Source organism: Camelina sativa, chromosome 4 (assembly GCF_030686135.1).
Source record: "Camelina sativa cultivar CO46 ecotype springtype chromosome 4, ASM3068613v1".
NCBI classification, from domain to species: Eukaryota; Viridiplantae; Streptophyta; class Magnoliopsida; order Brassicales; family Brassicaceae; genus Camelina; species Camelina sativa.
This window is the reverse complement of record NC_141883.1, coordinates 21,534,893-21,602,432: the sequence shown is the minus strand read 5'-3', so window position 1 is coordinate 21,602,432 and position 67,540 is coordinate 21,534,893. Positions and strand designations below refer to the sequence as shown.

The following is a 67,540-nucleotide window of genomic DNA, read 5'->3' as shown; positions in this document are numbered from 1 at the left end:
TCTCTTTGGAATGACCTCGTTGACATGTCCTTGCACACCCCTCTACGCAGGCTTCCTTGGCTGGCTATTGGTGATTTTAACCAGAATCTTCTACCCGAAGAACACTCTCGTGGTGAAGATTTTGTAGTTTACTCTGGTGGATGTAAAGAGCTACAACAATGTTTGGATGCTTTCGGTCTGATAGATCTTCCAGCCCATGGTCCTTTATTCACCTGGTGGAATCCTGACAGAATGCTGGGGAATGTTTATTGGTTTGAAAAGTACTTAAACTCCATCGCTACGATTGAAGAACCTTTATTCTCGGATCATGCCTCTTGTTGTATTCGATTCCAGGAGAGAGGTCCTCGACCTATTAGACCTTTCCGGTTCAATCACCACCTAATGCAGCATGAACAGTTTCTCCCGCTAGTCCAGGACAGTTGGTCCTCCTCTAATGTCTCAGGAACTCAAATGTTGCAGATAAATAAAAAGCTGAAACTCCTTAAAAGAAAACTTAGAGAGTTAAACAGATCAGCCTACTCAGATATTGAGAATAGAGTGCGAGTGGCTCTAGCAGACTTAAAGGAAGCTCAGGATTCCCTTATCACCTCTCTTACGCCAGACTTAGCTGCAGCTGAAAGGAAAGCCTACTTGGTTTGGTAGAAACTCTCGGCTGCTGAGGCTATTTTTCTCCGCCAAAAGTCGGGTCTTAAATGGATCTCGGATGGGGACGAGAACACGAGTTACTTCCACAAGTCTGTTGTCATAAAAAATGCTTTCAGTGGGATAAAGAGGCTTCGTCTTGAAGATGGAACGATCATAACTGATAAATTTCTGATCAAAATTGCTTGTGTGGAGTACTATTCTAATCTCTTTGGCTCCTCAAACTCCACTCCTTGTCTTCGTGCCTCTATCCAATCTATTCATCCCTTCCGGTGTTCTGATGCCCAGAGAACTTGTCTTGAGAGAGGTTTCACTGCATCGGAGATTAAGGCAGAATTTTTTGCTCTCCCTAGCGACAAATTCCTGGGTCCCGATGGATTCAGTGGTGAATTCTTCAGACACTGCTGGAGTATTGTTGGTGAGGAAGTAACAACAGCTGTTCAGTCTTTCTTCACTCAAGGAAAAATGGAACCCAGTTGGAACTCGACGACAGTCTCTATGATTGCGAAGGTTACCATCGCAGAAACAGTTGCAGAATACAGACCTATCTCGTGCTTGAATGTGATGTATAAAGTTATTTCAAAACTGCTAGCGCGAAGGCTTCAGAACCTTTTGCCCGAGATGATTCAGGAAAACCAGACTGCTTTTATCCAGGAAAGACAGATTTTGGAGAACGTTCTGCTTGCTTCTGAACTTGTTCAAGGCTATTACAACAATTGAACTTCAAAGAGTGGTATGCTCAAGATTGATCTTAAAAAAGCCTTTGACTCCATTGAGTGGAGTTTCATCTTGGATATCTTGACTGCGACTAACTTTCCGTCTAAGTACATTCACTGGATCAGTCAATGTATAAAAACAACGAGGTTCTCAATCTCAATAAATGGAGAGTTGTGTGGTTAATTTAAGAGAAAGAAGGGATTAAGGCAGGGTGATCCCCTTTCTCCTTACCTCTTTGTCATTGGCATGGATATCTTTTCCAGACTCCTCGACCTGAGATTTCAAGCGGGTCAGATTGGTTATCATCTGAGGACATCAAACCCGAATGTTACCCATCTTATCTTTGCGGATGATGTTATGGTCTTTTATGACGGCGAGTATTCGTCCCTGCAGGCTATTGTAAACCTACTAGACTACTTCTCCAATATCTTAGGTTTGGTCTTAAACATGAATAAATCTGAGTTAATTTTGGTAGGTTCTACCTTGGAGGATCAGAGAAGAGCAAACTCTATATTTGGGTTTCCCCTTGGCTCCCTCCCGGTTAAATACTTGGGGCTACATCTACTCCCAAATCCTCTCACAAGATCGGACTGTGAACCGTTGGTGCAAAGAATCAGGAGCAAGCTGCACTCTTGGAAAAACAAACACCTCTCCTATGTTGGGAGGCTTCAATTGCTTACATAGGTTATACAAAGCATCACGGCTTATTGGTGTGCGACTTTTATCCTCCCGGTCAAATGTATTAAAGACATAGAAAAGCTGTCGAATATTCTTGTGGTCAGGGGCTTCAGACACCCCCAAGACAACTAAAGTTAGGCTGGAGGTTGGTTTGTACGCCAAAAGCCGAAGGAGGTCTAGGTCTTAAGGACTTACGAGTGTGGAATAAGGTTTTTGGTCTCAAGTTGATATGGCACTTATTCTATGCTTCGGGTTCCTTTTGGGTCGCTTGGTGTAGGAAACATAAGCTGAGAAGAAAATGTTTTTGGAGCCTCTCTTCTTCAAGTCAGGGGTCTTCTATGTGGAAAAAGTTGTTTAAGCTTCGAGACACAGCCATAACATTTCTCTCATGCAAACTAGGTGATGGGGAGACCTGCTCTTTCTGGTTTGATAAGTGGACTCCATTCGGAGATCTGTTTACTTTCCTAGGGCATGTTGAACATCAACGTTTTGGTCTACCGTTAGACTCAACGGTGGCTAAGGCACGGACAAGCCATGGGTGGATCTTTAGAGGTGCTCGCAGCCATAACGCTGAGCTTCTCCTAAGCCACCTCGTAGAGATTGAGTTAAGTGATGGGAATAAGGATACTTATCTCTGGGCTAGACCTCAGGTGGATCCCCAAGATAGGTTTAGCTTTGCCGAAACCTGGACTCTCCTAAAACCCGCATTACATGAAGTCACCTGGCATAAGCAAGTTTGGTTTACAGGTTCCGTCCCTAAACACGCTTTTATCATGTGGATCTGTTGATTAGATAGACTTCCAACTTTGTCTAGGCTCAGAAACTGGGGAATGATGGAGGATGATTCTTGTTATTTATGTGAAATATACTTTGAGACAAGGGATCATCTCTTTCTGCGTTGTCCGTATGCTTATGACCTATGGAGGTGGTGTCTCGCTAAGATGAAGCTTCCTTTCATGGGGTTCAACACTTGGGAGCGGTTGCTACTTTGGTTACAATCTTCCACAAATGATCATAAATTGGCTACTCTGAAGCTCATAGTAGCACATACAGTTATCTACACTCTTTGGCATGAAAGAAATGCTCGCGTCTTCACCAGTCTCCGCACCCCAGTTGAAGGCCTCTTCCACCAGATTGACAGGAGGATTCGCGATGTCTGTCTAGCGAGAAATCACATCCCGAAGCTGCATGATCTTCTCTTGATCTGGTTTCGTTCTCTTTCCCCCTCTTAATCCTTTCTTGTATTTTTCCTTTGGTTCCTTGTACCGGGCTTGTTCATTCCGGTAGTTTTTGTTGCTTTATAGCACCCATTAATTTCAATTATGTAACCTTTTATGAAGTTTATAATACCAGAAATTTTAAGAAAAAAAATATTCTTGGTATAAACATTAAAAATATATAGTAAAACTCTTTGTAAAATGAAAAATACTATTTAAGACTTTTTGTGAGAAAAAGGAGTACGTGTGAAGAAAATTAAAACGAATATGTTTTTTTCACAGTGAAACGAATATTTATTTTTTGTAGTCGTTTTCTTATTGCTTTATTTAAACAATTTTGGTTCCACACATGAGTTATAAGACATGTCCATTTTATTTGGATATTCATATTTTTATTTTAACAATGGGCAGTGTGTTATGTCTTACAATTTAATTTCAATGGGCTCAAACATGTAATCGTATAGTATGACCTGAATAAGCCGAAAGATTTTTTTCTAAAATAAATTCATGGTACAAGAGAATTGTAAATAGAGTTGGGTAATCGGTAAGAGCCGAACACAATCAATAAGACAATATAGCATAGAGTTGGTCCACTTTTACTTTCTGGTACAGTTAATCACCACAGGACAAGCTAACTAGACCAACTAATCAATTATTCTTTTGCCATCAAGGCTTACAATATATATGCGCACAAACTGCCGAAGCCAGTAGAAGACATAACTTGTGGAGTTCATCTACTTGATTAAGTGACGACTTAAGAAACTAACTATGTTAGCTCCTCAATTGAGTATCATAAAACAAAAATTACGAGTGGGATGAGCCAACGACATTACATCTTTGAGAAATGAGGCCATGGGTAAAAGTTCCTTTGATAATCAATTTTAACCCATTTTGGGATATGGTTGAGAGGAACTACTCAATTACATTACATCTTCGAGAAAATACTCTCTTTTACATTTTTCAATCTAATCATTGAATTCCACAACAAAACCAAAACGATTTGAAGAAAAAAAAAACTATGTTTATTGCCAAATGTATACAACATACAACCAAAACTAAAATCGTAACACTATATGCAAAAGCGTGTGATAAAAGTAAATTAAGATTGTGGTACCTACGTTAAGACGGAAGCTTATACAAATTTTGGTTTCCACCAATTTGGGGTTAAGGCAAATGACGATTCCAGATAAGTTGAAAAAAAAAACATATATATATATATATATATATGTGCACCTGAGAAAACACTAATTAATTAATATGAGAAATACCTAAGACCAAAACTTGCAAATTATCTTAATTTTTTTAAAAATATAAGATATGGCTTCTACAAAACTGTGAAAATAAATTACTTAACTCCAAGAATATAATGACTTCTTTATCGTTAATTAATTTAATCAGAAAAAAAGAAAGAAAAAAAAAACGAACGCGGCTGCTATTAACTAATCGACTCCCTCATAGCATTATCTGGTACATTGTTATTTTATACTTCGGCGTAATTATTATTTGTTCCAACTTGCATAACGACGAGAAGCTGATAGTTCTGTCTCAAGGCGGCAATGTTGATGCATTCCAAAGCTGACAATTCTCCAATTATACAAGTCAATTGATGTTGATAGTAACTGAATTATTGTGAGTATGGGGACGCTTGATCGTAAGATAACTATACGTCTGATCTTTAAGAAGCATCGCCCCATATTATATGACGGGCTTTAACTAGTTAGTCTTTGCAATGTATAAACTACTTTCAAATTTTTTTATTAGAAGTTTTCCGAACGGTTTCATCCTTCCACATATATAGTATGTATAAATTGGAAGTCCAATCTGTTCAAACTAAAACTATGATTTATTGATGTGTTTGACATCATATACAATATTAAGAGAAAACTAATTTAAGTTGAATAATTCAGCTTTACAAAACATGTGGATGAGGGCGTGGCATAGTAAAATGTATACAGTATATTTTTAATTGTTTACAACACTGTCGAGCTTTAATTCAAGTTGTGATACATGCATGGCGGCGGTTTTGATATAAATCACTAAGTTACATGCTTCCGTGGTATATTGAAATGTATTTTTTAGTTCTTTAGACAACTTATGTAATTTCGCAAGTCTCGATGTACTGAGATGAGCATATTATTATAGTCTCATAGATTCGATTTTTTGTCCAATGTTTTTGGTCTTTCTAAATATGTCTTTATCTTTTTTTTTTTTTGATGTGTAGGCAAAGTCGTAAACACACAATATACAATGACCAATAAGATTTTGCAATACATCTTTGTTTCTGCTTTTTAGTCTTCTTAAATAACACTAAACTTATAAACACTCAGAATTTAATTTTCTAAATTTTAATCATGTAATTATTGTTTCTAATCGCTAAAAATATCTATACAATGAAGACAAAATTAAAAAAAAAAAAAAATATATATATATATATATATATATAATTCAAAACCAAGGATGGCTTGTTGTATATTATTCTAAATGATAAAAATATTGGTGGATCAATTAAATATTTTTAAAATATTAAGATTACGGGACCTATGATACTACCTGCAGAAAAACAAAAAACATTAATTATTTGAGCAAATTGCAACATGATTTTAGCCAAGTCCAAACGTTACAGTAGTGGCATGATCCAAATATCTATGTCTGTAACACATTCTCGTGACATGATTCAAGAACTTTACAAAAATTCCAACCGATTTTACTATCTATCATTTTTTTGTGTTATAAAATATATATACTCAATTATACATAACTATTTTATTGTATTTATCAGTATATGTTACTCATAATTGCGTATATATCTATAGCTATATAAATAGACATTTATTTGAGAAAACCCAAGTGTTACAATATATTGTGATCAAGCATATATTCACTTCTTAACAAGCACAACACTTCTAAACAAGTACAAGAGAAGCATAAGAAACTTTAAGAATCTAAATGCACTTTCTTTAGGGGTTTCTGAACGAGAGTTTTTGATGGACAGAGAATATAATTCGTTCTCAAATGAGAGATCCATGAGAATAGAATTGGTCTTTTTATTATTGGTTCACAGTTTTTATCGTAAACCATATTTTTCATAGTTTAAAATATTAATTAAATAGTTCATATGTTGTTATTTTATTTTCTTATAAATCATAAAATAAAATGTAGCTATATTGTGCATAAATTTATATTATATTCTAATATTATTTTTGTTGATATTATTATTACTTCAGGTTAATATAAGATATTCATTATTTTTATGTTAGTAAAATAATTTATAATTTAGACATTTTAAAATAAATTTTATTTTAAAAAGTTTATACTTAATTGTGTTTACTTAAGAGATAGAATTTTATGTTTAGTTGTGTTATGTAAGTTTATGATAATATTATTGCTATTAAAAATAAAATATAATTAGTTAATGCGATTAAATATATTGAAATGTAAGTTAATATTATTGCTATTAAAATTTATGATTTTATTATGTTACTTTAAAATAAATATATCTAATTAATTAAGTGCAGTTAAATATATTGAAATGTATCTTGATATATATTTAGCAATTGAATATATTTGAAATGTACTTTGATATGTATTTAAAGAATTATAGAAAATAAAATATAAAACTTTCAATTAAAATATGAATATTATATTGATGAAATACCAATGTAGATAGAACTTTAGGTTTAGTTTCCAAACAAATTTAAACCGAAAATATTAAAACACACATACATGGTATATAGGCAATGATATCGCCTATAGAATCTAGCTTGTGTAATGTATACAAATCTTACCTATTATATTGTGGTCGATGCATCAAACATTTTACTATTGACTGAGTCACTGAGATACAGTTACACCTACATTTGTATAAACAATTAAAGTTATAGATGATGTAAAAAGAAACAACAAAAAATAATAAGGGTTTGGTAAATAAGACCTTTAATATACAAACAAACATTTTATAGAGTTTTGGTTCTATATATTCAACTCACTTGCAACAATGCAACTATCAGAGAGCTACACACAAAATAAAAAAGAAGCTAACGTTCATCGATCGAGAGTTCGAGACTATGAAGACTACGAAGCCACATGCCGCCATGTTCGCTAGCCCAGGAATGGGCCATGTCATCCCGGTGATCGAGCTCGGAAAACGCTTAGCTGGATCTCACGGCTTCCACGTCACGATCTTTGTCCTTGAAGACGACGAAGCCTCCGTTCAATCTCAATTCCTAAACTCACCAGGCTGTGATGCGACGTCTGTTGATGTCATCAACCTCCCAACTCCGGATATCTCCGGTTTAGTCGACCCATCATCCTTTTTTGCGATCAAGCTCTTGGTCATGATGCGTGAGACCATTCCTACCCTTCGATCAAAGATCGCTGAGATGCAGTACAAACCAACGGCTCTGATCGTAGATATGTTTGGCCTGGACGCGTTACCGCTCGGTGGTGAGCTCAACATGTTGACTTATATCTTTGTCCCTTCAAACGCGCGTTTTCTTGCGGTGATTTTGTATTTCCCAACGTTGGACAAAGACATGGAAGAAGACCACATAATCAAGAAGCAACCTATGGTTATGCCTGGATGTGAACCAGTTCGGTTTGAGGATACACTTGAAACATTCCTTGACACGAGCGACCAGCTGTACCGGGAATTTGTTCCATTTGGTTTAGCTTTCTCAACGGCTGATGGTATTATTGTGAATACATGGGATGATATGGAGTCCAAAACTTTGAAATCTCTTCAAGATCCAAACCTCTTGGGTCGGATTGCTCGTGTACCGGTTTATCCAATTGGTCCTTTGTTCAGACCGGTTGATCAATCTAAAACTAACCATCCTGTTTTAGAATGGTTAAACAAACAACCAGATGAGACGGTACTTTACATCTCATTCGGAAGCGGCGGCTCTCTCTCGGCTAAACAGCTAACCGAATTGGCTTGGGGGCTTGAGATGAGTCAGCAACGGTTCGTTTGGGTGGTTCGACCGCCAGTGGACGGTTCAGCCTGTAGCGCATACTTCTCGGTTAATAGTACTGAAATACGAGATGATACCCCGGGTTATTTACCGGAAGGTTTCGTTAGCCGAACCCATGAGAGAGGCCTCGTGGTCTCTTCTTGGGTCCCGCAAGCCGAGATCCTAGCCCACCAAACAGTTGGTGGGTTTCTAACTCATTGCGGCTGGAATTCGATTCTTGAGAGCGTCGTTAGCGGCGTTCCAATGATAGCTTGGCCGCTTTTTGTGGACCAAAAAATGAACGCAACGTTGCTTAACGAGGAGCTTGGCATCGCCATCCGTTCTAAAATACTACCGTCGGAGGGAGTGATTACGAGGGAGGAAATCGAGGCGTTGGTGAGAAAGATCATGGTGGAGGAAGAAGGTTGCGTGATGAGAAAAAAGGTGAAGAAACTGAAAGACACAGCGGTGGAGTCGCTGAGTTGCGACGGTGGAGTGGCGCATGAATCGTTATCGAGAATCACCGAGGAGTGCAAGCATCGTTTGGAGCGTGTAAGCTGCATGGAACGTGCTGCCTAGCTAGGAGGCTAAGGAGCGTTTACCGTTAAAAAGTTTATTTTATATTTTAAGTGCTTGTCGTTTTTACTGTTTTTGGAATCTTGTATTCAGTTTCCGAGTCTTGCCACATGTTTTAACGTGTTCATTTTGTCAACGCCGTTTGCTATTACTAGTGTGACATTGTAAGATTAAATAATGGTATTTAAGTTGTCTTATTAGGCCTTTTTTTTATTAATCTCTAAGTCCTCGTTTATATAATAAATGGTTGTTTAATATGATTAATACTTGGCTGAAAACTTTGATTTTATTTTTTTGGATATGAATCTGATGATGTACAAAATCTTTAGTTCGTTACGATAATGGTAATTGCATTAGTTTATGGGGGTATTAAGATTTCTGAATCAGGTTATCATTACTAATCACCTTTAGGTAACTGTATTATAGTATTACGAAAGATATGATGATACTATATGTCACTGTCCCATGTAGTTGACGACGCATAATTGATCTAAAAGATAACAAAGCAAAAAAGGAGGAGCTCAATTTTGTTTAATACTTCTATTTTTTCATCCACATATAGTATATAACTTATGAATCTCACTATGTGTTGTTTATTAAGGAATCATTGATTTTGTAAGGAAGCTAATGTAATTGGAACTGAGTTAAAGAAAATACAAATATATTTAAAAAAAAAATCCAAAAGCTATGGCCTAAGTCATACAGTTTTAAACACTAAAACAATACAGCCGTAAGACAATATTACAAGAAATATAAACTTGGTAACCGAATCTTCCGCTTGGTTGGCTTCTTTACTCATCATAGAGAGGACAGCTAGCCACGTCCACGGCGGCCAAGATTTCCGCGGCCACGGTTTCCGCGTCCACAATTACCTCTTCCTCGAGCATTAGAGAACTCTTGCACCTCCTTAGCTTTGACGGACGGTTGAACCGGTCTCTCTCGCAGTAGTCTTTGCCCGGAGGTCAAATGATCCATCATTCTGGACTCACTGTCGGACCCATCTGAAGCTTTGGAAGTGAATCCCCATCTGAAAAGGAGGAACCCAAACGGCTGAACCTGTTTTTAGCAAGCAAATTTCCTATCTCACAATCACTTAGAATCTCATTATTCTTTGTGCCTACACCTTCCAAAGCTTTTTCAACTGTGCATATCGCCTCAGTTACATCTTCAACTTCATCATTCTGGTGGCATTTTGCCTCCCTAGAGCTTTGACCTATGACTTGGATTGGGCTAGCCTTAATATCTAAGGCTGTACTTAGTTGGGTTACGGATTTTGCGGTAATAACAACAATTGGTAGCTCCTGTTTATTAGTGTTTGGTGAATCCAAAACTGTGGCAGCAGCTAAACTCTCAACTTGAGTGACGACCTCGTTGGATGCAAGTTTGGTGGGACTTGCATATGGCAAATGTTGTTGCATACAGCGGGAAACCTTATGCCCTAACTGTCCACATAAATATCACATAATCAAGCTTTATTAATCTCTATATGTTCTTTATCAAGTAATATTTTTATATTTTTTTTATCGTTGGGTAATTAGGGAATCTTGAATCTAACTGGAACTGAAATTAACAAGAAGCGAATTACACATTAGCTCGGACGCGACAGTTCTCTACCTCCGTTATTTTCGAAATTATGGGACCGATTTTTTTTTTGTTTTTTTTAACACGAAGTGTGAGCATTTAAAAACGTCGATAGGTTTATGTAAACGTATGGGTATAAAATGTTTACGTGTGTGATGATGTATGTGTGTTACAAATATCTAACCCCGAAAATATCCTATAAATATAATTTAACTCTGCCAAATTACCCACATAATTTATAATGCATTGCCCACCCTAATACATACGTATAGACTGTATAGTATATGTGAATTATTTGAGTATAGATCGTAAATTTATAAAATCTCGTCTTATACACCTATATGTGATTACTGTGTTGGTGTTTGAATATCGCAAACAAAGTCTGGTCCCCAATGAGAGTCAGCCTATACGTTCGAACTAGTTAATCCAGGTGACATGGTAGTGGTTGTAGATTTACTAGAAGTAGATGTGTCGACTCTGACTTGATTTGCGTAGACAAAAAAATAATAATGTAAAATTACAGTAGTTACAATCTCTTAATTCGTAAAGATGATAAGAAACTATAAGCTAACAAACAAAATAAGAACTAGGACTAGCGTTAACTTGTAAACCATATTTCACAGCTTTTGTACACCACCGTCTCTTCTTTTTATTATTGAACCGGCACTTTAGCAAGTGCTCAAGCCCTCACGCTTAGGGAAACTTAAACGAGCTTACGAGGGTGAAAATAATACAATATTGATGGGCAAATCTCGACGTAATCTACCTAATTAGCCCATATTAAGTCTTGTTTCCATTAATTACAACGGTCGAAATTAAAGTGTTAAAATTAGGAGATGAGAAGCTTCCTCCCCAAGTGGTGAGTGTGTGTGACTGTGTTCTGTCTTATGGCCATGCCTAAACCTTAACATATATTGCTTGATTTCGATTTCAATTTTTGTTTTTTTTTTCAAATTCTACAAACGGGGACACTTATTTGCTCTTTTGAGATGGTGGATATTGTGACCTAATCATATAAGCTCGATCGGTAACAAAATCTCATTTGACGGAAACAATTATTTAATGTAGCTCTTTTGAGATGGTGGATGTTTGTACATTTGGCATGGCGTTGTCAACTTATGTGATCATACATATATAGTCACATAGACTGGAACAGAAATATCGTAGGATAGATGGACGGTAAGTTTGTAAATCTTTTCGTCATATGATAAAATGGATTGCTATAATATCGCAACCCCATATGTTTTACTTAGTCTGTTGCGAACGTCATTGGCTGTGAGTACATTTTGTATGTAAACTATAAACAAACCTAGGATACTATGGACCTTGGTTACCTGATTATTTTATCTAATCTCTAATAATAAAAATTGATAGAAGATTATTTTATCAGTCAGTCGCCTTTCTATTTCATCATGAAAATTATTGGCAATGAAAATAAGATTTATTTATAAAACAATATATAAAATTTTAAAGAGAGAATATTAATAAAATATATAGTAAAACCAGCTTTGTTACCATCTTTCTCCTGCTATATACAATACATTGCTGTATACAGCTCATGCACAAAGTTTTTTCCAAAAGAGTTGCACATAGAGTCCACATATATTGTTAAACATATTAAGAAAAAAAGCTACCTAAAGATAAGATTATAAGAAAATCAAGAGATGTGGTGGTGAATGGATCAAAAATTAATTTAAAGATAAGCTTGGTAACGAGACCATTCATACTCATCCGTAAACAGTTACTGTAATAATTAGTATTGATTTTCTTGTTTTTATACTATTAATTGTCAATATACACTGAGACAAATTTTCATTTTTTCCTCTCCTGCATGACCATCCATTTTTAGCCAACATACACGTCGGATCACAACTCGTAAGATTACAGAATCACCCCCACATGTTGTAGTGCTATAAATAAGCCCAAGCATTTCCTCTATCACTCATCAATCATCATCAACACTTCATCTTTCACTAATCATCCTTAGTTCTCTCAATCACTTCCAGCCTTCAAAATGAGCGCTGGACTAATGGCTTTCTCAACCATATAGTAAATAACAAAAGATTGTTCAAGGTACTCAATTGTCAACAAAGGAAGAAGCACACAATCCTTTGTTATACAATGGAGTACCTTTTAACAATCCTTTGCTAAGATTTTATTTCAAAACATCTTTCCTCACTCACTCAAAGGAAGAAGTACCATTCAAAGCGCCTTGTTATGTATTCTTTTTCTTGAAAGATAGCTAAAATTAGAACTCAACATTTATCACTGATGCAAATGATTTTTAGATGATGGATTTTTTTTTTTTTTTTTTTTTTACATAGGGTCAAAGACCGAGCTTTAGGAATATCGCGGAAATGTCTCTATCCTAAGTATATCACTCAAATGTGAGTTCTGACTTTAAGGGGATTACTATTATTTAAGAGTTTAATAGTAAACTAAATCATAAAATGTGAGGGTTAGATGAGTTATTTTTTTTTTTGCCTAAAATACATTTTTTTGATTTATTCGGAAAAAAAATAAAATTAAATTTATCCTCCCCTTAAAAAAAATCTAAATATTTTCAAAAGTCTGTTGAACTAGTTGTGACAAACTTATTTGTGTACGACAAATTTGTTTAGGCACAATGGATTTATTTTTGTATGACAGATTTTTTATGATAGACTTATTTTGGATGACAGACTTTTTAGCTACACTTATGACAAATTTATAATTGATGACAGATTTATTTTTCATGACAGACTTATTTATAAAAGCATCACATATTTTCATAATATATGACGGATTTGTAAAATGTCTGGCAGATTTATTTTCCACAGTTATTTCAGATTTATTTTCTTGATTAAAAGTCTGTTGTAACATGACAGATTTTTCTACAGAAAAATAATTACTAGGTTGACCTCTAGTGATGACAAATTTGTTTTAAGTTACGACAGTTTTTTTTAATTTAACCAAAAATTTGTCGTTTGATAATATTTTTAAAAAATTGCTAAAATGACCTATGTGAATATCATATGTTATGGCAGTATTTTTTACTCTATGACAGTTTTTTTTTAATTGCTTCAAAAAATCTGGTGTTTGATAATAGATTTATTAGATGTAAAATGTAAATATAGTGACAATAGATTTGTTTTAAGTTATATTTTTTCAGTCATATTTTTATTAATTATATTTTTTATAAATCATACTATGAATCATATTTTTAAACTCATATATTTAAAGCAAATTTTATACATTTTAATTTTCCTAAATCATATTTAAAAAATTAACATCATATTTTTATATATTATATGATATTTTCATAAATCTTATTTTAATACTTCTTATATACATTATTTTTTAGTTATAATTTCATACATTATATTTTAAATAAAACTTATTTAAACTATATATCTTAAACTTCATATTTTGTAATTTTTTTGAATATTATTTTTATACATTATATTTTAAATCAAAATACTAAATGCTTTATTGTATTTTCGTTTTTGAATAATATATTTATAAACAATTTTTTGAATATTACTTTTATACATTATATTTTAAATCATACTTTATTTTTAAAAATTATATTAAAAAAATAAACATCATATTTTTTAATCATTTTATATTTTTCATTAATCTTATTTTTAAATCAAAATATTTAATGTTATATTTTATTTTCGTTCTTTTTAAAAAAATACAAATTTTTTGGTGTTTTTAGTCTATTTTTTAATCATTTTATATTTTTTATTAATCATATTTTTAAATCAAAATATTAAATGCTATATTGTATTTTCGTTTTTAAAAAAAAAATCTGGATTTTTAGTCTTTTTATCTAAAAATTGTGTCATTCTAGTTATTGGATAGGATAGAGTGTTAATCTAGCAATTAATTGTCAAATTTGTGTTAAACTAGTATATTTTCACTTATCTTAAACTTGAAACCAATATTAAGTAGTAGATCGTTTGATGGTGTTTTAGTGTCGGTGGAAAGTAAAAAAAAAAAAAAAAAAAGCCTAATTGTGAGACAATCATTATGTAGTTTTAGAAAATGAAGTCACAACCCGAAAAGTTTAAAAGAAATTATACCCATTTTGTCCCAAAACAAGTTTAAAACGAGAAAACAGGCTAAAACCGAGAAAATATTAATTTGAAGCAGTAAACAGCTTTGTTTGTGTTTATTGGGTCAAAATGTGTGACAATCCAATGTATTTGACTTATTGTAAGAGTTCAGAATGAATTTGGAGTGTTTAGACACCACTTATACCCATTTTGTCCCGAAACAGGCTAAAACCGAGAAAACATTGATTCGAAGCAGTAAATAGCTTGATTACTGTATCTAGGGTCAGAATGTGTGACAATCCAATATATTTGACTAATTGTAAGAGTTCAGGATGAATTTGGAGTGTTTAGACAACACTTAAACCCGTTTTATCCCAAAACAAGCTTAAACCGAGAAAACAGGCTAAAACCAAGAGAAAACATTTATTCGAAGCAGTAAAAAGCTTTGTTACTCTTTCTAGGGTCAAAATATGTAACAATCTAATGCATTTGACTAATTATAAGAGTTCGGGTTGAATTTGGAGTGGTTAGACAATACTTATACCCATTTTGTCCCAAAACAGGCTTAAAACGAGAAAACAGGCTAAAACCGAGAAAAAAATAATTTGAAGCAGTAAACAGCTTTGTTTGTGTTTCTTGGGTCAAAATGTGTGACAATCCAATGTATTTGACTTATTGTAAGAGTTCAGAATGAATTTGGAGTGTTTAGACACCACTTATACCTATTTTGTTCCAATGGGTCAAAATGTGTGACAATCCAGCTTTGTTTGTGTTTCTTGGGCTGTGAAAATTAAGTTTTTTTCTTACCATATTTCCTTGAACTCCAAATCCTTTTTTTTTTTCCATGAACTCGTAACTCTTAAGTATTATCTATTGGAACAAAAAAAAACACTTCCGCTTTATAATCTACAGAAATTTAGTAAAATATATTTTTTTCAATTTTAAATAAGTTTAGTTTGCGTATAGGGTCAACATATATATAGTAACAGCTAAATAAAAAGGGAAGAAATATGGACATATATATGCAAAAAAAATACTTAAAAGATAAGAATTATATGAAAATCATGACATTTGGTGATAAACAAATGGAGAAATTTAAATTACAAAAAGAGAAGAGAAAAGAATCTTTTAAGTTATAGGTTTCATTTTTCCTTCTTTCCCCTTCCAAGTTTGAATTATCAATTATGACATCACATAAAAATATTCCATTTTTGGTGTAGTAAAGACTAATACAAATTACATGAGTATCCATCCCCTGAACTCTACTCTATGTAACTCAAGCACTTCTCTTTCACTCTCATCTTCCTCAATCTCTCTCTAGTCTTGATAAGATTTTATTTTATTTTGTTATAAAATTATGGGAAACAATAAGAAATTTGGTGAATTTTCCGTTTTTTCTAGTTTTATAATATTGATTTCAGAGTTTATTTTATTAATTCTTTAATAATTGAAACAACTGTTTTTCTCAGACAGTAACTATAAATGAATTTTTAGTCAAAATGACATGAGGCAACCTAAGGACCAATTATATACATGTTGCACAATTTTGAGTGAATTAATTAATGTGATGTTGCATAAAAATCATTAGTGGAATCATCTTAATTAACAAAGCCCGAAGAATGGATTTTTTCTTTCTTTCTAATCACTACTTATAGTAATGAGGAATCAGTCATGGCTTTTAATAAATGTATAGTTTGTTGGAGCTTGCATAGAGCTACAATTGATAATAGTTACCGAACTCATTGAAGGCGGCAGTCTTCATAAGTTCATATTGAACTCTCGTTCGAATAATCCTCATATTCTAAAGAAGGCACTAAGCTTTGCTTTGGATATTTCTCGAGCCATGGAGTTTTTGCACTCAAATGGCATCATTCACCATGATCTAAATCCAAGTAAATATGTTCCATTTTACACATGATCATGTATTGTAGAATAACGAAACGAATTTAACCAATTGGTCTCTATGTTTGTATAGGGAATGTGTTGGTAACAAGTGATATGGTAAAGTTGGCTGATTTTGGACTTGCAAGAGAATATACTATAGGTGGCATGACTTGTGAGGCTGGCACTTACAGATGGATGGCTCCTGCGGTAATGAACTGATTCTTTCGAGACCTAAATCTTCTTTCTGAAACATATCAATTCATAATTTTATGTTTCATATCCACAGGTATGTAGCCGCGAGCCACTCAAAATTTGAGAGAAGAAGCATTATGACCACAAAGTCGATGTCTACAGCTTTGCACTAATTTTTTGGGCGTTGCTCACTAATCAAACACCATTCAATGAGATGAATAGGACTTCGTCTATTCTCTATTTTGTGAAACATGTAATTTATTAAATGATACAAATTAATACTTTTAACTTATAATTGGAAAGGAGTTAAAAATGATGGATCTTCTTAATTTTCTTCTAGGGCAAGAGACCAAGCCTCAAGAATATTACAGATTAAAGTGATGAGTAGGATACTTTCTTTCTCCAAGACGTTCTTTTCATCGAAGGGGTGAATTGCACTTTTTTTATGTATTTCCTATAAAGATGAAGAGAATTTTTAACTTCTTTCGTTTGCAAAACCCAGAGAAAGTTGGTACACTAATTAAGAAAATTACAAAACTGAATATTTTATCATTTTCCTGTTTTGTCTTCTTCTTTGGAGTTTTCGTTATTTTGTTATTGTTGCTGTTCTTCTTGTAACCAAAAAAAAAGTAATGCATTCCCATTCTTGTTTTTCATGGAAAATTCAACTATTTATTTTACAACAAAAAAATATATGTTGTGGTTTTAGTAAAAGTTAACATTTCAAATTTGAATAATAGTTATAGTAATTTTTTGATAAGTGAACCATTAGTGAAATGAAAACTATCAATTTATATTGAGAATTGTCTCTTCATGGAGTATAATCTCTCTTTTTCTCTCCAATTTTTTATTTCTAATTATTATTTTAACTAGGTACTGAGCCCCCACGATATCGCGGGGAACTTAGTTTAAATTTTAATAAAACATTTATAACAAAATTTCTTTAATATATATATTTATTAAGTTATTTAATAATAAATTCAAAAATACAATTTTAAAATATATTTCTTAGATATTAATTGAGAAATTTTTTAAAAAAATAACTTTATTTTTTACATGTGATTAACAGAAATTTCATGTTGACGTATCGTAAATTTTTAAGTCCATTTAATTAGTGGGTTACACTAGAAAATTTACAAATTTTGCCATTAGTAATTTACACATATTTCACTCAATTATTTTAAGAAACATTACAATTAAAATATGCAAATAAGGATACAAATCTTTACAATTAAATAAATAATGATTAATGCTATAAACATATGATAGATGGTTGCATTTTTTAAATAATATTTAATATAATTAAATCCAAATATTTTATTTTGTTCTATTTTTTATTTCAATATTATATATACAATTATTAGTTGCCTTCAATTATACATTTGAACATATTTATATCCTTATGTTTATTCTCACATAATTATATAGTTAAATATGTTTATATCTGTAAATGTTAATATGCTGGTATATGATATCTCCATATAAAGTGTTAATTTAAAAGAAATGTAAAATTATTTATTTTCTAAATTTCATATGAAAGACCCGTGATTCAACATCAGGTCTAGCATTTCGTGACGAATCACTAGTCTAAATTTTTTCCGCATCTATCTAATACACACGAACGTGAATGTATAAGGTACATGTAATATTCTCTCATTTATATAAATTATCTTTATCCTTTTTCAATTAAAGTACTTTTATATCGTATGTCTCCAAAAAATCCAATTTCACCGTATGAAAATAATAATGAATATTGAAAACTCAAATAAAGTTTATGTCTACTCCAAATTCGTTGTAAACTTCCAACTAAACAGTATCCACATTGCATTACAGTATCCACATTGCATTAAAACATTTTCTGGATTTTTTTAGATGATCGACCTTTTTTTTCCTAATTAAAAAAAATATAAACTAATTATGTATTATATCGTGGGACTCAATAGTATAGCGATGAATTATATTTATATTCTTACATCCGTTTTTTACTTGTTGGAATGTTTACATTTGATATTGTATGAACTTGACAATCTGAAAATTGTTAAAAGTAATTAATTTTGTTACAGATTTTTTTAACTTTTTAAAAATAGTATATGAAAAACAATAACTACTAACCAGTAATGATTGCTGATTATTTAGAACTACTTCCCACTTCCATTTTATAATCCAATATATAACATTTATTTTATTTATTTTGTAATTTTTATTTAAAGTGTTATGTATATGATTGTTTTATTTGTTTAAATTTTTTTCTTTTTGCTCAAACACTATGCCATGAAATCATATGTTGAATATAACTTTTGAAAATAACATCTATTTTGTAAGATCTATTATAGTAGATCTAGATTTTGACCTGCGGTACAATGCAGTTTAGGTTATTTGATAAAAATATTAATTTCTGTTTGTTAATTTTATTTAATTTGTTTAATTTTTCAAATTATATATTATATTTTAATTGTTAATTATATGACTTAACCTACACTATACCACATATTAATTATTTTTTTACAGTATTAATTCATCGATTTAATTAGATACGACTATTAATCTAATATTCATATTGTTAACAAAATAATGAGATGATATTTTATACATGTAGCACAGAATTAATGAAAATTTAAGTTTCTGTTAATATCTACTCAAACATGTCTAGCCATATAACCCGTCATGTGATATTTTAATTCGTTGTACACCGCAGAAAAAACTTCATGAAAATCTAAATAAATTTTTAGAATTTAAAATATTTTAATAAAGTTTCTTTTTTTAGAAATTGAACTACTTATAATATTTGAACTTCTTATAAAGTTTAAATATTATTAATATCTTAAACAGTTATAAAAAATAAATGTTTTAATAATTGAAATATTAATAATCTTTAAAGTTTTTAAAAATTTTACAAAATAATGAGATGATATTTTACCCGTGTGGCACCGAATTAATGACATTTTAATTTTCTATTAATACCAACTCAAACATGGCATGCCATGTAACCCTCCATGTGATATTTTTATTCGTATATATTATTAAAATTTAAAATGTTTGAATAAATTTTTTTATTTTAGAAATTGAAATACTTATATTATTTGAACTTCTTATAAAGTTTAAATATTATTCATATCTTAAACATTTTATAAAAAGATAAATGTTTTAATAATTAAAATATTTTTTATATCTTTAATTTTTTTTAAAATTTATACATTTGAATTTTTAAAGTTATTAAAAGTTGAAATTCTTTAAAATAAAGAACCATAATAAAATGCATAAATTTTTTAATTTCAATGTCTGATAAATCAAGGTTTCTACTCATTTGTATTCAGAATCATTTTGGTATTTTTTTATTAATATGACGTTGAATCTTTGCCTAGTTTTCTTAGGTGATGTTGGGCATTTTGTATTCATCAGTTGAGCAATATATGTCTGTTTAAAAAAATTTTAATTACATCATATGCAGAAAAAAAATCATAAATTTTATTAACTACAAAAATTAAAATAACTAAAATATAAGATAAAATAAATGTGAAAGAAGAATAACATATTTTTGGTTTAATTAGGTTTAGAGATTTCCTTATCTTTTAAATGTTACCTATAATTGATTTATATATTATTATAATTAACTAAATCCATATTATCCTTACTTACCAAAAATCAGACTAACCCGTATATTATGATACAACTATTTCACAAGTTTATAACCAAATAATCATAAATATATATATTATATAGTCTACAAAAAAATGTCATGTACTTTCGTTTTATTATATAGAGGATTAATTATTTTTTTTATCTGTTACAAACAATAATTTATCATGTTGTCAGTCGAAAGCTTATCAAAGAAAATAACATAACACATTGTAAAAAAAAAAATTCTTGCTAACGTAATGACTGAAATATAAGTATATAACAAGTTTCGATCGACCGGCTAAATATGTAAATGTTAATGGTTACAAATTTAAATATACACAGGATAATTAATTGTTAATCAATTCCCTTGAATTACTTAAAAATTACTTAAAAGTAATTTAAATTCTATTAGTAATGCAATAAAAATAGCATTCTATTAATAATGCAAAAGTAATTTTAGTTAAATTATGTTTACCTTTTTGATTACAAACTATTGATTCCAAAGGTTCGATACTATTAACAGCTAATGTTAAATCATTTGAAATTATGTTGGAAGATTCCTCTCTAATACATTTATCAGGAAAATTGTATGCTTCAGTAATAGAACGTTTAGTCATTTTAATTTTTTTTAAATAAATTGACAGTTTTAAATCGCTAATCTATTTATAGTTAATAAAAAAAACTAATAATGAACAGTCATCAATATGAACAGTTGTATTTAACCAACGTGACTATTGAATGTCAGTTAAATTAATGCAGTGACCGAAATCGAACATTTATCATAAACCATATAGTTTTAATAAAAACATGCACGCTATGATTATAAACTATTTAACATTATGATAGTATATGTTATGATCTAGTATACTAAACGGTGTAACTATTCGTAACACCTGTTCACACTTCACAGTTACCATGAAGAGTCAGTGTTATATATGTTTAATAGTTTAAACTCAAATTTTATTTGTTCAAACAAAAAAATGATTACTTCGTTTTTTAAGATTAATCGTCATATATTAATAGCTGTAACTCTACCTCTTCTCATTTTAAAATTCTTCTGCAAACAAACAAAAACACTAAATTCTTTAAAAACAAATTTCTCTGATGGTAGAAGTAATTATTATATTATTTTTTTATATTTATACTTTTAACAGACTCTATATAACAATATCGATCTAGATAATATAAAGCAAACACCACATAACATATGTTTCAAATGCGATTTACAAAGATAACTCAAAACGACAACACGGACAATTGTTACTTGTTTATAACCACCTAACAATACATTCAGAATGAAATACATGACCACAAGGCAGTTCTAAAAGATTTTGTTAGTAAACTAATGGCGCACATCATACGGTCTTTTTCCATATTGGTTTGTTCTGCTATGTTTACTCTCCCTAAAGAATCAACTGATTCTTGAGTAGCAGGCTTAGGCATAACATTCCATTTATCAATAGAACTCAGACTCGCTTGTTGCTCCCAAATGTTATCATAGATAGATAAATCTCGACAAAAGTTCACTGTTAACGATATCGTGATGATGCTTGACTGTGAGTAATCAATAGGCCATGTTACGCCATTAACAATTTCTGTAAGAGTTGAGAAAACTTTATTTGTTGTTCCAACTCCTTCCTCTACCAACATGTGAAACAAAGCTTTGTTTATCTTCTGTTAAATAATCTGAGATGAATTCAGATGTTTTAAAATAAAATGACTTCAATGTTTCCATCGATTCCATGATGTCAGTAAACTTGGCATGTATGATAAGTGAACCGCCGATCAAATCATTGACTGGCTGGTCAACGCTGGCGCTTAACAAAATAAAGTCTATAAACATAAAAAACAATATCAAAACAAACCCGTGATAATACAGAAAAAATCCTTCCTTGAGAAGTTTAAGAAAAGATGGTCGAAATAGTGGTTCCATCAACCATATCAGCCTTCTCTATAAACATACAAATCAATATCAAAACGTACCCCTGATAATATAGTAAAAACCTTCTTTGAAAATTTTAAGAAAACATGGTCGAAAAAACGATGCAAACATCATAAAATCCCTTTTAAAAATGGGTATTAGAAAATAGATAAATAAATAAACGAATACAAAAAATTAGAGTAATTAGACAATTAAACTAAATACAATCTTATATAGTATTAAATTTTTATGAAATAAGAGTATGCAAAAATCTCAAAAATAGTTTTCTTTAAAAAGACTATTTGCTATCACCAATATTTGAATAAAAGTCCATCAATGAATCTAATTTATTAAGTTTTCAAATAATAAATGCTAGATAATATTTTAGAAAACTGTAAAAAAAAAAAAAATTTATATTATTTTGTGTCATGACAAAAAAAAATCAGTTCAAATAGACAAATATATATAGATTTCAAAAGATACAAATATTCGAATAAACACAACTCTACAATGAATAATTACAACTTAAAAAAACAACTGTTACAGTGAACAATCACAAGTTTTCGTAAAACACACAATTTAATTTTTCTACATATTATTTTTGGAAAATTATCCAAAATATACGATTGAAAAAACACAATTGTTGGTCGCATTTATTCGATTTATTATTATTATATAGATTAGACATCTCTAGGTGATATGGGAAACAAATAAATGTATATATTTGAACGAGTACCTCAAACAACCTGTCTAATCTTCTTTTAGATAATTTTTTTTGTCCTATTTTTTTTGTTTTTGGTCAACCTTGCTCTAAGTTTGAATCACTTTATTTAACTTTGAAAATAAATTTCAAATTATTTTGGTGGAACCAATGGAAAAATAAAAGCGCCTTTTATACATTTATTCTTAATCTTGCTATCTATTTAATTTTGATAGAATAACTATATTCGCTTTCTAGGTAAGATCTAATCTATATATACCAGATTATCTCAACTCTAATAATTTTTACTGATTCTTCTCATGGTAAACCTTCTATTGATAACAAAAATTTGCAGGATAAAGGATAGTTGTATCTTCCTATTGATAACGAAAATTTGTCGTCTCACTATTACGTATTTACGATTTGGGTTAGCGGCTTTCAGTTTTGTATTTAGGGTTTAAATTTAATAGATTTAAATTTACATGTTTTTGTATAGATGTCAACTTTGAAAATTACGGTGTATTTATTTTGGTTGAACCATCATGAAATTTAAAAAAAAAACTCTAACCATTATATATATCCATTTCTAAAATAACAATCTATTTAATTTTGGTAGATAAAACATGTTCATTGCCTGTCCAAATATTTGGATATGTATAAGATATACTAATTGTGCAGGTAAGTTATAATCTATTCGAAAAGGCTGTAGCAATTTTAGCAAAGATTTAATGTTTTCTTGTATATATAACCTTGATGACCAAATTCTGCATGATAATGGATATTTGCGATTCCTAATTGCATTTTCGATGTATCACTATTACTTATTTATGATTAGGGTCTAGGGTTAGGCTTTATATTTCTTATTTACGGTTTAACTTTTAATACTACTAAATTTACGTAATTTTAGAATTATTGTTCATGTTTTTAGTATAGATGTGAATTTTGAAATGATGGTTTATTATAGTGTATATAGAGATGTTTTATTTTGAATATGGGATAGCTTGTGTTTCCCTTAGTATTAAAGGTATCCTTTGTATCACTTGAATGAAGATATTTTCTCAAATTTGGTTCTCTCCGGATCAGTTAAAGTGTATTTATTTTGGTTGAACTGTCTTGAAATTAAAACTTCCATATTTTCTATATATCCCATTTCCTAAAATAGTAATCTATTTAATTTTGGTCGACCAAAAGCGTTCATTGTAGATCCAAATATTTGAGTTAATATAAGTACTTTGTAGGTAAAATCTAATCTATTTAAGAAGGTTATCGCGATTGTAGAAAGTTCTAATGATTTTTCTTGTATATTAACCTTCCATTGATGATGTCTCACTATTATGAAATTACGTTTATGATTTAAATTTGTATTTAGGGAAAAAAAGAAGAAAAAGAAGAAGAATAAGAAAGTGATGAGTAGGATACTTCCTTTCTTCAAGACGTTCTTTACATCGAATGGGTGAAATGCACTTTTTGTGTGTTTTCCATAAATATGAAGAGATTTTTTAGCTTCTTTTGTTGCAAAACCTAGAGAAAGTTGGTAGGCTAATTAAAAAAATGACAAGACTGAATATTTTGTCATATGTTTGTTTTGTTAGCGTTTTTACAACTTTTGCAACATTTATTTAAAAGAAGAGCAAAAACAGAGGAGGTTGTTTAAAAAACATGGTTAGAATCTTGATGCAAGCCTGAGGTGCAGTCTTTCAGCATACTGCACATCACCACCAAGGTTGATTGCTAGCAATTGGTTCCGAACTTGTCTGTCAATCCTTTTTATAAGCTGTGCATGTGCGTTTAGAGTAGTCCCATGAAGATGATCATTCTGCTCCTTCCAATGGGTGTGGACTGTAATTTGTGGTATATATCGAGCAAGAAACCTTGCTACCCGATTTGTCCAATGAGTAGAGACACAGTCAATAATTTCTTGCCAACCTGTGGAGTATTGTGTTGTGTAGATGTGCGAAGAGAGATCTTTCCAAATGCCAGTTGAAAAATCACAGGAGAAAAAAAAAAGATGATCTCTCGTTTCAATAGCGATATTGCAGAGCAAACAAGTGGCATCAGCTCCCCTATTCCTATCTTCAATGGAAAGACGGTTTTGGACGGCTAACCAGACACAAAAAGAGTATTTCGGGGTGGCATATGTGAACCACACACCACTGCTCCAGGGGACTGCAGTAGAAGGTAGTGATTCTAATATTGTTCCATGTATCTCTCGTGGAAAACTGTGGGCGAAACTCATCGTTCTTCCCCCTCCACAGAACCGTGTCTGCTTCTGGCTTTCTATGCTGATTATCTCAACTGTAATAAGTTTTCATGATTTTTCTCATGCTAAACCTTCCATTGATAACAAAATTTTGCAGGATAAAGGATAGTTGCATCTTCTTATTTGTATTTTGGATGTCTCACTATTAAGTATTTACATAAGTCTAGAATTACACGTTTTGTATAGATGTCAACTTTGAAAATTACGGTGTACTTATTTCGGTAGAACCGTAAAAAAACTCTATCTTTTATATATATTCATTCCTAAAATAACTATCTATTTAATTTTGGTAGATAAAATGTGTTCATCGCCTATCAAAATATTTGGATATGTCATATGTATAATATATGTAAACTTTGTAGCAAAGATTTAGGGTTGTATTCAACTTGACATTTTAAGTGATTTGTGTGAAATTTACAAATTTTATGTTATTCAATATGGATTTTAAAAAGTCTATTAAAATCCACTGTTATTGAACTGATGATTTAAAAATCTACTTTAAAATCCATTAAAATTCACTGTTATTGAACTGATGATTTAAAAATCTACTTTAAAATCCACTGTTATTCAAAACAGTTTTGTGGATTAGGATTTTAATAACTTTTAGGATTTTGGAGGATTCTGGAGGATTTGTTTAGTTAAAAATATAGAAATCCAAATCTTATGGTTTTAGGTGGGATTTGAAATAATTTTACAGAAAATCATATGAACTTCTCTAAAATCTATCAAAATTCTAAATTTCCTAAATCTCATCAAATTCTCCAAAATCATGGTTTGAATACACCCCCTTTAATGATTTTCTTGTATATATAACCTTCCATTGATGACAAAATTCTGAAGAAAAATTTAGATTCGCATCTTTTTATGATGTCACACTATTACTTACAATTAGGGTTTAGGGTTAGGCTTTATATTTCTTAATTAATGTTTAAATTTTAATACTTCTAAATTTACGTAATTTTAATTAGAGTTACAACAAGTTTTTTTATATATATACAGGTCCGACTTAAAGCTAGGGCGAGAGGGGCGGTGGCCATGGGACAAAAAGAAAATTTTCTTCAGAAAAGCTTAAGCATTTGGGGTCCAAAAAAAGGAAATAAAATTTATATATTGAAAAAGGTCCAAAAAAAACTATACGCCTAGGGACAAAAATTTTTTTGAGACAAGACTGTATATATGTCAATTTTGAAAATCACGGTGTATTAGAGTGTATATAGAGTTGGTTTAGTTGCGGTTATCTATCTTTTGTATAGTTTGGTTTTCCCTTAGTATTTAAGCTTTCTCTTGTACTGAATGAAGATAGTTTTTCAAATTTGTTTCTCTCCTGATCAATTTGAGTGTATTTATTTTAGTTGAACTGTCTTGAGATTAAAATTCCCATCTTTTCTACATATCATATTTCCTAAAATAGTAATTTTTTTTTGACAATAAAGTACTAGATCAGCTCAAACGAGCCAATTGGAAGGAAAATTGTTTACATAGGTAATTAAATGCGAAGCAACACGAGCACGACATGCCAACTTGTCCGCTTTACCATTTTGCGATCGGGGGACTAAGACTAAAGAAAAGGAGAGAAATTCATCCTTATCAACTTCAATCTCATCCAAATAAGTCTTGAATTCAGACCACTCGGAGGGTGAAGACACCATCTTCACCAAGTCGGAACAGTCGGTAAGGAATACGACATTCGGATTATCTGTACCAATCATACACCGCATTGTCTAGACTATAGCTTCTACCTCTGCGTGAAGGAGGAAAGACTGTGTCGGAGATTAGCTGCACCCATAGTGGAGGGCTCCCCCATAGGAGAAATACAGTACCATCCTCGACCAACATATTAGTCTGTTGCCTTCCAAGACCCATCCACAAAACATCGATATCTTGTTACATATCTATCCACTACCAAATTATTGTTGCCCCTAAAACCAGGTCGGGACCCAACTTGTGGAAGTTCCCCCAAAGTATCATCCTGTGCCGAGGACCAAACCTTTGATTCCTCCTCTGCTAAGCGTAGAATTGCTAGTGGATTAGAATCCAGATTACTAAAAAAATTATCATTCTGAGCCTTCCAAATATACCATAGAATCCATAGATAGATATTCGCCGAAGAAATCTTATGGAATCTCCAAAACAAAGAATCCATGTTTGCATAGATAGACTCCAAGGGAAAACACCCCGGAGTTGTCGGAAAAGGGGATAAAGCTCAAACCTGTCTCGCCGGAGCACACTCAAACAGAACATGATTGATTGTCTCTTCCGAACAGCCACAAAACGCACACTTGATATCACAGCATATTCCACGTTTCCGAAGATTACTTATTGTTGCTACGCAACCAGTGATTGCCTGCCATAAGAAATGCTGAATTTTTGGAGGGCACTAGAATTGCCAAACAAAGGCTTGTAATCGAGTTATATTTGGGCCAAAAGCTTTCAGAGCAGAGGGAGAAACTTGATGTTGCTGTGAAGCATTATACCCAGATTTAACCGTATAGAGACCAGTTTTTGTCAAATACCAATCAAGCCTATCTGGTGAGTTTGGACTACCCAAAGGTAAAGCAAGAATGATGGCAACATCCTCCAGCGCAAAAGTTGCCGAAAGCAAAACCAAATTCCAGGAATTTGAGGTCATGTCAACGAAGATTTTAACTCGAAGCGCATGATCGAAAGACGATCCCGAACGCAATGCTGGTCTTGGGAGTTGAGCAGGGATCTAGGGATCAGACCATACTGAGATGGAATCACTAGATCTTACCTGTTTAATAAGTCTTTTGTTTACCAGAGAGCTAGCAGACACCATACTTCTCCATCCATAAGATTTAATTGGATCCAACAGATAAGAATACCTATAATAGAGGTTTAAAAACCCTAGCAAATAGTGAATCCGAGACTGTAATCAATCTCCAAAGCTGATCTCCAAAGCTGTTTAGCCAACAAAGCAGTGTAACAGTCATCCAAACATCGAAAACCCAATCCTCCATCGAGCTTACTAACACACAACTTGTAAGTCTTAAGATAAACAAAGGTAACTAGTAGAGTATGGAGAGATTGTGAGGTAGTGTAGAATAGTACAGAGAGTAGAACAAAGTAAAACAGAGTAGAATAGAGTAAACTAATTGTAGAGTGTAATGGAGAAAGAGATAATCTCTTTTCTTGCTTGATTTAGTTCCCAGGTACAAGCTAAATATAGACAATTACAAAGAGGATATTCTATACAAGATGCAATGCACAATTACTCATAGTGAAAGTGACATCTCCTTAAGTATGTGATCTTGGTTTGACTTTAGCTCCCACTTGCACACACACTCGCCAATGACTCCTTAGGAAGGATATAGATATCTTGTGATCGTTGGAGACTTGTCTTCATGGATCGGACTCGTTATGCCTCCAAACCGTATGGATGGCCCACCTTGGTGGTTGTACGGACGTACAGACATTACTGTAAATCTTCATACAACTTATCCCAAGCGACCCAATGTAGACCTTGCGATTCCCATATTAGCTCAACCAAAAGTTAGATATCGCAATAGTAAGCTTTCGTGTGACCGTTTTCGGTAGAGGAAAGCAAGACATGACAAAAGTAGGCACAGCTGTAGCCACCGACTCAATCATCACTATATATTGTTTGTTGTTAAGGAATCTTTGATTTTGTAAGGAAGCTTATGTAATTGGAACTGAGTTAAAGATCACAATATCCAACTTTACTAATATCTCTATATTCCCTGTTCTTAATCAAGGAATCTTTTGAATTTTTTAATATGGTTAGGTAATTAGGGAATCTTAAAACTAATTGGAACTGATATTAACACAGTAGCTCGGAACGCGACAAGTTCTCTACCTCAGTTGTTTTCGTAACTATGGGACGGATTATTTTTATTTTTGTATCACGAAGTGTGAGCATTTCAAAACGTCGATAGGTTTATGTAGTAAACGTATGGGTATCAAATATATAACCATTGATGATGTGTGTTACAGTTCTTATTTCCGTCGTCAGTGTGTGTTACAAATATTCAACCCCAAAAGTTATCCTTTAAATATAACTTAACTCTGCCAAAGTACCCACTTTGTTTATTGTCCACTCCACCGAATATATACGTATAGTATATGCATGTGAATTATTTGAATATATATATATATATATATATCGTAAATTTTAATCTTCTCGTCTTATATACCTACATAGGTAATTGACTTAGTGTGTGTGAATATCGCAAACAAAGTCTGGTCCCCAATGAGATTCAGCCTATAGTTTGTTCGAACTAGTTAATCCAGTTGACATGGTAATGATTGTAGATTTACTACAAGTACTGGATGTGTCGACTTTGATTTGATTTGCGTAGAGAAAAAATAATGTAAAAATACAGTCGTTACAACTTACACTCTCCTAATTTCGTAAAGATGATAAGAAATTATAATCTAACAAACGAAATGAGAAGTAGGACTAGCATTAACTTGCAAAACATAATTTCACAGACAGCTTATATATTGTAAAACACCACCGTCTCTTTTTTTATTTATTGAGCCGGCACTTCAGCAAATGCTCAAGCCCTCACGCTTAGGAAACTTAAACATGCTTACGAAAGTGAAAATAATACAATATTGATGGGCTTTTAAATCTCAACGATATCTAACTAATAATAAGCCCATATTGAGTCCTGTTTCCATTACAACGGTCGAAATTAAAGTGTTAAAACTAGAAGATAAGAAGCTTCCTCTCCAAGTGGTGAGTGTGTGTTGTGTTCGGTCTTATGGCAATGCCTAAACGGTTTAGGCTAAAAACCCTAACATGTATTTGCTTAGTTTCGATTTCAATTTTTTTTTTTTTTTTCGAGTTCTACAAATGGGAACACTTATTTAATGTAGCTCTTTTGAGATGGTGGATATTCTGACCTAATCATATAAGCTCCATCGGTAACAAATTCTCATTTCATGGAAACATTTATTTAATGTAGCTCTTTCGAGATGGTGGATGTTTATACATTGGCATGGCGTTGTGTCAACTTATGTGATACATATATATATAGTCACATAGACTAGAACAGAAATATCGTACGTAGACTGGAACAGAAATATCGTAAGTTTGAAAATCTTTTCTGTCATATGATAATATCGCAACCCCATATGTCTTACTCGGTTGCGAACGTCATTGGCTGTGAGTACATTTTGTATGTAAACTAAACAAAATTAGGATACTATGGACGTTGGTTACCTGATTATTTTATCTAATCTTTAGTAGTAAACATTGATAGAAGATTATTTTATCAGTCAGTCGCGTTTCTATTTCATCATGAAAATTATTGGCAATGAAAATAAGACTTATTTATAAAAAAAATAAAAAAAAAATTTATTAGATAGGAAATTTATAAAATATATTGTAATTCCAGCTTTGTTACCATCTTTCTCTTGCTATATATATACAATACATTGCTGTATACAGCTCATGCATAAAAAGTTTTTTCCAAAAGAGTTGCACATAGAGTCCACATATATTGTTAAACATATTAAGAAAAAAAGCTACCTAAAGATAAGATTATAAGAAAATCAAGAGATGTGGTGGTGAATGGATAAAAAATTTAATGTAAAGATAAGCTTGGTAACGAGACCATTCATACTCATTGGTAAACAGTAACTGTAATAATTAGTATTGATTTTCTCGTTTTTATACTATTAATTGTCAATACACGTCGGATAACAACTCGTAAGATTACAGAATCACCCCCACATGTTGTAGTACTATAAATAAGCCCAAGCACTTCCTCTATCACTCATCATCATCAACATTTCATCTTTCACTAATCATCCTTAGTCCTCTCAGTCACTTCCAGCCTTCAAAATGAGTGCTGGACTAATGGCTTTGTCAAACGAGAAATTCAATTTCAGTATCAACAGGGAATTGCTTCTCAACCCAAACGATGTCTCAGTGGGAGAGATGATTGGAGAAGGAGGCTACTCCATCGTCTACAAAGGATTGTTTGTTCCATCTCTCTCTTATTTTTTATAATGATGAATTTAACACTAATTCGTATGTTCTTTATAATGATTTTATAGGCTCAGAAACCGAGTTCCCGTTGCTGTGAAGATAATGCAACCAAGTGACAAAAAGAAGTTTCAAAATGAAGTTCTGTTACTATCCAAGATGAGAGATGCCAACATTGTGAAGGTAAAAAATGAAAAATTTATTAGTTATATTGGTGTTTTATCATTATAATAGTGAGAAATTAAACATGGTTTTTGGTGATTGTATAGTTTGTTGGAGCTTGCATAGAGCCGCAACTGGTGATAGTTACCGAACTCATGGAAGGCGGCACTCTTGAGAGGTTCATGTGGAGTTCTCAGCTGAAACCTCTTGATCTATACTGGATTATACTTGAATATTGCTGGGCACATGATTCGGATGCACGTCCTGAGTTCAAGGAAATTAGGCTGATCTTGTTGACAGCCCTGTTAACAGTTTTGACCTCAAATGAGGAAGCTTATGACGGTGATATCGATGAGGATTCGGTGAACAAACCAAAGGAGAAGAAGAAGAAGAAGAAAGTACTGGTGAAGATGATGCGTCCTTTCGTTAAGATGTTTAGGGCTTGTTACAAGCCATGATCATGTTATTGTGTTTTCCATAAAATTAATAGAAAGGGGGTACTCTTCTTTCGTTGTTGTTTTTATCCTCCTTGGTTTTTTCTTGTTGTAATAAGATTTTTCTTGATTGGAAAAAAAAAAAAAAGATTTTTCTTAAAAGAAAAATCAATTCAATTCTCATTCTTCTTTTCATGGACATTTCAACTATTTTTCTTTACAGAAAATATATTTTTATGGTCACCATATATAAGCTGAATAAATCACAAGTTGATATTGGTAAAATTTAACATTTTTCATTAGAATTAATAACAATATAGTAAATAACAAAAGATTGTTCAAGGTACTCAATTGTCAACAAAAAGGAAGAAGCATACAATCCTTTGTTATACAATGGAGTACCTTTTAACAATCCTTTCCTAAGATTTTATTTCAAAAAATCTTTCCTCACTCAGTCAAAGGAAGAAACCATTCAAAGCGCCTTGTTATGTATTCTTTTTCTTGAAAGATAGCTAAAATTACAACTCAACATTTATCACTGATGCAAATGATTTTTAGATGATGGATTTTTTTTTGTTGTTTTTTTTTTTACATAAAGGTCAAAGACCAAGCTTTAGGAATATCGCCGAAATGTCTCTATCCTAAGTATATCACTCAAATGTGAGTTCTGACTTTAAGGGGATTACTATTATCTTAACCTTGAAACCAATATTAAGTAGTAGATCGTTTGATGGTGTGATTGGATGGTGCTTTAGAGTCAGTAGAAAGTTAAATAAAAAAACAAAAAGGCCTAATTTTGAGCCAATCATTCTGTAGTTTTAGAAAATGAAGTCACAGCCCGAAAAGTTTAAAAGAAATTATATTGGCTGTGAGAATCAAGTCTTTTTCTTACCATTTCTCCATATTGGCTGTGACTTCATTATATTGGCTGTGAAAAGTTACAAATTGAATAGAAACTGAACTCCATAGTCTTTTTTTTTTTCATGAACTCTTAACTTTAACGGGATATTTATTAAAATAGGGCTTTTGTGTACCAAATATTTGAAATTGGGTACTATAGCCCGTATTCTCAAGTTTAGGCCTTTTTGTGGTAGACAAAAATACAGTTTTGGTCCTCTCATCTTCTTCTTCTTTCTCCTCATCTCCCAATCTAAACTCTGGCTTCTTCTCCCGACAACAACCATGCTTCTCACCATCATGCTCCATCATCACCATCTTCGTCACTTTCAACACCAATTCTTTAGCTTCCAAAACACAAATCGCTCTGTCGCCAACACCATCTCCAATCCAATGAATTTATGGATTCAATCTCTTTCACTTTAGATGAAAAAAACTAAACCCTAAGGGGATACTATCCAAAAAAAACAAGGGCTCCAGTCACAAACATTAATGGATTGTATTTCTCCACCACCAACACTATCTTGGAGATCCGATGAACACAATGAATTTAATGAATTGTGTTTTGTATAAACGAAACTAAACCCTAAAGGGATCTTGTCTGGTGAACCCAAAAGAATCGTAAACACTAATTGATAGAGAACTCATCATCAGCCGACAAGTTTCTCGATGGAGAGATTTGGAAATCAGGAAAAAGAAAGAAAGAAAAAAACCTTGTGCACGGCGCAGAGAAGAAAAGAGAAAGAGAGAGTTGAGCCTTTAGGCAAGGGTAATATTATCTTTTTGACTGAATAAAAATACATGTTTCTGTAAGTATGGACAATAAGTCCTAAATCTGTAAGATTCTGGGAAAAAAGGCCCATTTCTATAATTAATCCTAACTTTAACTCTTAAGTATTATCTATTTGAACAAAAAAAAACACTTCTGCTTTATTTTTTTATTTTTTTTGTCAACAACAGATCAGCTCAAACGAGCTAATTGGTAGGAAAATCGTTTACAAACAATACTTGGTGCGGAGATGTACACGCTTGGCGTGCCAAAGAATCCGCCCTTAAATTAGCATTTCTAGGAATTAAAGATAAAGAAAAGGAAGAGAATTCCTCCCTATCAGTCTTGATGTCTTCAAGGTACGCCGAGAACGCTGGCCAGTCGGAAGGAGAAGACACCATCTTCACCAAGTCTAAGCAGTCAGTATAAAAAGCCACCTCTCTGAAGTCATGGCCGATCATGCAGCGCATCGCCCAAAGGAACGCTTCAACTTCAGTATGTAATGGAGATAGACTTCGCCTGAAATTCTTGGCACCCAAAAACGGCAACGTTGTCTGGATCGAGGTACAACACCAACCAGCACCTGCATACAAATCCCCTGCTTTCCAAGATCCAGCTATGAAGCATCGATATCCTGAAAAGACCGAAGGAAGGGAAACCGTAGGCACTCTAACTGGAAACTCGGAAACTACTGGAAAGGTGGGACTGGTCACTAGATCATCCTCTATCTGAGCCTGCTGCCATGCTGCAGCTTCACCCTCTGCTACCCTAACAATATCCTCTGGCCTTTCGGCAATATTGTCAAAGACACATGCATTCCTTGCTTTCCAAATAAACCACATAAGCCAAGGAAAAGCCGCAATACGGGCTCCCGGATTCTGCTTCCCTAAAAAGTGATCAACATTTGCATATATTGATTCCGTCGGGAAAGAATTAGGTCCCACCGGCACATTTGCTAGCGCCCAAACCTGACGGGCCGGAGGACACACAAAGATGGCATGATTTATTGTCTCCGAATCCGCGCCGCATCGTACGCACCATACATCACAAGCAATACCCCGTAGTCCCAAATTTGCCGAAACCGAAATACAACCAGATAAGACCTGCCACATAAAATGCTGGATCTTAGGTGGGCAACGAGCCCTCCACACACTAGCGAGTAGGGGGTAATTTCCGGGCCATAACCAGTGGCCGCAAAAGTCCGAACCACGTCATGACGTGCAGTATGATAGCCTGATTTGACTGTATACTTCCCAGTTTTCGTGAAATGCCAACCGAAGGGATCATCCCTTTGGTTACCACCCAACGGAATAGCCCTGATTAATGCAACATCAAGTGGATCAAAATGCTCATTGAGCATATCCAGACGCCAAGAATTATTTTGTCGATCAATTAATTGATTCATTTGAAGAGAAGGGTCCTTTAACGGCCCCTTGCTGGAAGCTGGTCTCGGGAATTGAGCTGGTACCCAAGGATCTGACCATATAGAAATGGTGTCCCCAGAACCAACCCGTTTAATAAGCCCTTTATTAACCAGAGAGCGAGCAGAACATATACTCCTCCATCCATAGGAGGGAGAGTATGACCTAATTGGATCCAACAGATGCGTATTCCTATAATACCTACTTTTGAAAACCCTGGCAAACAAAGACTCTGGAACGTCTATCAGACGCCAAAGTTGCTTAATGCCGAATTAAAGTCATCCACATTCCTAAAACCAAGACCACCTAACTGTTTGCTAACACATAATTTCTCCCAGGCAAGCCAATGCATGCCCCCTGTCTGACCATTTGTACTCCACCAAAAATTTGCCACTGCACTGGTAAGCTTGGATGTAATTGTTTTTGGTAACCGAAAACAAGACATCACAAACGTTGGAACAGCAGTTGCAACAGATTTAATCATCACTTCCCTTCGCCCTTTTGAAAGCAAATTTACCGCCAACCATTCGTCCGACTTTGAATCCGCTTCCGAACAAAAGAGAAAACCTTGGTCTTAGCCCCACCCAAACTTTCGGGTAAACCTAGATAGGACCCCATACCACCCAAAGTTGTGATCCCGAGAACATCCTGGAGCTTGGTTTTTGTTTGCTCATCAATCTTGTGCCCAAATTGTACCGAGGATTTTGTAAAATTTATTTGCTGACCCGAAACAGACTCATATTGTTTTAGAATATCTAAGATAACCCGACATTGTCCTCTGTCCGCCTTACAGAAGAAAAGACTATCATCGGCAAACAACAAATGCATAATTGGCGGACATTTGTTCGCCACTTTTATCCTTGTAATAAGCTTCTCCCTCTCTGCTTTCTGTATATTAGCAATTAACACCTTTGTGCATAAAATAAACAAATAAGGAGATAAAGGATCACCTTGTCGCAACCCCCTCTGTGGCACTATCAAACCATTCGGCTGGCCATTAATACGAACCCTATACTCGACTGAAGTGACACAAAACATTATCCATGAAACCCATGACTCTGCAAACCCCATCTTCTGTAACAGAGCTGCCACAAAATCCCACTCAACCCTATCGTATGCCTTACTCATGTCTGTTTTGATGGCCATAAATTTCCCTTTGCAAGACGGGTTTGTACGCAAGTCATGAAACATCTCTTGAGCAATAAGGATATTATCCGAGATCAGCCGACCCGGAACAAAAGCCGATTGAGTCTCGGAGATAAGACCAGGTAAAACCCTCTTTAGTCGCTGACATAAAATCTTAGAAATGATCTTATACCCAACGTTACACAGGCTAATCGGACGTAATTCTGCCATTCGAGTTGGCTTTGCCACCTTCGGAATAAGGCAAATATGAGTCCGATTGAGGTACTTGTCAAAAACTCTCTCCACTAAAAACCTATTAACCAAATCCACAAGATCCGTCTTAACCATACCCCATGCTTTTTGGAAAAATAAAGCTGTCATCCCGTCTGGGCCTGGGGCTTTATCCGGATGCATCGTAAATAAAGCAGATTTGACCTCAGCCTCCGTAGTGGGTCCTGTGAGCCGCTCATTATCCTTGGCAGTAATCACCGTATTGACCTCCCTTAGGACCTCCTCAAAATTTTCTGGATTTCTTGAAGTGAACAAATCTTCAAAATATGAGACTGCCGTGTGACAGATATCAACATCCTCAGTGGACCAGATGTCGTCCCTATTAAACAAATCAGTAATCCGATTACGAGCCCGTCTCTGCTTTGTTAAGGCATGGAAATATTTGGAATTCTTATCCCCCAATTTCATCCATTTACTCCGACTCTTTTGATACCAGTAAATCTCTTCATCCCCATACGCTTGAGGTAAACGATTCTGCAGTTCCGAGATTGTAGAAGGAGGAATTGAGTCATCTGCCAGAGCCACCTCCAACTGCCGCTTTAAGTCCTCAATGGTTTCCCTACTGTATGGGACTTGTGATTTACGCCACTGAGAAATCGCCTTCCGACAATTCACAACTTTTTGCACAAAGTTATCTGAGTCCTGATCTAAATCCCTATCCCACCCCGATGCTATCGCATCCATCATCCCCGCCTTACCAATCCAGCAGCGGTCAAACATAAAACTCCTCTTCCCCCGCGGCCTTTTAGCCCCAATATTAACCACTAGAGGCTTATGATCAGAGGCTATCATTGGTAAATACTCCGTCACCGTATCCGGGAACAAATCATGCCAATCCTCATTCCCTAAGGCTCTGTCTAACCAACATCGTATAGGTTTTTTATCCCGCCAACCCCTCCAAGACAAACAATCACCAATAAAAGGAAACTCCAAAAAGCCACAATCCCGAATCATCCCATTAAAGGAAAGAAAAGAGGAAGGATGACGTAAATTCCCCCCCCCCCCCCGTTTTTCATGGTTTCCTGTCAGCTCATTAAAATCCCCAACCAAAAACCATGGGGTGGACCGATTAGAGCTAATTCTTAGAAGGCGTTCCCACACCATATCCCGATTCTTAGGGACAGGATCCCCATAAACGAAAGTTAAATGGATAATCCGGCCTTTGAAAACCGCTTCAATATCGATTAATCTGTTAGACTCAAATAAAATCGATACCTGAAAATCATCTTGATTATAAAAAAGAGCCATACCACCACTATAACCAATAGGATCAATTGTTTTCAAATTCTTATATCCGAAATGACCAACAAACTTTTCTAGAATAGAAGTAAGTTGTTTGGTCTCCATGAGAAACAAAAAATCCGGCCGATGTTTCGACCATAAATCCCTAAGATTACCAATTGTAGCCTTATTACCCAGGCCTTGACAATTCCAACTCACAATATTCATGAAATAAATAAAGATTTTTGAGGGTAAAAACACCCAAATACATCTCCTCCCACCCTGGAGAAAATATAAAATTGAAAAGTAAACCATATTACAAATTTTCCTCAGAAAACTATATTACCACCAAAAAAGCCGTAAAGCAAATGTCCAAAAAAAAAGATACCCAAAAAATACCCAATATTCAAGAGAAGCGTATGACCGTGAAGCATAACGACATAATATTCAAAAGAAGATCCCCAAAAATAGGCCACCCAAATCCCATGGAACATCTGTAACCCAACGTACCGGAAAAAACCAACACGGAAGAAAACATCCGGCAATTAAAAACCTTACCATGCAAATATAGAAGCATGCGAAGGGGATAGAACACCTTTGCTACTGAGGGAAAGATTAGCAGGCCCAATAAGAGCCCAAAACCGGACCCCCATAATTTGAACTTAACCAACAGTTGATTTAAACTATATGAAACCCAACACGGAGACAAACAAAAAATTAAGCCAATGTACCAAAAAAGAGGCCAACAGAGATTTATTCTTACTTGTATAAATAAAAAACATCGGGTACAACCCAGAATAATACAAACCAAAACCACAAAGAAAATCCAAAACGAGATACAACGACAACCATACGGAGCTGACATTGATGACTTATTCCAAAAAACAAAATGTGAGAAAGCCAAAGAAACCAAAGAAAACAAAGCTTGCTTCCGGAGGAAAGACCAAGTGAGGTAACCAACGTCCTCATTCTCTTGCTGCCCGTTACGAACTAAATCCATTAATCAGCGGATGGGGTTGGAGGCTTCCCTCCTTGGTGAGAACCAAGTTTCCCATTTGGTCCACCACCCTTGGCAACAACCTTTTTGCGCGGAGATGTTAAAGAGCACATGTTCCGCTTCTTAGTACTAGCACCTGGGAGAGCACTTTTTTGCTTGACCTGTTTGGCTCGTAAAGGAGGCAATGTTCCCCCTCCTTCTTCACCCCATGACTTGTCCTCAGAGACCTTCTCCATAACACCACTAACCGGTTCACTAACTGCTTGATCAGAGACATCCACCTCACCGGTGCTCTCCTCCACAACCTGCTCATCCGTTTCCTGTTCATCCGTGAGGAGAAAATCCTCCTGGGGAAGCCCCTCTGACACCACATCTTGCTCCTCCATGATAGTGTCCATGAAACCCAAGGTTTGATCCTCACTGAGAGGAAACTCCGGGCCTAACAATGCACTGAGATCATCAGAGAAATGTACCACTTGCTGCGACAGACTCATGGAGCCTGGCTCCGTGACACTCGCATCACCAGCACCAGGAAACAAAGCCTTACACACCCTCTTGTTAACACCTTGTGCAAGAACCGACAATGACTCCACAGGAGGATCACCCGTAGCAACAGCCTCATCCACATTAGGACCCAGAAAGTCATCAAGAATTTTCTGCTCATCAACCGTAAAGGTGTGTCTCACATCACTTGTACCAAGTTGAACTTGACCATCCCCCGAGACAGGGACCTGAGAGGTTGAAGCGGTAACAGAGACCACAGGCATACTCTTCTTCACAAACCTTTCATCCACAGGAGCCCCCCTTTTAGTCTTCCTCCACTTACCACTGAAACCCTGAGCAGCCCGATGATTAAAGCCCTGAGAACCAGCACCCCGCCCATTTCCACTAGCAGACCCTTGGTGAGGCACCCCAGAACTAGCACCACTCACCCCCGAAGCATTACCACTCGCCACACCATTTACCATTGCTCCCTTGTAGCTCTGGAGCTTATCTTCGGGCCGAGGATCAAAACCTTCCTCCACCCTCTGTTTCCCCTTATCTCCAAAGAGTGGACAGCGGGATACATCATGACAAAGGCTGAAACAGCGCCTGCAATACCCAAATAGACGCTCATAGCTCAGAGATATTATCGTCTCCTCTCCACTATGAAACTCGACTCTGGCATCAAAAGTTAATGGCTTGAAGCCATCCAGCAGAATCTTCACCCGTCCATTATCCAAGTCGACCTCCTCAACCTCGCCCAAGTCAGCCCCGATGGTACGGAAAGTCTCATCTGCCCAGAAGTGCAGAGGAACTCCCATCACCCTAACCCAAAACTTGATGAAGCAGGGGTAACGCGGATCCACCACCGGCTCCCATCTGACCAAAGAAATCATCCAGTGATCAAAATGGTAGGGCTCCATCTTCAGTACCTCTTGAATGTCATTCTCTTGCTCAAAATCAAATTGAAACCGTCCCAAACCCAGATCAGCCCCAATCACTCGCTCCTCCATCTTCCATATCTTCGGCAGCATAAACAGCAGCGCCTTCATATCTTGCATCATTGGATTCATGCATCTACTTCCGCTTTATTATCTACAGAAATGGAGTAAAATATTTTTGTTTTTCAATTATAAATAAGTTTTGTTTGCATATAGGGTCAACATATAAATAGTAACAGCTAAATAAAAAGGGAAAAAATATGGACATATATGCAAAAAAAATACTTAAAAAATAAGAATTGTATGAAAATTATGACATGTGGTGATAAACAAATAGAGAAATTTGAATTACAAAAAGAGAAAATAATCTTTTAAGTAATAGTTTTCATTTTTCCTTCTTTCAAGTTTGAATTATCAATTATGACATAACAAATAAATATTCCAATTTTTATTTCCTCTAATCACATTTTTGGCGTAGTAAAGACTAATGAAATTACATGAGTATCCATCCCCCGAACTCTACTATAAATCTATGTAACTCAAGCACTTCTCTTTCACTCATCTTCTTCAATCACTCCTCACTTCAAGTCATCAAAATGAAAGCTCAAATGTACACAACCTGTTCGGTGATGCTTAACCTGAACTATCCTTTTCTCATGTCATCATTTGGCAGCTAAGATGACCGTTGTGAGTCTAACAAGCAATTCAATTTCACTATCAGCAAAGATTTGCTTCTAGATGCTAAGGATGTATTGATGGGACATATAATTGGAGAAGGAGCCAAGACTATCGTCTACGAAGGAATGTGAGTTTCACCTCTCTCTCTCATTCTCTCTCTCTAGTCTTGTTTAGATTTTATTTTATTTTTATTTGTTATAAATTTATGGAAAACAATAAGAAATTTTGTGATTTTTCCGTTTTTCGCAGACAGTAACTACAAGTGAATTTTTAGTCTGAAATGACATGAGGCAACCTAAGGACCAATTATATATATGTTCCACAATTTTGAGTGAATTAATTAATGTGATGTTGCATAAAAATCATTAGTGGAATCATCTTAATTAACAAAGCCCTAAGAATGGATTTTTTTTTTCTTTCTAATCACTATTTTTTTCATATTTCTTCTCTATTGATTTTTAGATTCAGCATATGTAGATACAAATTTCTTGTGGCGGTGAAGGTAGTGCAGTCATGTGAAACATCTGTTGTAAGCATAGAGGACAAACAACAGTTTCTTTGTTACTATACTCGATGGAACATAACAACATTGTGAAGGTAAAAAATGAAAAAGTATATTTATATTGGTGCTTTCAATATTAATGGTATATATAAACTTAAAGTAACGAGGAATCAATCATGGCTTTTAATAAAGGAACAATTGCATTTTTTATACCTTTATTTGCATTTAAATGAAATCGTAGACCATATATTCGATTTTCGAGAAACATAACCACCAAGGGTGCTGAAATTACAGTTGACTCTCTTACGACCAAACAAAAAACAGAAGCTGAAATGACAGATGTAACCTGAGGAAGTCTGCAATAGATTTTTTTATGGTGGTTTTCAAATTGACGTCTAATGGAAGACATAAAAATATGTGTACTCCTTAATTATAGTTTAAATTTTAATTTTAAAAATTATAAAAAATAAATTGGTAAACCTATTGACCAAATAATAACCACATAGACTTCCTGCATTGAAATAAAATAAATTTACATATAAACTAGTCAAATTAAGGAAGGAAATGTTGATTAGGTTAAAATTATTTGATTTAGGGTTTGCTTAAGTAGACTTCTCTGTAGACTATTGGTGGTTGACTTTGTAATGCCATCAACTATTAATATTATATTATTTTAATTTCACCGACAATTTAATCAAACTGATAGCTGAACTTAACCGAATGCGAACCGATTCCTTGATTTAACCTAACCGGATTCAGTAACCATATAAATACTTCTTTCTGTAAGTCAACCCTAGTTTGTATGTGCTTTCTCTCTCTCCATAATTTCTCTCTCTAAAATTCTGATATTGTTGCTCTCGAAAATTCAGATTCTATCCTCATCATTTATCATCTTCGAAACTCAAGAACATCTCAGATAAGTATTCTCATCATTTATCGTCGGCTATTTGCTTTTGTAACGCTTTAGCTAATTTGGTTCGAAAATTTATATGTTCTCATAGTTTTTAGTTCATTTTGCACTCAGATATGGGGTTACACAGCTACACTCAGCCATCTTCTAGTTCTTTGCAAGTATGGAGTGAAGGTCCACCCGAAGTAAACTTTCTTGGCCTCACAGTTGGAATTCCTGACAAATGTTTCTGCGGAAGGGAAACCGTTATGAAATGTTCCACCACAGCCGACAATCCTGGAAGGATTTTCTTTGGATGCAGTAACCATGAGGTTGTTAGATTGTATGATGGTTTATTCGTTTGGTATAATTATTATTTGAGTATAGATAATATTCTTATGGTATATATATTTCTATGGTACGGTATAGGATGGAGAGGACCATATTATGAAATGGTGGGATGAGGCTATTATGCAAGAACTTCAAGCAATGAGAGGTGGACTTGCTGACCAAAGAGATTCTATTACAGCCATCCAAGAAAATGATGAAATGCTATGGGTTCAGCAGGAGCTAGACAAGGTGAAAGATCAGATGATGGAATTACGTCTGTCAGTTTGTCGTGTACGCGCGGTGGTCGAGAATGTCTTATTCGCCGTTATAATCTTTATTGTTGTATTAATCTCTTATGCTTCATAGATCTTTCAAGTAAAATCTGTGAACCTCTCTTTATCGTGGTCGTTTGTTTGAATAGCGTATTTATGTCTGTAATCTGTGAACTTGCTTCAGTTTCTGTAATATTTGGACGATATCGTTGACTTCATTAGTTGACCTATTTAGTAGACTTCCCCCGTTTACATTAAGAAGTCAGTCGACGAAGTCTACTCGTTAATGATTTACGACACGACGGTTTGCGTTATTAATAATGTAACTGTTCATTGTAACCATTTCGTCTCGTATATATAAACCAGCCCGGAGCCTTTTGATTATTTTAAAACTGCAACCAAAAAGTTATCAGTAAATCATTTCTTTTCTCTTTAAAAAAAATAGTACGTAGTTCATCTTCACAACGGAGAATTGGTGATCGGTCAATATACTTGTATCGGTCAATATAAATCATCCACGCTTAATTGGAGACTGATCACGGTTGGGTAATTGAAACTTTCTCTGTATCACTTCACTTCATCATATGTGTATAATCATCTATTATTCACGTCTGTGTAACTCTTAGAAAGTTTCTATATCATATCACTTTATACTTATAAGTGTAGAATTCTATATACACGCAACTTTTGTCCCTGTACCATAGAAACTCGTTTATCGTCGTTAACGATGTATTAATTTGGTTGATTAGATAGATTTGCAGTTTAAAGTACGTTTTAGTTTTCCAGAAAGAAGTCTACTTGATAAGTCTTCAGCATAATAGTACAAAAATTAATTTGATTTAATGGATTTTCAGTTTAAAGTATGTTTTAGTTTCCCCAGAAAGAAGTCTACTTGATAAGTCTTCAGCATAATAGTACAAAAATTAATTTGATTTGATGGATTTGCAGTTTAAAGTATGTTTTAGTTTTCCCAGAAAGAAGTCTACTTGATAAGTCTTCAGCATAAGAGTACAAAAATTTATTTGATTTGATGGATTTGCAGACGGTTCAGTTTTCCGTGGAGAAGTTTACCAGATAAGTCGTCAACATAATCATTACAAGGTATAAATTAATTTGACGTTAGTTGGGGGTAATATTTATATGTTTAATTTACCGATAAGCAGGATCCGGTTTTAACCGGTTTCTTTATAATTTCTTCCTAATTTTCTGGTATTGTTTCTAATAAAACGATTTTGGTTTTATAAAACCGGGATTATTATAATTATTGTAATTTAATACAACTTAAAAACCGAGATAACATAGGATAGTTATCTCTAATTCTTTCTTATAAGGAACTAGAAAACGCTTCTCTTCCGCTTATCTCTTCCCCTTATCCTTCCGCTTATCTCTATTGCTTATCACTAACGGTTGATTTTCCCATTTTTTTGTTCATGTTAAACCTAAATCTCTATCTTTCGGATTGTCAGTTTACTTACTTTGTTTAACTTATTTGTACCAGATCTCGACGAACTCTGTATTCTTCAACCCAGCCGCTTTATCTTCATCTTCGCCGCGTCTTCGCTGTCGTTGTACTCTTCGATCAAACTGAAGGTTGACTTCTTTTGCAATTCGATAGTAGCCTTCTTTTTCAATTTGACGCATAGACTTATTGGATTTGTTTTCCTCTTTCTCAATCTCTCGTTTTTTAATTTCCTCGCCAAACCTAATCTTATCTTACAGAATGGATGAGGAGAGACAACCAGAATTTCCTCGGAGGTTTTACACGAAAGGTGATGAGCCGCTTCCTCAAAAAAGCATCGGCTATTACAGCAACAATACGAAGCTGTTTAATGAACTGTACAAAGCTCTCGAGCCGGATAAATGGGACGAGATTTATCAATCTCGACTGGGTGTCTTGTTACAGTTCAACAAGCTCGAATTTGAATGGGCTTCCAGACTGGTTCACCATGTGCTCACCTTACAGATAGTCTGCAACGAAAAGTATGAGATCTGGAGTCTGGTTGGATCTAACCCTTTACGATTTTCTTTGAATGAGTTTGAAGCCATCACTGGACTTAACTGTGACGATGTCGAGTCGTTGGAGCAGCCACAGGTTAAGGTTTCAGACGAGATGGAAGAGTTTTGGGAGAAGCTTGGAGTCAATTTAGACAGCGGTCCGAGTATTGAGCAATTGGTCGCAGCATGTAAGAACTCAAATGATTGGGATAGAATATAGCGTGTTAGGTTGGGTTATTTAGCTATCTACGCTGGGTTTATAGAAGCTAGGAAACCATCAACGCCCACCCGTCTAAATATGGCTAGGCTAGTCATGGATTTAGATGCATTTCTTGATTATCCCTGGGGAAGAGTTGCTTTCAAGAACCTGATTCTGTCTGTTAAGGAGAAAGACTTAAACAAGCAGAGTTACACCATACACGGATTTGTCAAACCTCTACAGATATGGGTGTACGAATCTATGCCTGATTTTGGCAAATTAATTGGGGAACCATTGGCGAACAATCCAAGTCCACCGTTGCTTGCTTACCGCAGTTCTCGCTGTAGAAAATATGTCAAAGAGGGCATTCTAAAACAGGTACGCATCTCTGTGATTTGTCTATAATTTATCTACGATATTAGATGAGTCGGTAACCATTATTGTGTTAGATTTGAACTAGTATACTGTTTTATATAAATTGTAGACAAACTTCAGACACTTCAAAACCATTGGTGGCATGATTAGTCCTGTTTGGGAAGACGATGAAGCAGATGACAAGATTGATAACATTTTGAGAGCATTCAATGGGGGTTTTGGTCCATGGAAGTGGGGGAGAGGTTTGTGGCAGACGGTTGGTATTTATGAATCCAACAATGCGAAGGTGAAGGTTGAGGAAAAGAGTGAGAAGAAGAGAGCTGGTACATTTGATGAGCCATGTGGGAAGAGGCACTGTTCAGGTACTTCAACTGCCTTGGACTTCAATATCTTGGATTCTATTAAAGATGAGCTCGACATGTGGGGAGCAGCTCTGCTCGATCAGATGAAGGAAGGTTTCAACATGTTGAATGGGAAGATTGAAAGTCTGGCTTCGGATCTTACCAAAATGAAGGGAGATGTGACTGGTACGAAAGAGGCTGATCCTTTATCAAAGGAACAAAAGGACTCTCAGGCAGCTACTGGTACGAAAGAGGCTGTATCAAAGGAACAGAAGGACTCTCAGACGGATATGGTTAGGTCTGAACACTTGCAATTTCCTACTATGATCCCTCACAATCACAATACCAGGTACAATGCGAAGAAAAAATAGACTTCCAGAAGTTGTCAACTTCGAAGACATAAAAACAATTGTCTTCCTTATGTGAAGTAGACGTCCTTATGTGAAGTAAACTTTTATATCCGCGTTTTCTTTGTTTGATTTATTTGAGACAAATTAAACATATGAAGCGACTTTAATATTATTTTTTTTCATAAATGATCATGTAACTTTTAAATCGGAATTTGCAGAACAAGCCAGGGCAATCTCAGAGATACGAAGGTGCCAAAGAAAGTCAGCTCTGAATCATCTGACATTGAGTCAGACCCACCTGTGTTTATTCGCACGGAAATCCCAACAACTGCCGACTTGACTGCTAGAGCCAAGAAACAAGAACCAAGGAAAGAAGCGGCTAGGATTGCGGCACATGGCAAGGCTGAAAGGGTTAAGATGTTGGCATCAAGTCAACGTTCTCCTTTCGTTGGTGATAACACAGCCAAGACTATCATGGGTGATAAATCAGCCATTTCAGCGTACAATCCTTTTGATAAAGCAGACATGGAGTTGAAGAAGGTTTTACTTGATTTCTTAAAGAAAGATCCGTAAGTCTACTAACTTTTATGGTATGTTTCAAAAATTCTATTTGTCGAAACTCTAGTAACTTATATGTATCCTAACCATTCATCACCCGCAGGAAGTACAAGAACAAGGTCCCAGAGAAATCCTGAAGTTGTCTTTGGTGGTACGAACTGCAGACAAAAACAGTCTGGCTACGAGATTCGGTAAGTCTACTAGAAAATTTCTTCTTCAAGTATACTAGAAAACTTTGGGTCAGTCTTCAATATTATATAACTTCGTTTTAAATCCATGTGGTTATCCAGCACATGGATTCAGGGTTGAATCTATTGAGACATCGACACGCGCAGCATCCTGAGATGTTTAGAACGAGTATATTGGCTTTCCTAGACGCTATGTTCACTCATCTGTGGACAACGAAGTACCTTGACTTTGTCAATTCTGAGGCACATGCTAATGGATCTGGGAAACTGTTGTCGGCCGGTGCCTTCAGCTACCATGCAGGGGAGTATCCACCGTATGCTCAGACTAACAAGCAATGGGGTTTGGAAGTGGACGACTTATACGCGCCTTTAAACGTGAATTTGACGCACTGGGTAGCTATGTGGATCTCGATTCCCATGATACACATCGTCTTCTAGGATAGCATCCCGAGTGTCACAAACGACGAAGAGCTTGCATCTACCATCGAGCCTATTGCCGTCTTGGGTCCCTACGTGCTGCGGGAGTTAGCCAGCCCTGACCACAAGCATATGTATTCGTACGAGAAGTTCACTCATGAGCGGGTTAAAAAGGGATTGCCTCCGAACAGGAAGCCATGTGATTGTGGTGTGTATACTTTGAAGTACATAGAATGTCATGCTCTTGGGTTAGCCTTTCCTACTACTTTGTGCGACGCAAACATCACACGGATAAGGGAGAAGATTGTTTGTGACTTATTTCACGAGATTGAATGTCGTGGACCAAACGAGGAGAACTACATAGACGAATTTGGGCTCTATGATCCTCCCCCAATCCGGGACTAACTATAAACTTTGTTTGAAAGACTTAATCTCTTGTTTTAATTATGTATGACTCATTAGGATGATTTAGGATGATGTTTTGTTTATGTTGGGGGATCTTTATATTTTGTGGGTGGGATCCTACTGATTAAACTCTTGTTCTTGTTGTCTACTAGTTATATGGAGGATATTGGTATTTTTTGGTCAGTTTTTCGTAACATATATATAACTTCAAACGTTAAACGTTAATAATACAGATTGCTGTTTATTTGTACACTTGTCTGTTCCTCATTAGTTAGTTATTAAAATATTAATTACTTGTAGTCTTCTCTAAACAATAGCGTACAGCGAAAGCCTAGTAGACATACTTCTGAAGTTAACTTAGAGACTTCGAATGGATATTGTTGTCCAATAGACATGTAGAACTTTTGTTCTCGTAGTTAAATTTTTTGTTTAACTCTGATGATAGGCTGCTATCCATATATTTTTGTGGGATCCTCTCACCTAACATCTCAATACTAAAACAGTGGTTCATCCTTTTGCTGTCGGACCAAATGCCAAGGCATCTACAAAGTTTCAATAAATGCCAACATAGTGCTTTTTTACCTGCTCTCCCGCCGATACTCCCTCTACTCTGCTGTCGGAACTCAAGAAGCAACATAAAGTAATATAAAATGTGACAGATTTATAAACTTTATTGGGGAATGTGTTATTTTAATTTTTTATTAAAAATTAATAAAATAATACAGAAAGAGAGAGAAAGAAGAGAGAACCGATGCTTTTTTTTTTTATCGTCTCTGTTTATTTTTACACTTGTCTGTTCCTCATTAGTTAGTTATTAAAATATTAATTACTTGTAGTCTTCTCTAAACAATAGTGTACAACGAAAGCCTAGTAGACATATTTCTGAAGTTAACTTAGAGACTTCGAATGGATCTTGATGCACAATGGACATGTAGAGTTGACCGATAGAAATAGAGAAATAGGTATTCATTATTCATGTAGAGTTGACAAATAGAAAATAGAAATAGGTATTCAGAATGCATACATTAAGTTAAAAAATAAAATACAAATAGGAGTTTGGGTGATGCAACTAATCGTCGAGACGGACATGAAGTTTGCCCCAATCAATAAGAGGAGGAACCACACACTGTTTGACATCAGCTTCCGCAACCTCTCTCATCTCCTCTAACCTCTTGTGCTCTGCCTCGAAGTCGACAAGTTGTTGACCCAATATTTGATTCAGTTGGGATAGTTGAGCGTCGATCAGATCCACTTAATGCACAAGGGCGGTAGCCTCTTCCTTCTTCTTCATGTGATCTCTCATCATACGAAGAATTGCTTTGAAGTGATCCTTCGTCTCTTCTTTAACCATGACTCTCGTCCTCTCAAACGCGTCTTTCATGGCATCTATTACTTCCTCTTCCCACTCGAAATCAGAACTGTTTTGCTTACGCTTACTGTAACTCTCTTCGGCCATAGCTCATAACCAACTTATTCTCTTGTTATCGAAGAAGGAGATGCAATAGATTGAGTGGAAATTGAGAGGATATTTATAGGTGCAATGATCGAAGAAGAAGATGAAGAGACGGCAACGATACAACGAATGTAGAGAAATCGAAAGGGTACAACGAATGTAGAGAAATCGAAAGGGTACAAAGAATGTAGAGATAGCGAAAGGGTACAACGAATGTATAGATATCGAAAGGGTACAATGAATGTAGACTTGAAACAATATCATACATCGAAAGCTTAATAGACATCTGGTTGAAGTCAACTTAGAGACTTCGTACACATTCCAAGACACATTGCGATGAAAACAATGAAACCTATCCAAGAGAGAACCATGAATTGTTGAAGCATTTTTTCCCTTTCATTGGCTGCCAGTAAATCACATTCAAACTTCTTCTTGTCTTCCTCATATGTGTTAACCACCCAAGAGTTCACCAAACCGTTACCAACTTGTTCTTTCATTTCTCTTATAGATTCTTTAAGTACCTTGATTTCTTCTCTATGCCGACGGATCTCATCCCTCGCATCCAATAAGCTCCGCCTTTTCCAACCACGTGATGGTTCTGCGTCTGACCAATGGGAAAACCCATAAACAGTGCATCTGAAGAAATTTCTTCCCGAATTTGCATCTGTCCATGATTTCACAATAATCATTGATCTACCGCAGTAGTTGCAGATTGGACCAGTAAATTGTATATGCGAATTTGTATCAGAAACTGACCCCAAAATTTGACTCATCATTCTCTAGCTGATTGTGGTTGTTTAAGAAGAGGAGTATCATAAAATGGTCTTACGAGTAAATGATAGTTAAGTAATAGTCTTTAATAATGTTGACTTGAACACTGGGATAATCCCTAAAAATATTACAGAGACAAATTATAGCTAGGGAAATTCTAGATGACTTCACGATGAAGTTAACTTCTACTCGCCGTCTTCAGCAACCTGAACAAATAATTCTTAGTGTAACCGACGATCATATACAAAACGTTAAAAATGTATCAAGTGGGATTGTTACTTACACAATGAGGTCGAGTATGTCCAGGCTGTCTGCATTTTGAACAAGCATATTGCTTATGAGACTTCCTCGGCTTGCTCCCATTTTTACGTGACAGTTCTAGCCATGTTAGCCAACGAGACTTCTTTTGCCTTCCAGGCTTCCGCTTCGGTATGGGAGGTATACATCGGACATCTGGCCCAATTAGATCGTGCTCGACATTGGGCATGATGGTAGCCGCGTACGACGCATAGACATAATCTTTTCTATAGTAAGCTTCGACTACGGTAGACATATGCCATCCGCTTGACTTGACAGCCTTAATTGCATGTAAGCATGACATTTTCTCAACATTAAACACCCCGCATGAACAAGATTTTGCTTCCAAGTCAACCAAACAGTCACATTGCCCACCCCTAACGTAGAAACGCCAACCATCAATGCGTTCTACCGTCATCATATTTGTATAATGCTCCCTTATGGCCAATAAGAACTCAACACCCCGGTAAAAGTGGTTGTCAGACTAAGTGCATCCTCTCGTCTTTTCCATTACCACCTACCTAACTTTTTCGTAATAAACTCAATGAGATATGTGATGGGATAACCTTTGGTTCCTTTAGCATGGAGTTGATAGATTCCGCAATGTTGCTAGTCTTGATGTTGTATCTATCTCCTGGACAATAAACCCGAGACCATAAAGCTGGATCTGCCTCATTCAAATACGCTGCAAGGGCCGGATTTACGTTAGTAAGGGAAGCCATGTGGCGGTTGTAATCATCATGCGTATGCGCATATGCTGCCCCTTTCACCAAGTACATCAGTTGCTTCCCACGGAAATTAGAAATTATGTTTTGTTGGAGATGGTAGTAACATATCCCTCGTGTTGCCCATGGCATAACATTGCGACATGCTTTAGCTATTGAACTGCACCTATCCGAAACTACTATCAGTGGATATTCATCCGAGATACACTCACTTAATTTGGTGAAAAACTAATCCCATGAAGCATCACACTCTGAGTCGACAATTCCAAAAGCCAACGGAAATATCTGAAAGTTACCATCTTGTGCGCAAGCGACTAGCAATACACCTTCATACTTTCCGGTGAGATGGGTTCCATCAACCACAATAACTCGCCTCACGTAATTGAAACCACGGATTGAAGCATCGAAAGATAGGAAAAGGTACTTAAACCTATGCTCGTCATCAACCACAAGGTCAACGACACTTCCCGGGTTTGACTGTTCTATTTTTCTAAGACAATAAGGCAACTTCGCATATCCAGATTTGGTGTTTCCTCTCACATATTCCAAGCCATATTGTAAAGCCCTGTACGAAGTTGTGTAATCCAATGTCATGCCAAACATTGTCCTCATTGAATCTTGGATATGTTGTGGGACAACACCATCTACTATTCCTACCCGGTCTACAAAAAGTATCCCAATATATTTGGAGGTGCAACGCTTACGGTGAGCTATGCGGTCCACAATAGAACATGTATGCACGTTCAGATATTTGGTGACCCAAAAAGTGGTTGGATCATTCTTCACAGTGGCCACGACCCTCCACGTGCATTCTGGCACAGAGCATATGGCCACCAACCGAGACTTTGTGGACTTCTTAATTTTGAAAGAGAATTTTAACATAATAGCGGTCAAACACACCTCTGTTATGACATCATGTTTGCATGGAAAGCATTGACCTACTTTCAGTTGGTCTATCCAAGATTTATTTAATTGTCCATGAATACCACCAACAAACGGTTTCCCTTCTTCAGCATCTACATCCGGGTGATCTCCATCTTCATCGTCATCTTCAATTTCAAATTTATTGTACTCACTGTAATCGAAATCCATGTCATCAACATCTTTTGGCTTCTCATTTGTAGTATCATGGAGAGCTTCTTGACATTCTTCTACACATTCATCGGCACCTGGATCTACATCTTCACCAAATTCATCCGTTGGCTCCCCATCGTCAATAGAACAAGAGTTTTTTATATCATTAACACATTCCTTAACCGGCTGTCCATCCATGCATCACGTAGAGACGCAAAGTCGAACAACATTCCTACTACTAAAATCTATCAAGTTCTGAACTGATCTATCATTTGTGACATAGACAGGAGGGGTATCTTGGGGCAATTGTTGTAGCATCATCTCTGTTAAGGGATACGATAACTGAACCATCTCTGTTTCTTTGTCAATCAAATAATCTTCTACAGCCATTTTAAGAAGCTCATCGTATGTACAACCGTGTCGCAAAAAAAACATTCTCCCACCTTTCGTCCATCCATATCAAAATGCCAAGACCCATTTCTCGTCACCCATACTCCGTAAACAACAGGTATTTGCGCCATCTACCTGAAAGAGTAAGTAGCAAGTCAAATACTCATTACATAGCTGACTATCCGTAGAAGTCTTAAATCAATAACCTAGATGCCTAACAAAACCAAAAACATGATTGATCCAAAAGTATAATATATTATCATGAAAAAAATAGACAGAGGCAAGTACATAACCGATACAAAACAAATGAACTACAAAATCAAAAAGAAAATTTTATAAATTTCAATTAAACACTATTTCAAATATACAGACTTCACAGATAACTCCAACGGTTTGCCTTTGTAAATTAGTCTACTTTAATGACCTAACTGCCTATGAAAACCAAAAACTTGATTTCTCCATATGTATAATATGAATTCATGTCAAAAACATACAAAGGCAAGTAAATAACATATATCAAAGAATACAACAAGAAAATCTTAAAAATTATTCACCAATTTGCAATAATTTGGTTTTCAAAATCTGCTGACTTCATGTTGACGTCAACGGGTAGATATAAACTAAACTATACGAAGATAACTTCAAATGAAGTCTATTTTTTGCGGTCTATTTTTGCAATTACAATTTAACAAAGCAGACAGCGGACGAAGTCTACCATAACCGGTTGACTTCTTTTGTGGTCATCCTTTGTTAATTTTTTGGTCAGTTTTGCAATTAAATAGATAAAACTAGATAGACTTCAATGAAAAGTTCCACCTGTTAACTTCAATTATAGTTTACTCTGGTTATTTTTACAATTGACCAACCCATTGACTTTACAGTAGACTTCTGTCTAACAAGTAGACTTCATCTATCCGTCAACAAGAAAATGTAACCTTCGTCGTGGTTAGTTTTGCAATTGACCAAGTTTGACTTTTGCCAAGTAGACTACGTACGAAGTCTATAGTAATGATGACTTCGTTTGCAGTCTGCCGTGGTCATTTTTGGGGTTGACCAACATTTTAAATTTTTAATTAGTAGACTTCTTTTGTAGTCAACTAATTATTTTAATATAATAATATTACGATCAATGCTTAAATATTTTGGTCAACTCCAAAAATAGTCACTATAGAAGTCTACTCGTTTATTATCGTAAGAAGACTTAGTCCAGCAGTCATCACTAAAAAGTCAAGAATTTGGTCAATTGCAAAAATACACCTTAGTAGACTGCAAACGAGGTATCGGTTAGAAATATTATAATGCAGTCTAAACTATATTTTTTTGTTTTCAAATGAAATTAAGGAGACTGAAATTTTAGTTTACGGGCTCAAAAGTCGATAAATTTTAAATTGCAAAACTGACCACATAGTAGACTTTACATGATATTATGACGGTTGGACTAACAAATGAAGTCTAATTTCGACAAAAAAAACAAAGAAAATCACGAAATCTACCGGAAAATAACCTTATCGGTGGTGGTTTTGCAATGTCAAGCACCAAGGACGTCGTATTTAGTCACCACTGAAGAAACACAGCGCCAATTTTCCTTGTTCACGAGATATAACAAGATTAACGAACTTTCAATTTTTTCGATTAAAATGGAGGGGAGATGGAAGAAAATGAAGTTCTCATAGCATTGGGTGTTATTTAAGCTCACAAATCGGGTTGTTGAAGCATTAAGAGCTTCAAATTTATTTGTTCATGGTTGTTAGAAAATTGATGGCGGTGGTACAACCGTAAATAAGACAAGAAAATGAGGATATGGATGTAATAAACATTTTCGCAAGAAATTCAAATAAATCAGAAATAATGGCATTTCTGTGAATACAATGAATGGTAGAAGATTTAGTAGGCAGAAAGTGATAAATGTTGGAGAGAGAAAAAGAAGAGTCTAGTCTTGCAATTGACTCATGTTAGGAGTCTAATTTTGCAAGTCTTTGTATAGTTTATTGGAGCTTGCATAGAGCCACAATTGATGATAGTTACTGAACTCGTTGAAGGCGACAGTCTTCATAAGTTCATATTGAGCTCTCGTTCGAGTCCTCCTAATTTAAAGAAAACACTAAGCTTTGCTTTGGATATTTCTCGAGCCATGGATTTTTTGCACTCAAATGGCATCATTCACCGTGATTTAAATCCAAGTAAATATTTTCCATTTTACACTTGATCATGTTTTGTAGAATAACAAACCGAATTTAACCAATTGGTCTCTATGTTTGTGTAGGGAATGTGTTGGTAACAAGTGATATGGAAATGGAAAATTTGGCTGATTTTGGACTTGTGGGAGAATATAATATAGGTGGCATGACTTGTGAGCCTGGCACTTACAGATGGATGGCTCCTGCGGTAATGAACTGATTATTTCGAGACCTAAATCTTCTTTCTGAAACATATCAATTCATAATTTTATGTTTGATATCCACATGTATGTCTCCGTGAGCCACTCAAAATTGGAAGAAGCACTATTACCACAAAGTCGATGTCTACAGGTTACCACAAACACCATTCAGTGAGATGAATAGGACTTCGTCTATTCTCTATTTTGTGAAACAGGTAATTTATTAGATGATACAAATTAACACTTTTAACTTATAACTGGAAAGGAGATAAAAATGATGGATCTTCTTAATTTTCTTCTAGGGCAAGAGACCAAGCCTTAAGAATATTCCAGATGAAATTGTTCCCATCTTGGAATCTTGTTGGGCAGAGGAATCAGAGGCACGTCTTGAGTTTGGAGAGATCGCTATCTTATTGGAAAAATTGTTAAACGACTTGAGCTCAGCTGAGACTAGTAATGAAACAGTAATATCAGATGAAAAATTATATGACGTTAAAATGGGAGATTTGGATACCAATTGTTTGATTCAAAAGGGCTACCGCAGGCTAGAGAAACCTAAAGAGAAGAAGAAGAAGAAAGTGATGAGAAGAATACTTCCTTTCTTCAAGAAGTTTTTTTCATCGGAGGGGTGAATTGCACTTTTTTGTGTGTTTCCTATAAAGATGAAGGTAATTTTTAACTTCTTTCATTGCAAAACCCAGAGAAAGTTGGTAGACTAAGTAAGAAAATTACAAAACAGAAGATTTTGTCATGTGCCTGTTTTGTCTTCTTCTTCTTTGGGCCTTTTGTTATTTTGTTATTTTTGTTGTTCTTCTTGTAACAAAAAAAAAGTAATGCATTCCCATTCTTGTTTTTCATGGAAAATTCAACTATTTATTTTACAACAAAAAATATATCGTTGTGGTTTTAGTAAAATTTAACATTTCAAATTTGAAGAATAGTTATAGTAATTTGTAATAAGTGAACCATTATTGAAATGACAATTATCAATTTATATTGAAAACGGTCTCTTCTTATAGTATCGTCTCTCTTTTTCTCTCCAATTTTTTCTTTATTTATTATTATTTTAATTAGACATCTCTAGGTGATACGGGAAACAAATAAATGTATGTAGATGATAGATATTAAAAGAATACCTGTCTAATCTTCTTTTAGATAATTTTTTTTGTCCTAATTTTTTTGTTTTTGGTCAACCTTGCTCTAAGTTTAAATCACTTTATTTAATTTTGAAAATAAATTTCAAATTATTTTGGTGGAACCGACGAAAAAATAAAAGCACCATCTCTTTTATACATTTATTCTTAATCTTGCTATCTATTTAATCTATATATATAACAGAATCTCTCAACTCTAATAAGTTTTACTCATGGTAAAACTTCTGTTGATAACAAAAATTTGCAGGATAAAGGATAGTTGCATCTTCCTACTTGTATTTTGGATGTCGTCTCAATATTACGTATTTACGATTTGGGTTAGCGGCTTTCATTTTTGTATTTAGGATTTAAATTTCATAGATTTAAATTTACATGTTTTTGTATAGATTTCAACTTTGAAAGTACGTACGGCGTATTTATTTTGGTTGAACCATCACGAAATTAAAAAAAAAAAAAAACTTTATCCATTCCTAAAATAACAATCTATTTAATTTTGGTAGATAAAACGTGTTCATCGCCTATCCAAATATTTGGATATGTATAAGATATACAAATTGTGTAGGTAAGTTAGTAATCTATTAGAAAAGGATGTAGCAATTTTAACAAAGATTTAATGTTTTCTTGTATATATAACCTTGATGACCAAATTTTGCAGGAAAATGGATATTCACGCATTTCTGATGTATCACTATTACTTATTTACGATTAGGGTCGAGGGTTAGGCTTTATATTTCTTATTTACGGTTTAACTTTGAATACTACTAAATTTACGTAATTTTAGAATTACTGACCATATTTTTAATATAGATGTCAATTTTGAAATGAAGGTTTATTATAGTGTATATAGAGATGGTTTATTTTCAATATGGGATAACTTGTTCTGTGGGAAGGTTGTTAAAGGGTGGGGACCAGAGTTCAAGGAACGTCTGGCGCACCAATAACTTATAGTGGATTTGGACGAATAGTTCCATTTGCCACGGTGAGAGATTAGGATCGATGCTCTGCAGGGCCAGCTTGGTGTCCGTTTGGGTGACTAGCAGTGGGCTAGTGGGGTCCACAGACGGTCGACACCACTTATTTCTGGTTCGACCAGATTGTTGTAATCGTCGATTTAGTTCGGTTTGGTTTTGGGAAACCAATGAACCGGGTTACTTAAGTGTTTGTCGACGAAAGGAAGGGTTTTTGGCATTGTCTTTGTCGTTGTTTAACGTTTTTGAGAGACAAAGGGAGAAAACTTTGTTCTTGAGCTTTTGAGAGAGATTTTTGAGATTCCTTGCTGTTTCTGAGAGATCCAAGGCTAGGAAGGAGTTAGAGGCTTGCTAGGAGGGTTGGATTCGTTGTTGTGGTTCAGAAACTTCCTGCAAAGAGGTGAGTGCATGACCATGGCTAATCTAAGCCTTTGATTCCTTGTTCTTGCTTGTTTGTTGTTGTTTTGTGTGTTTTTCTTGCTGGGATCTGGTTACAAACATCATTGAGGCTAGGAAGCTTGTCTGACCTTCAAATGTGCTTGATGAGGTCGTTATAGGAGGGGTTGAGTGTCAAGAGTAGTTCGAACACTTTCTCTTTCTCTCGTCATTCGTTTAAGATAACCGGATCAATGGTCGTCGGTCGAAGCATTTCTAGCTCTGCCCAAAGAGATCTAAACTTACCAAAGTGTTTAGTGAACTCCATGTAGTCTTGGTTGAGGTTTTGATGGCCTGTTTGATCTCAAAGATTCGGTTCACATTGGTGACATTTCTGAACACGTTTTGTAGTGTATCCCATAGATCCTTTGCAGTTTTGCAATATGAGTAGGCCTCAAGGATAGGTGCATCAAGTGAGTTTTGAATAATGGCTAGAACTCCTTGGTCTTCTTGGAACCACTTGTCTTTCTCACTAGTGACAAGTTCCTTCTTGTCTTGAGTGGTTGTCTTGCTTCGAGCTTCACTTGTAGTAATATGGGTCCAAAGCCCTCGATCACATAGGGCTGTTTTTGTGGTTCTTTCCCACAATAAGTAATTCTCTCCTTTGAGAGTAATCGGAACAATCAGAGTCTTGGTGCTCTCCATAATGAACTGACCGTTGGTTAAAGATATTGTCCAACGGTTAAAGTGAAATAGAGTTTTAAGATCTTAACAAAGAAACAAAGGTTTGGTATGGAAGTGTTTGGTTGGTGGGTGTGAGATTTAGAGGGTAGGAGTGATCTGCTCTGATACCATATTAGTTTTAAGATAGACAAAGGTAACTAGTAGAGTATGGAGAAATTGTTAGGTAGTGTAGAATAGTACAGAGTATAGAACAGAGTAAAACAGAGTAGAACATAGTAAATGAATTGTAGAGTGTAATGGAGAAAGAGATTATCTCTTTTCTTGCTTGATTTAGTTCCTAGGTACGAGCTAAATATAGACAATTATAAATAGGATATTCTATACAAGATGTTATGCACAATTATTATAATGAAAGTGACATCACCTTAAGTTAACATGTGATCTTAGTTTGATTTGAGCTCCCACTTGCACACACTCGCCAATGACTCCTTAGGAAGGATCTAGATGTTTTGTGACCGTTGGAGACTTGTCTTCATGGACCGGACTCGTTATGCCTCCAAACCGTATGGACGGCCCACCTTGGTGATTGTACGGACGTATGGGTATTGGTGTAAATCTTCATACAACTTATCCCAAGCGATCCAATGTAGACCTTGCGATTCCCAGATTAGCTCCACCAAAAGTTAGATATCGCACTAGTAAGCTTTTGTGTGACAGTTTTCGGTAGACGAAAGCAAGACATGACAAAAGTAGGGACAGCTGTAGCCACCGACTCAATCATCACTATATATTGTTTGTTGTTAAGGAATCTTTGATTTTGTAAGGAAGCTTATGTAATTGGAACTGAGTTAAAGATCACATTATCCAACTTTACTAATATCTCTATATTCCCTGTTCTTTATCAAGGAATCTTTTGACTTTTTTGGGCTTATTAGTCGATTACCTATGTAGGTATATAAGACGAGAAGATTAAAATTTACGATATATATATTCAAATATTTCACATGCATATACTATGCGTATATATTCGGGTGTAGTGGACAATGCATTATAAACAAAGTCGGTACTTTGGCAGAGTTAATTTATATTTAAAGGATAATATTTTGGGTTGAATATTTGTAACACACACTGACGACGGAAATAAGAACTGTAACACACATCATCAATGGTTATATATTTGATACCCATACGTTTACTACATAAACCTATCGACGTTTGAAATGCTCACACTTCGTGATACAAAAATAAAAATAATCGGTCCCATAGTTACGAAAACAACGGAGGTAGAGAACTTGTCGCGTCCGAGCTACTGTGTTAATTTCAGTTCCAATTAGTTTTAAGATTCCCTAATTACCTAACCATATTAAAAAAAAAGTCGAGTCTTGTTTCCATTACAACGGTCGAAATTAAAGTGTTAAGACTAGCAGATAAGAAGCTTCCTCTCCAAGTGGTGAGTGTGTGTTGTGTTCGGTCTTATGGCAATGCCTAGACGGTTTAGGCTAAACCCTAACATGTATTTGCTTAGTTTCGATTTCAATTTTTTTTTTCAGAGTTCTACAAATGGGAACACTTATTTAATGTAGCTCTTTTTAGATGGTGGATATTCTGACCTAATCATATAAGCTCCATCGGTAACAAAATCTCATTTTATGGAAACATTTATTTAATGTAGCTCTTTTGAGATGGTGGATGTTTATACATTGGCATGGCGTTGTCAACTTATGTGATCATACATATATAGTCACATAGACTGGAACAGAAATATCGTAGGATAGATGGACGGTAAGTTCGAAAATCTTTTCGTCATATGATAAAATGGATTTCTATACTATCGCAACCCCATATGTCTGTCTTACTCGGTTGCGAACGTCATTGGCTGTGAGTACATTTTGTATGTAAACTATAAACAAAACTAGGATACTATGGACCTTGGTTACCTGATTTTTTTTATCTAATCTTTAATAATAAAAATTGATAGAAGATTATTTTATCAGTCAGTCGCGTTTCTATTTCATCATGAAAATTATTGGCAATGAAAATAAGACTTATTTATAAAAAAAAAAAAAAAAAATTTATAAGATAGGAAATTTATAATATATATTGTAATTCCAGCTTTGTTACCATCTTTCTCTTGCTATATATATACAATACATTGCTGTATACAGCTCATGCATAAAAAGTTTTTCCAAAAGAGTTGCACATAGAGTCCACATATATTGTTAAACATATTAAGAAAAAAAGCTACTTAAAGATAAGATTATAAGAAAATCAAGAGATGTGGTGGTGAATGGATAAAAAATTTAATGTAAAGATAAGCTTGGTAACGAGACCATTCATACTCATTGGTAAACAGTAACTGTAATAATTAGTATTGATTTTCTCGTTTTTATACTATTAATTGTCAATACACGTCGGATAACAACTCGTAAGATTACAGAATCACCCCCACATGTTGTAGTACTATAAATAAGCCCAAGCACTTCCTCTATCACTCATCATCATCAACACTTCATCTTTCACTAATCATCCTTAGTCCTCTCAGTCACTTCCAGCCTTCAAAATGAGTGCTGGACTAATGGCTTTGTCAAACTACCCTTCTCACAAGAAGTCCAACGAGAAATTCAATTTCAGTATCAACAGGGAATTGCTTCTCAACCCAAACGATGTCTCAGTGGGAGAGATGATTGGAGAAGGAGGCTACTCCAATCGTCTACAAAGGATTGTTTGTTCCATCTCTCTCTTATTTTTTATAATGATGAATTTAACACTAATCCGTTTAATTAAAAGTTATCACTTATTTCGTATGTTCTTTATAATGATTTTATAGGCTCAGAAACCGAGTTCCCGTTGCTGTGAAGATAATGCAACCAAGTGTAAAATCTGCTGTAAGCATAATGGACAAAAAGAAGTTTCAAAATGAAGTTCTGTTACTATCCAAGATGAGACATGCCAACATTGTGAAGGTAAAAGATTAAAATTAAATTTATTAGTTATATTGGTGTTTTATCATTATAATAGTGAGAAATTAAACATGGTTTTTGGTGATTGTATAGTTTGTTGGAGCTTGCATAGAGCCGCAACTGACGATAGTTACCGAACTCATGGAAGGCGGCACTCTTCAGATAGGTTCATGTGGAGTTGTCAGCCGAAACCTCTTGATCTAAAGAAGGCACTGACCTTTGCTTTGGATATTGCTCAAGCCATGGAGTTTTTGCACTCAAAAGGCATTATTCACCATGATTTAAACCCAAGTAAATATGCTCCAGTTTATACATAAAATCTTGTGAATAGAGAAACAAATTTGAAATTTTGGTGTGTTGGTTGGTGTAGCGAATTTGTTGGTAACCGGTGATTAAAAGCATGTGAAATTGGCTGATTTTGGAATTGCTAGAGAAGAGAATAGAGATGGCATGACCTGTGAGGCTGCTACTTGTAAATGGGTGGCTCCTGAGGTAACGATTCTTTTGAGCTAAATCTTTTATTTCGAAACATATAAAATGATTGATTTTTCTGTTTTTGTAACCGTAGGTAAGTAGTCGTGAGGCACTTAGAGTTGAGGAGCCAAAGCACTATGATCATAAAGCGGATGTTTACAGCTTTGCTATAGTTTTTTGGGAGCTGCTTAATGGTGAAGAACCATTCCATGGCGTGCCAAACATTTGTGTTCCCCAACTTGTACAACATGTAAGGTCACAAATCAACTAATAAATCTAAAAAGGGTGAAGAATTTTAAATGTTGGATTTGCTTTCCTTACAGGGTGAGAGACCAAGTCTTGCGAATATACCAGAGGAAATGATCCCCATCCTTGAATTATGCTGGGCACAAGATTCGGATGCGCATCCTGAGTTCAAGGAAATTAGGCTCTTGTTGACAAGCCTGTTAACAGTATTGACACACTACTACTATCGGATGAGGAAGCTTATGACGGTGATATCGATGAGGATTCGGAGACCCCTCCTCTGAGTCAAGAGCATTGTTGCAAGGTGAACAAACCTAAGGAGAAGAAGAAGAAAGTACTGGTGAAGATGATGCGTCCTTTCGTTAAGATGTTTAGGGCTTGTTACAAGCCATGATCATGTTTATCGTGTTTTCCATAAAAATAATAGAAAGGGGTTAACTCTTCTTTCGTTGTTGTTTTTATCCTCCTTGTTTTTTCTTGTTGTAATAAGATTTTTCTTTTAAGAAAAAGCAATGCAATTTTCATTCTTCTTTTCATGGACATTTCAATTAGTTTTCTTTACAGAAAATATATTCTTGTGGTCACCATATATAAGCTGAATAAATCACAAGTTGATACTGGTAAAATTTTTCATTAGAATTAATAACCATATAGTAAATAACAAAAGATTGTTAAAGGTACTCAATTGTCTACAAAGGAAGAAGTACACAATCCTTTGTTATACAATGGAGTACCTTTTAACAATCATTTGCTAAGATTTTATATTAAAACATCTTTCCTCACTCAAAGGAAGAAGTACCATTCAAAGCGCCTCGTTATGTATTCTTTTTCTTGTAAGCTGGATAAAATTACAACTCAACATTTAACACTTAACATGAAAATGATTTTTAAATGAGTACCTGTTTTGTCTTCTTCTTCGTTGGGAGTTTTGTTACTCTGTTATCTTTGTGTTTTTAGTAAAATTTAACATTTCAAATTTGAATAATAGTTATTGTAATATTTAATAAGTGAACCATTAGTAAAATGACAACTACTTGCTCTTTCACAAAGAGTGTCATTCTAGAATTTTTTCTTTGTTTCACAAAAACTGTCACTTTATATTTCTAATGTGATTTTTTATTCAAAAATTCTAATTTACCCTTAGCTCAAAGCTCTTTATATTAAATTTTAAATGATGAATTACTCGTTAAATAAATACATATATGTATAATTTAAGTTTTTCTTATTATGTGTATAATGTGTCAAAATGACACTCTTTATGAAAGAGAGAGTATCAATTTATATTGAGAACCGTCTCTTCCTAGAGTACCGTTCTCTCTTTTTCTCTCCAATTTTTTCTTTTTTATTATTATTTTAATTAGACATCTCTAGGTTATATGGAAACAAATAAATGTATATAGATAGATATTTGAAAGAATACCTCAAACTACCTCTCTAATCTTCTTTTAGATCATTTTTTAAGTATTTTGTCCTAAATTTTTTGTTTTTGGTCAACCTTGCTCTAAGTTTAGATCACTTTATTTAACTTTGAAAATAAATTTCAAATTATTTTGGTGGAACCGACGGAAATATAAAAGCACCATCTCTTTTATACATTTATTATTAATTTTGTTATCTATTTTATTGTAACACCCCGACCGCCACCTTTCAGTGGGTCCTATGTTCAATCTCAGTTCATAGGCCTACCTTTTTTAATGGGTCTCTCGTCCTCTCACTAGGCCCGTGAGCCTACCCATATCCGACGGTCGGTTTGCTACGTCCGAGAGACTTTAAATACTTGTTATCGTCCCTACAAATCACCACATGATCTTTTCTTGTGTTTTGTCCTCACTCGCATAGTTCTGACAGTCACTTCCTGGAAGGTCACCTATTCTGAGACTACTCCAGCATAAACACGCTTAACTGTGAAGTTCTCTCAAAACCCTTGACCGAAAAGATAAGTGCACTTTGGTGACATAGGTGACCAAATCAATTCTTTTAAACCTCTCCGCAAGTCTCTGAAACCGGGATGTCACGTTAATTTTGATAGAATAAACATATTAGCTTTGTAGGTAAGATCTAATCTATATTAACAAATTATCTCAACTCGATAACAAAAATTTGTAGGATAAAGCAAAGTTGCATCTTCCTACTTGTATTTTGGATGTCGTCTCACTATTACGTATTTACGATTTGGGTTAGCAGCTTTCAGTCTTGTATTTAGGGTTCAAATTTCATAGATTTAAATTTACACATTCTTGTATAGATGTCAACTTTCAAAATTATGGCGTATTTCTTTTGGTTGAAACATCATGAAATTTTTTTTAAAAAAAATCTAACCATTAGATATATTCACTCCTAAAATAACAATCTATTTAATTTTAGTAGATAAAACGTGTTCACCGCCTATCCAAATATTTGGATATGTATAAGATATACAAATTGTGTAGGTAAGTTCTAATCTATTCAAAAAGGCTGTAGCAATTTAGCAAAGATTTAATGTTTTCTTATATATATAACCTTGATGACCAAATTCTGCAGGATAATGGATATTTGCAATTCCGACTTGCATTTCTGATCACTATTACTTGTTTACGATTAGGGTCTAGGGTTAGAGTTTATATTTCTTATTTACAGTTTAACTTTTAATACTACTAAATTTATGTAATTTTATAATTAATGTACATGTTTTTAATATATGTGTCAATTTTGTAATGATGGTTTATTATAGTGTATATAGAGATGGTTTATTCTGAATATGGGATAGCTTGTGTTTCTCTTAGTATTAAAGTAGTAAAGCTTTCCTTTGTATCACTTGAATGAAGATATTTTCTCAAATTTGTTTCTCTCCGGATTAGTTAAAGTGTATTTATTTTGGTTGAACTGTCTTGCAATTAAAAGTTCCATCTTTTCTATATATCTCATTTCCTAAAATAGTAATCTATTTTTGGTCGATCAAAAGCGTTCATTGTGGATCCAAATATTTGAGTTAATATAAGTACTTTGTAGGTAAAATCTAATCTATTTAAGAAGGTTATCTCGATCGTAGCAAGTTCTAATGATTTTTCTTGTATATTAACCTTCCATTAATGATGTCTCACTATTATGTAATTACGTTTACGACTTAACTTTGCATTTAAGGAGACGAAGAAGAAGAAAGTGATGAGTAGGATATTTCCTTTCTTCAAGACGTTTTCTACATCGAATGGGTGAAATGCATTTTTTGTGTGTTTTCCATAAAGATGAAAAAAAATTTAGCTTCTTTTGTTGCAAAACCCAAAGAAAGTTGGTAGACTAATTAAGAAAATGAAGATTGTGGACGATCATTCCGCTCCTTCCAAAGGGTGTGGACTGTAATTTGTAGTATATATCGAGCAAGAAACCATGCTATCCGATTTGTCCAATGAGTAGAGACACAGTCAATGATTGCTTGCCAACCTGTGGAGTACCGTGTTGTGTAGATGTGCAAAGAGAGATCTTTCCAAATGCCAGTTGAAAAATCGCAGGAGAAAAAAGATGATCTCTCGTTTCAGTAGCATTATTGCAGAGCAAACAAGTGGCATCAGCTCCCCTATTCCATAATAGAATCCTATCTTCAGTGGAAAGATGGTTTTGGACGGCTAACCAGACACAAAAAGAGTATTTCGGGGTGGCATATGTGAACCATACACCACTGCTCCAGGGGACTGGATTAGAAGCTAGCGATTCTAATATTGTTCTTTCTATCTCTGGTGGAAAATCGTTCTTTCTCCTCCATAGAGTCATGTCTTCTTCTGGCTTTCTAGCAGTCTATTGTTTTGCCAGTTCGTCCTCAATTAAATTTATATGGGTAGCACCATGTCGTTGCCTAAGATAGTTTTCCCAAGCCTCGACGACTGATGTAGTTCGGCTAATTCCCATGCTGATTATTTCAAGTGTAATAAGTTTTAATGATTTTTCTCATGCTAAACCTTCCACTGATAACAAAATTTTGCAGGGTAAAGGATATTTGCATCTTCCTACTTGTATTTTGGATGTCTCACTATTACGTATTTAGGATTCGGGTTAACGGCTTTAAGTTTTATATTTACTGAATTTCATAGATTTAAATTTACGTAATTACACGTTTTGTATAGATGTCAACTTTGAAAATTACGGTGTAATTATTTCGGTAGAACCGTCGTGAAATTTTAAAAAAACTATATCCTTTACATATATATATATATATATATATATATATATATATTCCTAAAATAACTATCTATTTAATTTTGGTAGATAAAATGTGTTCAACGCCTATCAAAATATTTGGATATGTACAGTGTTGTGCCATAGTTAGGAAAAAATAAACATTCGGTTAGGACATCAACTTTTGGAAATAATTAAGGGCAGATATTTAGATTTTAGGCCTAATAGAATTATGTTTATCCTTAAAGGTTATGCTGAAATAATTTGTTAATAATAGATTAATAGGCAACAAATATTGGGCTTCGATATGGGTTTAATTAGAAAACAATTACTTCAACAATTAAGGTTTTAAAAAATTAACAGTTAGGGTAAACAAACATATATATATCGCTTTCTCTTCTGTTAGTCTCTTTGCCTCTTTTCTGAACAGAACTCAATAAACAAAGTTTTCCTTCGATGTGTCTCTAACTAAATCAATTCTATATATTAAGATAAAATTATTCAAGTTTTTAACGTTTTAATACTATTTATTCTGTTTTCATAAATAGTTTCATCCAAATTATTTTTACATTTGTAAGTAATTGTTGTTTTTTGGAGAAAATTGGTTAGAAAGATAATTTTGAAAGATTAGTTAACAAAAATGTGGAAAAAAAAGAATAATATGTTAGAACTAATTTTTTGTTGGTTTGTTTAGTTATATTGTTTTTGTTTTCGTTCAACAACAATTGTGTTTATTTTTGCACACGATTTTTTGTATTGAATTAGGACATTTTTTTTAAGTCTCTTCCGATATATTTTCGTCTTGGCACAGCTCTGTATATGTATAATATATGTAAACTTTGTAGCAAAGATTTAATGATTTTCTTGTATATATAACCTTCCATTCATGACAAAATTTTGAAGGATAATGGATATTTGCATCTTTCTACTTGCATTCGTGATGTCTCACAATTACTTACAATTAGGGTTTAGGGTTAGGCTTTATATTTCTTAATTAATATTTAAATTTTAATACTTTTTAATGTTTAGAGTTACAACAAGTTTTTTATATAGATGTCAATTTTGAAAATGACGGTGTATTATAGTGTATAAAGAGTTGGTTTAGTTTCGGTTATCTATCTTTTTTATAGTTTGGTTTTCCCTTCGTATTTAAGCTTTCTCTTGTATTAAGTATTAAATGAAAAAAGTTTCTCAAATCTGTTTCTCTCCTGATCAATTTGAGTGTATTTATTTTAGTTGAACTGTCTTGAGACTAAAATTTCCATTTTTTTCTATATATCCTATTTCCTAAAATAGTAATCTATTTCATGTTGGTGGATCAAAATCTTTCATTGCATATCTTTATATTTGAGTGAATATAAGTACTTTGTAGATAAAATCTAATATATTGAAGATGGTTAACTCGATCTAGCAAGTTGTATTAACCTTTCAATGATGATGTCTCACTATTATGTAATTATGTTTACATTCAACTTTTTATTTAGGGTTTAAATTTTCAGAATCTGATTCGAGTAAAATTGTAATATTAGAATTATGTAAGTCACTAAATTTTAACCCACGGTACACCGCGGGATTATATTTTTATTAAAATCATTAAATTTTTAGTTATAGACTGGTCGGGTCGTTCCAGTTTGGTATCAGAGCCCTTATGGTTCTAGGATGGTTAAGTGGATGGTTAAAGCAGTTAGGACTTTAATTGGGTGAATTATTTTCTTGTTGCTTGATTTATGATGTTGTGTGATGGAATTGATTATGAGTAGTTAGTCAATTTGTTTGTGGTATGGAGTCCTAGTATCATCCTCTTCGAGCCTTCAATGAGATTCCACGGTAAGTTGTTTTATGTGTGGTTTGTTGTGTGGTGTTTTTAGCTTATGTGCGGAAGGTGCAGTCGGCTATTGAGAAGTTGTTGGAAAGTGGTAGATCACGCCGGTATCAGGAAATACCGTGGGCGGTGAATTGTGGGTGTAGATGTTTTGCAAATGGAGTTCGTTTGGATTTTTGACTTGTGGGTCATGTGGAAAGGAAATAGCCCGGGAATTCTATAAATGGAAAGTTTCCATAAATAAAAATTTTCTATAAATGGAAAGTTACCATACATAGAAAGTTCTATAGATAGTTAGGACTTGTCTATTTTTGGAAAGAGGATGTGAAATGCCTGGAGTGGCGAGAATGTGTAGAGGATGACCTGAGGAGTGGTCACAGTTGAGTTGATCAGTTCTCAAGGATTTTTGTTTTGATTGGTGGTGTCACGGTGTTA

At 34.5% G+C, this 67,540-nt stretch overlaps 2 protein-coding genes and 4 pseudogenes across 4 annotated transcripts; 4 read left to right on the top strand and 2 right to left on the bottom strand.

Moving 5' to 3' along the window:
• The first annotated feature begins 7,255 nt into the window (after positions 1 to 7,255).
• On the top strand, positions 7,256 to 9,039 carry LOC104783989 (UDP-glycosyltransferase 72E1 pseudogene; annotated as a pseudogene). The gene has a single exon (XR_015596977.1). The product of XR_015596977.1 is annotated as a UDP-glycosyltransferase 72E1 pseudogene (transcript).
• Positions 9,040 to 30,737: 21,698 nt separating this feature from the next.
• LOC104780897 (putative receptor-like protein kinase At3g17420) lies at positions 30,738 to 31,728 on the top strand. Its single transcript, XM_010505437.3, has 3 exons — positions 30,738 to 30,942; positions 31,021 to 31,132; positions 31,219 to 31,728. The coding sequence occupies exons 1-3, from the start codon at positions 30,806 to 30,808 to the stop codon at positions 31,567 to 31,569; spliced, it is 600 nt and encodes a 199-aa protein (XP_010503739.2). The 5' UTR covers positions 30,738 to 30,805; the 3' UTR covers positions 31,570 to 31,728.
• A 6,540-nt stretch (positions 31,729 to 38,268) lies between these two features.
• Positions 38,269 to 39,801, bottom strand: LOC147946055 (uncharacterized). Its single transcript, XM_087509476.1, has one exon. The coding sequence runs from the start codon at positions 39,799 to 39,801 to the stop codon at positions 38,269 to 38,271; it is 1,533 nt and encodes a 510-aa protein (XP_087365602.1).
• Positions 39,802 to 40,298: 497 nt separating this feature from the next.
• Positions 40,299 to 54,908, top strand: LOC104783987 (serine/threonine-protein kinase STY13-like; annotated as a pseudogene).
• On the bottom strand, positions 49,676 to 51,707 carry LOC147946054 (uncharacterized; annotated as a pseudogene).
• A 5,067-nt stretch (positions 54,909 to 59,975) lies between the features above and the next one.
• Positions 59,976 to 61,622, top strand: LOC104780896 (serine/threonine-protein kinase STY13-like; annotated as a pseudogene). The gene is made up of 6 exons (XR_015596173.1): positions 59,976 to 60,179; positions 60,285 to 60,420; positions 60,511 to 60,708; positions 60,788 to 60,909; positions 60,986 to 61,141; positions 61,215 to 61,622. The product of XR_015596173.1 is annotated as a serine/threonine-protein kinase STY13-like (transcript).
• Positions 61,623 to 67,540: the final 5,918 nt, after the last annotated feature.

Excerpts from the sequence above, each read along its gene's own strand:
- LOC104780897 (XM_010505437.3), top strand. The coding sequence starts at position 30,806 with ATGAGTGCTGGACTAATGGCTTTGTCAAACGAGAAATTCAATTTCAGT. Across the intron at positions 30,943-31,020 it reads TCCATCGTCTACAAAGGATT|GCTCAGAAACCGAGTTCCCG; the intron begins GTTTGTTCCATC and ends ATGATTTTATAG. Across the intron at positions 31,133-31,218 it reads GAGATGCCAACATTGTGAAG|TTTGTTGGAGCTTGCATAGA; the intron begins GTAAAAAATGAA and ends GTGATTGTATAG.
- LOC147946055 (XM_087509476.1), bottom strand. The coding sequence starts at position 39,801 with ATGAAGGCGCTGCTGTTTATGCTGCCGAAGATATGGAAGATGGAGGAG.